This window comes from Amphiura filiformis, chromosome 1, assembly GCF_039555335.1.
Source record: "Amphiura filiformis chromosome 1, Afil_fr2py, whole genome shotgun sequence".
Lineage (NCBI taxonomy): Eukaryota > Metazoa > Echinodermata > Ophiuroidea > Amphilepidida > Amphiuridae > Amphiura > Amphiura filiformis.
In genome coordinates this window covers 15936154-16008242 of record NC_092628.1, presented here as the reverse complement: position 1 = coordinate 16008242, position 72089 = coordinate 15936154, and the positions used below count along the sequence as shown (strand labels likewise).

The following is a 72089-nucleotide window of genomic DNA, read 5'->3' as shown; positions in this document are numbered from 1 at the left end:
TTTTTTTCAATAACTTTGCAACGGAATGTTGTATTATCTTCATATTTCACACAAACACATATAAGTGATAGGGCTTTACGATCAATAAAAAAAAATAGAAAAAATGTATTTGTTTATTTAGGGGGTGGTCATTAAAAACATCGCTAATGCCTGGTTTTGCGTCTTGGCTTGGGTCTGAATTACGCGAAAACTCTTTGACAAAAAAAGAAAGAATGATTTTTAAATGCAGTATTACATCGAATTGCTTCTAATTCAAATGATAAATAAAAAGAACTTAATGAGCAATTTCCAATCAGCTATCATTACATCAAATTAATGTAATTGCACCCGTATCATAGATAGGGCAATTTTACGTATGTTTATATAAAAACATCATCAGTGCGGAAATTACGATGATATTTGTACAGTGCCGTAAAATATAGGTAGACATACAGAAAAAAGACGGACATTGGCTTATGACAAATATAATATGATGAAGAATATTGTAAAATAAAAATGAAAAAGAAATCTAAATACATTCAGGGCTCGAACCCGTGTTCCACTGCGCCTGAGGCAGATGCCGTATCAATTGCGCCACAGAGCTGTGTAACTTCAACAGGCTTAAACTATAATATAATGCTATTCAAGATGCATGTATATAAATATACGCTCTACAAACGGTATACAGTCCAAAAATTACTCTCTTACGGCATTTGTTTCATTAACTGAATATTTATCATATAGCAGGTGTTGGCTGACATTGTGCTTCACATTTAGTTCAGTTTTTGTCCGGGATAAATGACTACGGGACAAAATCGGACGGTATACACGTCTTTAAAGAGTAAAGAATTTTAATATAATATTACTTTCTTTTTTATTTATTTATACAAACGTGTATATCGTTCGTTTTTGTCCCAAAGTCATTTTACCCCGGCCCAAAACTGAAATAAATGTGGAGCACAATGTCAGCCAACACCTGCTATATGATAAATATTCAGTTAATGAAACAAATGCCGTAAAAGTGTGATTTGTTTGACTGTATACCGTTTGTAGAGCGTATATTTATATACATGCATCTTGAATAGCATTATATTATAGTTTAAGCATGTTGAAGTAACACAGCTCTGTGGTTCAATGGATACGGCATCTGCCACAGGCGCATTGGAACACGGGTTCGAGCCCCTGAATATATTTAGATTTCTTTTTCCTTTCTTTTTTGTTATTATTTTACAATATCCTTCATCATATTATATTATATTCATCATTATATTAATTTTTGCCAATGTCCGTCCTTCTTTTTTTCTGTATTTCTACCTTTATTTTAAGGCACTGTACACATATCACCATAATTGCCGCACCGAGTTGTTTGTCAAAATGGAAACTCGGATGGCTTTCAAAACAGAGCATCACGTGTCCACGGCCATGATGATTGAACTGAAAAAAGTTTGAAATTGCCAATCACAATGCCTAATATGGCCATTATATACCATGAGAGATTTTTCAATTCAGAAAAAATATTTGAACCGTTTTTTACGAAAGATGTGAATTTTAAGGTGTTACAATCCAAACCGGAAACAAGTTTCGTTCATTCAGGTTGCATGAGATATGATGTGCATATAAATGGTAAAAATGATGATGCTTTTATAGCACTTAGGAGAAAGTCATATTTTCAAATTACTGCAGATATACAGTTTTGTTGGTTGCGTAGGCCTATACAATTTAAACATTGAATATTGAAAAAGGATTTATTGGTTATCGATAATCGATAATAATTGATTATCGATATTATTTTTGATTAATTTTAATGTTTGCATATTGAAACGAATATGGGGAATAATCCATGAAAATTTAGTGGCCATATGCTTAATGCTTTATATTTTATAAGCCAAAATATGAAATTAGATGCATTTTTGGAAGAATTATCATAGCTTTAAACTACGAAAATAATCGGCAATCATATAATATTCTTTTGACTTATCCCTTATTTCACAATATTTTTTATCAATATGAAGTTTACATATTGATATGAATGTGAGGATTACTCCCTGAAAATTTGGTGGTCATACCTTTTATGGTTTTTAGTTTATAAACCAAAATATGAAGTTAGATGCATATTTTGGACGAGTTATCATAGCTTTAAACTTCGAAAATAATCGGCAATTATATAACATTCTTTTGACTTATACCTTATTTCACAATATTTTTTGTTAATATTAATTTCATATATTGATATTCATGTGAGGATTATTTCCTGAAAATTTGGTGGCCATACCTTTAACGGTTTTTATTTTACAAGCCAAAATATGAAATTAGATGCATATTTTTGGAATTGATTCGGACAACCCAGGAAATTAATAGTTGGCACACCTGCACTAAACAATGGAAATGCGTGCCCTATTAAAATTGGGGAGGCGAGGGAAACATGCATGCAATATATGTGAAGTACAGACTCCCCTATATTCACCCTTCCCCACTCCCCATCATTCAATGTTGGAGGGTCTCACGGACCTGTTGACAACATGGCTTGGTCCAACATTGAATTGGGGGAGCGGGGGCAGAGATATACCAAAAGACAGGCAAACTGTGCCAACCTTTTTTCCTGGATTGTCCGAGTCAAATCCTAAATATTGCATCTGTTTTCCGTTTTTACTCAATAACTTTGCAACGGAATGTTGTATTATCTTCATATTTCACACAAACACATATAAGTGATAGGGCTTTACGATCAATAAAAAAAAATAGAAAAAATGTATTTGTTTATTTAGGGGTGGTCATTAAAAACATCGCTAATGCCTGGTTTTGCGTCTTGGCTTGGGTCTGAATTACGCGAAAACTCTTTGACAAAAAAAGAAAGAATGATTTTTAAATGCAGTATTACATCGAATTGCTTCTAATTCAAATGATAAATAAAAAGAACTTAATGAGCAATTTCCAATCAGCTATCATTACATCAAATTAATGTAATTGCACCCGTATCATAGATAGGGCAATTTTACGTATGTTTATATAAAAACATCATCAGTGCGGAAATTACGATGATATTTGTACAGTGCCGTAAAATATAGGTAGACATACAGAAAAAAGACGGACATTGGCTTATGACAAATATAATATGATGAAGAATATTGTAAAATAAAATGAAAAAGAAATCTAAATACATTCAGGGGCTCGAACCCGTGTTCCACTGCGCCTGAGGCAGATGCCGTATCAATTGCGCCACAGAGCTGTGTAACTTCAACAGGCTTAAACTATAATATAATGCTATTCAAGATGCATGTATATAAATATACGCTCTACAAACGGTAAAAAAAAAAAAAATTACTCTCTTACGGCATTTGTTTCATTAACTGAATATTTATCATATAGCAGGTGTTGGCTGACATTGTGCTTCACATTTAGTTCAGTTTTTGTCCGGGATAAATGACTACGGGACAAAATCGGACGGTATACACGTCTTTAAAGAGTAAAGAATTTTAATATAATATTACTTTTTTTTTTATTTATACAAACGTGTATATCGTTCGTTTTTGTCCCAAAGTCATTTTACCCCGGCCCAAAACTGAAATAAATGTGGAGCACAATGTCAGCCAACACCTGCTATATGATAAATATTCAGTTAATGAAACAAATGCCGTAAAAGTGTGATTTGTTTGACTGTATACCGTTTGTAGAGCGTATATTTATATACATGCATCTTGAATAGCATTATATTATAGTTTAAGCATGTTGAAGTAACACAGCTCTGTGGTTCAATGGATACGGCATCTGCCACAGGCGCATTGGAACACGGGTTCGAGCCCCTGAATATATTTAGATTTCTTTTTCCTTTCTTTTTTGTTATTATTTTACAATATCCTTCATCATATTATATTCATCATTATATTAATTTTTGCCAATGTCCGTCCTTCTTTTTTTCTGTATTTCTACCTTTATTTTAAGGCACTGTACACATATCACCATAATTGCCGCACCGAGTTGTTTGTCAAAATGGAAACTCGGATGGCTTTCAAAACAGAGCATCACGTGTCCACGGCCATGATGATTGAACTGAAAAAAGTTTGAAATTGCCAATCACAATGCCTAATATGGCCATTATATACCATGAGAGATTTTTCAATTCAGAAAAAATATTTGAACCGTTTTTTACGAAAGATGTGAATTTTAAGGTGTTACAATCCAAACCGGAAACAAGTTTCGTTCATTCAGGTTGCATGAGATATGATGTGCATATAAATGGTAAAAAAATGATGCTTTTATAGCACTTAGGAGAAAGTCATATTTTCAAATTACTGCAGATATACAGTTTTGTTGGTTGCGTAGGCCTATACAATTTAAACATTGAATATTGAAAAAGGATTTATTGGTTATCGATAATCGATAATAATTGATTATCGATATTATTTTTGATTAATTTTAATGTTTGCATATTGAAACGAATATGGGGAATAATCCATGAAAATTTAGTGGCCATATGCTTAATGCTTTATATTTTATAAGCCAAAATATGAAATTAGATGCATTTTGGAAGAATTATCATAGCTTTAAACTACGAAAATAATCGGCAATCATATAATATTCTTTTGACTTATCCCTTATTTCATTAATATTTTTTATCAATATGAAGTTTACATATTGATATGAATGTGAGGATTACTCCCTGAAAATTTGGTGGTCATACCTTTTATGGTTTTTAGTTTATAAACCAAAATATGAAGTTAGATGCATATTTTGGACGAGTTATCATAGCTTTAAACTTCGAAAATAATCGGCAATTATATAACATTCTTTTGACTTATACCTTATTTCACAATATTTTTGTTAATATTAATTTCATATATTGATATTTATGTGAGGATTATTTCCTGAAAATTTGGTGGCCATACCTTTAACGGTTTTTATTTTACAAGCCAAAATATGAAATTAGATGCATATTTTTGGAATTGATTCGGACAACCCAGGAAATTAATAGTTGGCACACCTGCACTAAACAATGGAAATGCGTGCCCTATTAAAATTGGGGAGGCGAGGGAAACATGCATGCAATATATGTGAAGTACAGACTCCCCCTATATTCACCTTCCCCACTCCCCATCATTCAATGTTGGAGGGTCTCACGGACCTGTTGACAACATGGCTTGGTCCAACATTGAATTGGGGGAGCGGGGGCAGAGATATACCAAAAGACAGGCAAACTGTGCCAACCTTTTTTCCTGGATTGTCCGAGTCAAATCCTAAATATTGCATCTGTTTTCCGTTTTTACTCAATAACTTTGCAACGGAATGTTGTATTATCTTCATATTTCACACAAACACATATAAGTGATAGGGCTTTTACGATAAAAAAAAAAAATAGAAAAATGTATTTGTTTATTTAGGGGGTGGTCATTAAAAACATCGCTAATGCCTGGTTTTGCGTCTTGGCTTGGGTCTGAATTACGCGAAAACTCTTTGACAAAAAAAAAGAAAGAATGATTTTTAAATGCAGTATTACATCGAATTGCTTCTAATTCAAATGATAAATAAAAAGAACTTAATGAGCAATTTCCAATCAGCTATCATTACATCAAATTAATGTAATTGCACCCGTATCATAGATAGGGCAATTTTACGTATGTTTATATAAAAACATCATCAGTGCGGAAATTACGATGATATTTGTACAGTGCCGTAAAATATAGGTAGACATACAGAAAAAAGACGGACATTGGCTTATGACAAATATAATATGATGAAGAATATTGTAAAATAAAATGAAAAGAAATCTAAATACATTCAGGGCTCGAACCCGTGTTCCACTGCGCCTGAGGCAGATGCCGTATCAATTGCGCCACAGAGCTGTGTAACTTCAACAGGCTTAAACTATAATATAATGCTATTCAAGATGCATGTATATAAATATACGCTCTACAAACGGTATACAGTCCAAAAAATTACTCTCTTACGGCATTTGTTTCATTAACTGAATATTTATCATATAGCAGGTGTTGGCTGACATTGTGCTTCACATTTAGTTCAGTTTTTGTCCGGGATAAATGACTACGGGACAAAATCGGACGGTATACACGTCTTTAAAGACTAAAGAATTTTAATATAATATTACTTTCTTTTTATTTATACAAACGTGTATATCGTTCGTTTTGTCCCAAAGTCATTTTACCCCGGCCCAAAACTGAAATAAATGTGGAGCACAATGTCAGCCAACACCTGCTATATGATAAATATTCAGTTAATGAAACAAATGCCGTAAAAGTGTGATTTGTTTGACTGTATACCGTTTGTAGAGCGTATATTTATATACATGCATCTTGAATAGCATTATATTATAGTTTAAGCATGTTGAAGTAACACAGCTCTGTGGTTCAATGGATACGGCATCTGCCACAGGCGCATTGGAACACGGGTTCGAGCCCTGAATATATTTAGATTTCTTTTTTCCTTTCTTTTTTGTTATTATTTTACAATATCCTTCATCATATTATATTCATCATTATATTAATTTTGCCAATGTCCGTCCTTCTTTTTTCTGTATTTCTACCTTTATTTTAAGGCACTGTACACATATCACCATAATTGCCGCACCGAGTTGTTTGTCAAAATGGAAACTCGGATGGCTTTCAAAACAGAGCATCACGTGTCCACGGCCATGATGATTGAACTGAAAAAAAGTTTGAAATTGCCAATCACAATGCCTAATATGGCCATTATATACCATGAGAGATTTTTCAATTCAGAAAAAAATATTTGAACCGTTTTTTACGAAAGATGTGAATTTTAAGGTGTTACAATCCAAACCGGAAACAAGTTTCGTTCATTCAGGTTGCATGAGATATGATGTGCATATAAATGGTAAAAAATGATGCTTTTATAGCACTTAGGAGAAAGTCATATTTTCAAATTACTGCAGATATACAGTTTTGTTGGTTGCGTAGGCCTATACAATTTAAACATTGAATATTGAAAAAGGATTTATTGGTTATCGATAATCGATAATAATTGATTATCGATATTATTTTTGATTAATTTTAATGTTTGCATATTGAAACGAATATGGGGAATAATCCATGAAAATTTAGTGGCCATATGCTTAATGCTTTATATTTTATAAGCCAAAATATGAAATTAGATGCATTTTTGGAAGAATTATCATAGCTTTAAACTACGAAAATAATCGGCAATCATATAATATTCTTTTGACTTATCCCTTATTTCACAATATTTTTTATCAATATGAAGTTTACATATTGATATGAATGTGAGGATTACTCCCTGAAAATTTGGTGGTCATACCTTTTATGTTTTTTAGTTTATAAACCAAAATATGAAGTTAGATGCATATTTTGGACGAGTTATCATAGCTTTAAACTTCGAAAATAATCGGCAATTATATAACATTCTTTTGACTTATACCTTATTTCACAATATTTTTTGTTAATATTAATTTCATATATTGATATTTATGTGAGGATTATTTCCTGAAAATTTGGTGGCCATACCTTTAACGGTTTTTATTTTACAAGCCAAAATATGAAATTAGATGCATATTTTTGGAATTGATTCAGACAACTCAGGAAATTAATAGTTGGCACACCTGCACTAAACAATGGAAATGCGTGCCCTATTAAAATTGGGGAGGCGAGGGACACATGCATGCAATATATGTGAAGTACAGACTCCCCTCTATATCTCACCCTTCCCCACTCCCCATCATTCAATGTTGGAGGGTCTCACGGACCTGTTGACAACATGGCTTGGTCCAACATTGAATTGGGGGAGCGGGGGCAGAGATATACCAAAAGACAGGCAAACTGTGCCAACCTTTTTTTCCTGGATTGTCCGAGTCAAATCCTAAATATTGCATCTGTTTTCCGTTTTTACTCAATAACTTTGCAACGGAATGTTGTATTATCTTCATATTTCACACAAACACATATAAGTGATAGGGCTTTACGATCAATAAAAAAAATAGAAAAATGTATTTGTTTATTTAGGGGGTGGTCATTAAAAACATCGCTAATGCCTGGTTTTGCGTCTTGGCTTGGGTCTGAATTACGCGAAAACTCTTTGACAAAAAAAAAGAAAGAATGATTTTTAAATGCAGTATTACATCGAATTGCTTCTAATTCAAATGATAAATAAAAAGAACTTAATGAGCAATTTCCAATCAGCTATCATTACATCAAATTAATGTAATTGCACCCGTATCATAGATAGGGCAATTTTACGTATGTTTATATAAAAACATCATCAGTGCGGAAATTACGATGATATTTGTACAGTGCCGTAAAATATAGGTAGACATACAGAAAAAAGACGGACATTGGCTTATGACAAATATAATATGATGAAGAATATTGTAAAATAAAAATGAAAAAGAAATCTAAATACATTCAGGGCTCGAACCCGTGTTCCACTGCGCCTGAGGCAGATGCCGTATCAATTGCGCCACAGAGCTGTGTAACTTCAACAGGCTTAAACTATAATATAATGCTATTCAAGATGCATGTATATAAATATACGCTCTACAAACGGTATACAGTCCAAAAATTACTCTCTTACGGCATTTGTTTCATTAACTGAATATTTATCATATAGCAGGTGTTGGCTGACATTGTGCTTCACATTTAGTTCAGTTTTGTCCGGGATAAATGACTACGGGACAAAATCGGACGGTATACACGTCTTTAAAGAGTAAAGAATTTTAATATAATATTACTTTCTTTCCTATTTATACAAACGTGTATATCGTTCGTTTTTGTCCCAAAGTCATTTTACCCCGGCCCAAAACTGAAATAAATGTGGAGCACAATGTCAGCCAACACCTGCTATATGATAAATATTCAGTTAATGAAACAAATGCCGTAAAAGTGTGATTTGTTTGACTGTATACCGTTTGTAGAGCGTATATTTATATACATGCATCTTGAATAGCATTATATTATAGTTTAAGCATGTTGAAGTAACACAGCTCTGTGGTTCAATGGATACGGCATCTGCCACAGGCGCATTGGAACACGGGTTCGAGCCCCTGAATATATTTAGATTTCTTTTTCCTTTCTTTTTGTTATTATTTTACAATATCCTTCATCATATTATATTCATCATTATATTAATTTTTGCCAATGTCCGTCCTTCTTTTTTCTGTATTTCTACCTTTATTTTAAGGCACTGTACACATATCACCATAATTGCCGCACCGAGTTGTTTGTCAAAATGGAAACTCGGATGGCTTTCAAAACAGAGCATCACGTGTCCACGGCCATGATGATTGAACTGAAAAAAAGTTTGAAATTGCCAATCACAATGCCTAATATGGCCATTATATACCATGAGAGATTTTTCAATTCAGAAAAAATATTTGAACCGTTTTTTACGAAAGATGTGAATTTTAAGGTGTTACAATCCAAACCGGAAACAAGTTTCGTTCATTCAGGTTGCATGAGATATGATGTGCATATAAATGGTAAAAAATGATGCTTTTATAGCACTTAGGAGAAAGTCATATTTTCAAATTACTGCAGATATACAGTTTTGTTGGTTGCGTAGGCCTATACAATTTAAACATTGAATATTGAAAAAGGATTTATTGGTTATCGATAATCGATAATAATTGATTATCGATATTATTTTTGATTAATTTTAATGTTTGCATATTGAAACGAATATGGGGAATAATCCATGAAAATTTAGTGGCCATATGCTTAATGCTTTATATTTTATAAGCCAAAATATGAAATTAGATGCATTTTTGGAAGAATTATCATAGCTTTAAACTACGAAAATAATCGGCAATCATATAATATTCTTTTGACTTATCCCTTATTTCACAATATTTTTTATCAATATGAAGTTTACATATTGATATGAATGTGAGGATTACTCCCTGAAAATTTGGTGGTCATACCTTTTATGGTTTTTAGTTTATAAACCAAAATATGAAGTTAGATGCATATTTTGGACGAGTTATCATAGCTTTAAACTTCGAAAATAATCGGCAATTATATAACATTCTTTTGACTTATACCTTATTTCACAATATTTTTTGTTAATATTAATTTCATATATTGATATTTATGTGAGGATTATTTCCTGAAAATTTGGTGGCCATACCTTTAACGGTTTTTATTTTACAAGCCAAAATATGAAATTAGATGCATATTTTTGGAACTGATTCGGACAACCCAGGAAATTAATAGTTGGCACACCTGCACTAAACAATGGAAATGCGTGCCCTATTAAAATTGGGGAGGCGAGGGAAACATGCATGCAATATATGTGAAGTACAGACTCCCCTATATCTCACCTTCCCCACTCCCCATCATTCAATGTTGGAGGGTCTCACGGACCTGTTGACAACATGGCTTGGTCCAACATTGAATTGGGGGAGCGGGGGCAGAGATATACCAAAAGACAGGCAAACTGTGCCAACCTTTTTTTCCTGGATTGTCCGAGTCAAATCCTAAATATTGCATCTGTTTTCCGTTTTTACTCAATAACTTTGCAACGGAATGTTGTATTATCTTCATATTTCACACAAACACATATAAGTGATAGGGCTTTACGATCAATAAAAAAAAATAGAAAAAATGTATTTGTTTATTTAGGGGGTGGTCATTAAAAACATCGCTAATGCCTGGTTTTGCGTCTTGGCTTGGGTCTGAATTACGCGAAAACTCTTTGACAAAAAAAGAAAGAATGATTTTTAAATGCAGTATTACATCGAATTGCTTCTAATTCAAATGATAAATAAAAAGAACTTAATGAGCAATTTCCAATCAGCTATCATTACATCAAATTAATGTAATTGCACCCGTATCATAGATAGGGCAATTTTACGTATGTTTATATAAAAACATCATCAGTGCGGAAATTACGATGATATTTGTACAGTGCCGTAAAATATAGGTAGACATACAGAACAAAGACGGACATTGGCTTATGACAAATATAATATGATGAAGAATATTGTAAAATAAAAATGAAAAAAGAAATCTAAATACATTCAGGGGCTCGAACCCGTGTTCCACTGCGCCTGAGGCAGATGCCGTATCAATTGCGCCACAGAGCTGTGTAACTTCAACAGGCTTAAACTATAATATAATGCTATTCAAGATGCATGTATATAAATATACGCTCTACAAACGGTATACAGTCAAAAAATCACTCTCTTACGGCATTTGTTTCATTAACTGAATATTTATCATATAGCAGGTGTTGGCTGACATTGTGCTTCACATTTAGTTCAGTTTTTGTCCGGGATAAATGACTACGGGACAAAATCGGACGGTATACACGTCTTTAAAGAGTAAAGAATTTTAATATAATATTACTTTCTTTTTATTTATTTATACAAACGTGTATATCGTTCGTTTTTGTCCCAAAGTCATTTTACCCCGGCCCAAAACTGAAATAAATGTGGAGCACAATGTCAGCCAACACCTGCTATATGATAAATATTCAGTTAATGAAACAAATGCCGTAAAAGTGTGATTTGTTTGACTGTATACCGTTTGTAGAGCGTATATTTATATACATGCATCTTGAATAGCATTATATTATAGTTTAAGCATGTTGAAGTAACACAGCTCTGTGGTTCAATGGATACGGCATCTGCCACAGGCGCATTGGAACACGGGTTCGAGCCCTGAATATATTTAGATTTCTTTTCCTTTCTTTTTGTTATTATTTTACAATATCCTTCATCATATTATATTCATCATTATATTAATTTTTGCCAATGTCCGTCCTTCTTTTTTTCTGTATTTCTACCTTTATTTTAAGGCACTGTACACATATCACCATAATTGCCGCACCGAGTTGTTTGTCAAAATGGAAACTCGGATGGCTTTCAAAACAGAGCATCACGTGTCCACGGCCATGATGATTGAACTGAAAAAAAGTTTGAAATTGCCAATCACAATGCCTAATATGGCCATTATATACCATGAGAGATTTTTCAATTCAGAAAAAATATTTGAACCGTTTTTTACGAAAGATGTGAATTTTAAGGTGTTACAATCCAAACCGGAAACAAGTTTCGTTCATTCAGGTTGCATGAGATATGATGTGCATATAAATGGTAAAAAATGATGCTTTTATAGCACTTAGGAGAAAGTCATATTTTCAAATTACTGCAGATATACAGTTTTGTTGGTTGCGTAGGCCTATACAATTTAAACATTGAATATTGAAAAAGGATTTATTGGTTATCGATAATCGATAATAATTGATTATCGATATTATTTTGATTAATTTTAATGTTTGCATATTGAAACGAATATGGGGAATAATCCATGAAAATTTAGTGGCCATATGCTTAATGCTTTATATTTTATAAGCCAAAATATGAAATTAGATGCATTTTTGGAAGAATTATCATAGCTTTAAACTACGAAAATAATCGGCAATCATATAATATTCTTTTGACTTATCCCTTATTTCATTAATATTTTTATCAATATGAAGTTTACATATTGATATGAATGTGAGGATTACTCCCTGAAAATTTGGTGGTCATACCTTTTATGGTTTTTAGTTTATAAACCAAAATATGAAGTTAGATGCATATTTTGGACGAGTTATCATAGCTTTAAACTTCGAAAATAATCGGCAATTATATAACATTCTTTTGACTTATACCTTATTTCACAATATTTTTGTTAATATTAATTTCATATATTGATATTTATGTGAGGATTATTTCCTGAAAATTTGGTGGCCATACCTTTAACGGTTTTTATTTTACAAGCCAAAATATGAAATTAGATGCATATTTTTGGAATTGATTCGGACAACCCAGGAAATTAATAGTTGGCACACCTGCACTAAACAATGGAAATGCGTGCCCTATTAAAATTGGGGAGGCGAGGGAAACATGCATGCAATATATGTGAAGTACAGACTCCCCCCTATATCGCACCCTTCCCCACTCCCCATCATTCAATGTTGGAGGGTCTCACGGACCTGTTGACAACATGGCTTGGTCCAACATTGAATTGGGGGAGCGGGGGCAGAGATATACCAAAAGACAGGCAAACTGTGCCAACCTTTTTTTCCTGGATTTTAGCTATAAGCCTAATGAAAAATGTATGGTGATGGTGGTGCATTTTCCTAATATCAATGTGTGACTACAATCTCAAATCATAGAAAATATCCTTTTATATTTGGTCTATATGTTAAAACCTATTGTTGGACTTGCAGTTGAAAACTGACAAAGAATCGAATTTTCTTGAGATGGAAATGTTAAGAGGAAAATGAGCATGCGCAGATCGTAAAAATGAGCTAAAATGAGTAATTTCGGATTATCAACGCTATTCGTAGTGGCAATGAAGCGTATCCTTTTTTATCGTACACGACCGTGTGCTTAGCCTGGGTCGCTCGGCCTATCTCGAACAAAAAGCCACAAAAAACAAAACAAAACAAACAAACGCGTGGCTGTTAAGGGACGGGGTATGAACGGTTTGGACAGTATTTATTGTAAGACATTAGAGCACATCAGACATATCGAATTGCATTCTGAATACGAAAAATGTCCTTCTGATATCAAATGTGATTTTTTGAAATTCGCAATGTAATACACATTTTATGGCAAATGATTAAAAATTGATATTTTCGATATTTAACAGTACTCGAAGTAAACTTTATAAAATCTGATGATTTATACTTTAAGTGTATGTAGATGGGATGAAAAGCCGACGATCAATTGTAAATGTTGACCTTTTGTATTGAAGATATGGATTTTTTCCCAAAATACAAAAAAAAAAATTGGGTCTTTTGGGAAATAAAATCCATATCTTCAATATGAAAGGTCAAATTTTCAATTGATCGTCGGCTTTTCCTCCCAGCTACATACACTTTGAGAATATATCATTAGATTTATAAAATTTACTTCGAGGACTGTTATATATCAAAAATGTAAAAATATCAAATTTTTATAATTTGTCATAAAATTTGTATTATATCGTGAATTTAAAAAAATGAAAATTATTTGATATCAGAAAGAGATTCTTCGTATTCAGAATGCAATTCGATATGTCTGATGTGCTCTCATGTCCCACTAGTGGATTTGCCCTAAACTGTGATTATCATACTTGTTAAGGGTGCATTTTTCGTCTGAAACAAATAGGCCTACTTGTTTACACCCCCAAGTGTATACATCGTCCAAATGCCTCGTACAGGCCTACGTATACGCCACGTACTAGTACATAATCCAGGGCCAAAATGATACGATGCACCCCACCCACCAAAACCAGGATGAAAATTTGAATTTGCTCCTCCCCGCCAGGAAAGCTGACTCCGCCCCTGGGTTTAATTGTATGACGATAATTAATGGGTCACGTGTTGTTGGACATGGTTATGGCTACTGTGGCTATATTGACCTAATATTTCATGCATATTTATACTTTGCATATATTAACCTAATATCAACCTTTGTAAATTAACCCAATTTCTTACATGTAATGGTATTGAAACCAATGAATCATCATGTCCATGAAAGAAGAGTATCGAGTGACGATATAAATTAAAATTATTATATGATCATACCGGTTGGTTGTGAAAGTATCAATTACAGACTGGATATACATCCGTCATGAGGTTTCTACTGCTTCTATCGATTTTTGGGCTGGGGTGGTCCAGCAGCCCATCTATGAAGGTAAGGAGGAACTTTTTGGAGCATAATAATTGTGACGTGGTATATCGAAAGGAGACACTTTTGGACAGGATCGTAAAAGGAGAAATAGCAAAACAAATCTGCCCGGGGGTGATATTTTCACTTGTTTAAAATATTGTCTGATAATTTCACACCGGAATATAACTGGACTCTTGTATTTTTTGAGACATTTTTCAAGGTAATTCCTATTTTCAAATGCCGATATCTCAATTTCCAATTTTATAATTTCATAACTTACGAACTCAATATCTTCGCTTAGGAATGTCCGATTTCATTGGTGAAAACGGCGTTGTGGAGCAAAATATCTCTTTATTTAAGATATGTAAAACACTAAAATTGATAACCTGTCCAAAAGTGTCTCTTTTTGATATACCACGTCACAATTACATAATATAATATCCGTTGCTCAAAATACTTAACTGTGGCACTCCCTGTACCATGTGTACAGTGTTATAGTAAGTACGTAATGTAAAAAGCGCTGAAAGTTTCTTTTTTTGTTTTGTTGCGCTTTTTATTTTGAGTTTGTTTGTTTATGTTTATATCTTCTTTATACTGGGTCCATATTCAGGGGAAAATTTAAGTATTCCCCTGTTCTTCCATATGGCCCAATTTTGATACAATTGAACAATTTCCACATAGAACAGAAACATAAATGATATTAGCATCTGATATGATTCTTAATACTGTGCATCTGTCATGCATCTACCATAATCACGATTCTTTTTTCTTTTATAGTTACGTCTTGCAGAAGATGAGCTTACCGAATACTTTGGAATTTTAGGAGAGGCAAAAGAGGGTAAGAAACAGCCTCTCTTTCTTTAAAACTAACGATTGTACTTGTTACAATGTTTAAAATGCCGTTTAAAAAGTTAATACTAAACATGTTGTTTATTAAGCAGGTTTAAGCAAAGTTTGAAAAATATATGTAACAGTGTAATCGGTATTTCGTGGGCTCAGAATTACAAGGTTCTACCCGACATTTTGGTGTTTTGGAAATACAGCCGTTTTAAGTTCGTAAATGCGATAGAAAACAAAAGAAAGTTAACCAGAAATAAAGATTTTAGACAAGCTAATACTTTACCAAACTAGCCGAGTTATAAATAATTTTAAAGAAAAATGACGATTTAAAAAATATCATTATCCCCCAAAACAGTACAGTTTAGAACCTTGTAAGTATCAGCCTACGATTGGTCAACTTGTCGTATGCTATGTAAATGATGGTGTAGAACTTTTCATTAATACAGGGTGTCCCAAAAAAAAGAGGCCCTCATTGCGCCCTCTTATTCTCCTATTTTTGAAAACATAATCAAATATATTTTGGTATGTAAAAATACCTTGAGTCGTTAGCTTTAATAAACCAAAACAATTTTATCAATCGGTTCACAACTTTTGAAGATATGCTCTTTTAAAGAAATGTACCCGTTTTTCACTCTGTCCACGGAGAAGGTTTGGCTACTTCAAAGATTGAAAAGGAGTACACATACCATGCATGAATATCAAACATTCCTCAATGATAACTTTATAAAATAACTTTATTTATGGAATGGGCTTTACCGGGTTTATGGGCAATGGATTTGGTTAATATAGTGTCATTAATTTGTGGGTAAAATGGATGCCGAATGGGACTTCTTTTGCTTTACTTGCAATTACTTATTTTTTCTTGGTTATTTATGCCTTTTTGTTTTTTTGTTTCTTTCTTTCTTACTTTGTTGTTTCTTGATTTCTTTTTTTATTTACAACATAAGTCATTTCTCCTTTTAGGATAAAAGGTAGCCCTTAAAGGCTGTTTGGTTTGTCTTTGGTTCTTCTGAACTGAGTTTACTGTGCTGCTCTGCCCTCTACCTGGTTGCCTCCTTGGCGAATACAGGTTTCAGCCCCGGTCCTCATTGCATCAATTGCGTTGCGTACCATCCTTTTGCGCCGGATACTTGCGAATCCTTTCAGTATTTATTTATTTATTTATTTATTTATTTATTTGAACAGACGCTTTTGAATCAGCGGCACACGCTTAAATTGGCGGTGCGTTCATATAAAAGACAAAAATACATTTCAAACAACAACAACAATAACTCATAGCAATCAATATAAATATTAAATAATGTACAATGTATAAAAGATACACAACCTACTCACGCACACCCCCACGCTCTCATCCCTCTCACCCTTACTCACCCCATACATATCACACATAATATACCCTCACACACATGTACACAAGATCAAACTTATGTATATAATAGGTCTATATTACAATAATTACAATCAAAATTATTTACAATCATATGTACAAAGGTAAATCAAATCAAATCACGCACACCCCCACGCTCTCATCCCTCTCACCTTTACTCTCCCACACCCATATCACACATACATACCCTCACACACATGCACACGAAATCAAACTTATTTGGGCCTATATTACAATAATTACAATCATAACTATTTACAATCATATGTACATAGCTGAATTAAATCAAATCAAATCAAGTTACAAAGTACATTTGATAGGCCTACAGATTTTACCAGCATCATTATTTGTATTAGACCTATAGTGAAGCAGATTTGGAATTATTTTGAATTTTAAACTATATTTACAATCATATTATATATGTACAAGAGAGGTTTACAATTAAACAAATTAATTATAAAGAACATTTAAACAAATTAATTATAAAGAACATTTGAACAAATTTCACTAGCATCACTTTATCAGTTAATTTTATATTTCCTTAATAATCGATGATCTATATGTCCACGCACGTTTTAAAAAGGATTTGCAAAATATATCGAAACAATTACCACCTTCTTCCCAACTTACGGGGGTACCTAACATGAAACATATTTTTTTATCTAAATCACCTGCTATGAATGTTTGCCAAAGGGCCTCTAGATTTTGGTCACCGAGGTCACGCTCCAGCTTTAAATACTCTTCAGAACGAATATTATTCAGAGAGCTGCAAGTGAACAGGAAGTGTCTGAGGTCTTCTATGCTCCCTTTACAAAGAGAACAAGATTTGTCCATGCTCTCATTCCATCTATATATTCTGCCATTTAGGGGAAGGGTGTTAGAACGTGCTTTAAATTTCAGGTTGGTTCCTTTGAAATCAGTTTCGTCAAGAAGGTACTTTTCCAAAATAAGAGAATTCTTGTATTTAACATAATCTGTGAGGGAAGATTTGCTTCTTGCATCTTCACACCATACATTTTCGTAAACAGCTTTGTTGATCTTCTTGAATGTCTTTGCCCATTTTGGATTAACTGACGAGTTGTAAGTGAAGTGTTGATTCATATTACATTTATCAAGAGCATTTTTGATGCAACTTAACCATTTAAACCGAGTTTGGTTGACATTACGATGATTTAGAGTAAATAAAGTGTTGAAAAGCAGTTTTGGCCATCGGTGCATATCCATTGAACTTAGACGAGCAAAATAAGTTATTTTACAAGATTCTTGGATGGAAGCAACTGATTGCCATCCTAAGTCGCCATAAAGAGCAGCAGTCGGAGTGTTGCGTGGGGCCTTAAGAATATACCGGGCCATTTGTAACTGCAGGTTTTCAATTCTTTTCATATCTGTTTCACCCCCGCATGTCCAAACAGCGCATGCATAATTTATGCACGGAAGAGCAATGGTGCGCCATAAGATATCTCCATAATATACTCTATTAAAGTCATCGTGATTGTTCAAGATCGACTTAATATAACCAATAAGTCTGTTCCCTTTTTTCACAACTTCATTGACATGAGTGTGATCAGAAAGGTTTTTTGATATATGTACCCCGAGATATTTGTAACTGTCACAACTAGATATTGTACTATCACACAAATTCCATACTTTATCCTTTTTCACTTGTTTACCAACTACTAAAACATTAGACTTATCGTAGTTGAAATCTAGTTTCCAAAGTCGTGAAAACGATGATGCAACGTCTAGCATTTTTTGAAGTTCTTCTTCGTCATTAGCAAGAAGAACGACGTCATCAGCCCAAAATAAACAACTTATTTGAATATCACAAATTCGAGTACCTGTTCCGCAGTCATTTAGAATTTTTGCAAGTTGATTAATATATATATTAAACAGTATCGGAGATAGTACGCATCCTTGTTTTAAACCTTCCTCCACATCAAAGAAGTCAGTGTCAATATTTCCAAAATTAACTTTACATTCTACATTACAATATAAGCTTTCAATTAGCTTCCATGCACCTCCTCGTATTCCCATGTTCCAGACAACTGAAAGAAGACCGTTTCTCCATACAGTATCAAAAGCTTTTCGGAAATCCAAGAAGGCCAAGAAGGTTGGTTTATTCTCAGCCAGTCTAGTGGCAATGATACTCTTAATTGTGAAAATGTGATCCTCACATCTATGGTCCTTCCTGAAACCTCCTTGTATCTCCGAGAGTATATCATTTTCCTCCAGAAAATTGGCAATTGCCTTTGAAATAATACGATTAAATATCTTAGAAACACATGAAGTTAGGGTAATACCTCTGTAATTATTTAGATCCTTTTATCACCCTTTTAAAAATTGGAATGATTATACCTTTATTCCATTCCTGAGGGATTTTTTCTAAGTAAGTTAACCTTTTGAACAAGGTGAACATAGAACTATTTAGTGCATCACCGCCATTCTTGATGAGTTCATTTGTGATCGAATCAATGCCGGGTGCTTTGTTGTTTTTAGCATCATTAATAGATTCAATTACATCGTCAAATGTGAAAACAATACTGTGCAGAAAATTATCAGAAATATCACAATCACTGTGACTGCTCAAGTATTTAACATTTGAGTGCATATCATTAATAAATTCCTCTTGATACAATTGGTTGTTCATCTTGCCTAGTGAGTTATAATACTGTGAAACCGTTTGGTTCATAACTTTACAATCATAAGTAATATTATTGGAGTTTGGTAGTTTTAAAGAGCACACGTTATTATTTTCATTTTTATGTCCTCTTAGATTTTGCCAAAAATCTTTACAAGAAGGACCGCCCTCTTTGGCAATCTTAATAGCTACGATCAATTCTCATTTGCTTGATACGATCTTGAATCATACATTTAGCACGTGTTTTCTTTTGAATGTAATCATTCCATAATTCATTCCCTTTGTCTTTGTTTTTATCATTTGAAGTGGCCCATTTGCGGTGAGCCTGGCAACTTTTCTTCCGATCTTTTATAGCCTCATCAATTGTTTTGTCCCACCATTGCTTTTGTTTACCATTTTTTATTTTTAGTACCTATTGTTTTACTTGCTGCTAATAAAAGCTTGTTCTTCCAGTCACACCATAGGGAATCAGGATCCCGAAACGAATTTGCATTCCAATCAGAAAATTGCAACTTGATCTCATTTCTATAATCTGTAAAATCTTGGTCTCTCTTAATATCCCATACAAGCCTGTTGTTATTTGGTTTACAACTTTTGAAGGCTTTATCATTAATAGTTAAGTATAGGAAAAGCATATTGTAATCACTGCCAATATTATATTTACGCTCCTCGTCAATAACCATTTTATTTGTACATCGAGATAAACTATCCGAGACGAGAAAATAATCAATAGTGGAAGAATGAGGGTGTCGAAACCATGTAATTTTACCACTACATTTGTTGGTACAATTTACAATAGCAAGACCTGAATCATGAGAGAAATCAAGCAGTTTTTCACCATTACTATTAACAACTGTATCCCCCGTTTGGTCTCCTATTCTACCATTGAAGTCACCCATGATTAAAATATGTGGGTCTACGTCATCGTCATTCAAGTCCAGAATTTTTATAACTTCAGAAAGAATTTGATTGTACAGTTCATCGCTAAGAGTAGGGTTAGATCTATCTACTGGGAAATATGCACAACAGATGGAAATCGCCGAATTATCACTGGTTTTGACTTTAACCCATAGGCGCTCATATTCGTCATTACCAGACATAAACATGTTATCATCTATCGTATTATAAGTATTAGAAATTAGAAAACCGATACCACCACCTCCTTTATTATTTCGGTTTTTACCGATCCAATTGTAGCCGTCGACAGATATCTTATTATCATCTTTTAGAAATGTTTCACAAATACCAAAGATGTCAATGCTATTAGTCTTAAGAAATTTAGGGATTTCGTACATGCTTGAATTTATTCGGTTCACATTATTGAATGCTATCTTAATATGAACATTTTCGCTTGTTTCTGTTTGCTTTTTTCTACCTTTGTTACCACGTCTATGTCTTTTTCTACGTTTATGCTTAACATTACTACCAATATCATGGCTAGGTCTACTCAATTTGATGCCATTCGCTGTCTTCTTCGCATGTTTTAGTTGAGGTGTGCTAAAATGACAGATATTATCATTTATATTATTAAACATACATTGGTCATGATTTATGTCAAGCTCGTCATTTAAAACAGAAAACTTATTTATAGTGATGATGTAATACGTCTACGAAGATCTTAGATTTTGCCACAAAGGAAAAAAAGTGGTGTGAGGTCTGGTTATCGTGCAGGCCACTCCACAGCATGAGCCATCCCAACCACTCTGTTTGCTATCCGTGGACAGAGTGAAAAACGGGTACTTTTATTCAAAAGGGCATATCTTCAAAAGTTGTGAGCCGATTGAAAAAATTGTTTTGGTTTATTAAGGCTAACGATTTAAGGTTTCTTTACATACCAAAATATATTTAATCAACTTTTCAGAAATAGGAGAAAAAGAGGGCGCAATGAGGGGCCTCTTTTTTTTTGGACACCCTGTATGTGTTATTTTGTCAATAGCGAGTACGAGTTCAATGTTAGGTCGAGCTGAATTTTGGCAGACATATTAGTCGAGCAATCTTGTTTGTGTCAGATGGAATAGGAACAAAAATGAAAAAGTGGCGTACAGCTAGGAGACTAGATGCAGCTGATTGGGGCAGCATTGCGCTATTCCAGTTGAAATCCTTACACCTTATATGGAAGAAATGACCTATAATCTCCCAAACAGGAGTGTAGATTGCTAATGGAGTCGCCCATTCAGGTAGCCCCATTTGGCGGATTTTCTCTTAGTTAAAAATTGACTACCCGCTAAAATAAATGACAATTAACACCATACTCATAAAATGTACCCTGTCAAGTGTTTTTGTAATTGTTTTAATTAGAGTTTTAATAACAACAAAGACAGTTATTATAAAACGAAGGTCGTTTATTTACACGGTCTGTCATAACCGAATATTTTTGTTAATATTTTGTTAAAATTGCAGCACTTTCCCTATTTTACTATATAATTACAAACTTTTACCGATCTGAATTCAGAGCTAAGTGAATTATTTATTTAATAATTGGACAATGCTTCACATTGATAATCTAATGTGATACGATATAATAATTATGCTACTAATCAGACAGTCTTGTTCTTGCTGGTGATCAGCTTCGCTTTTTAAAGTGAACATATTAAGGGATGGGGTATGAACGTTTGGACAGTATTTATTTGTGGACATTAGAGCACATCAGACATATCGAATTGCATTCTGAATACGAAGAATGTCCTTCTGATATCAAATAATTTTGATTTTTGAAATTCGCAATGTAATACACGTTTTATGTCAAATGATTAAAAATTGGATATTTTTGATATTTAACAGTACTCGAAGTAAAATTTACAAATCTGATGATTTATAATTAAAGTGTATGTAGGTGGGATGATATGGATTTTTCCCCAAAACACCCCCAAAAATAGGTCTTTTGGGGGGAAAAAATCCATATCTTCAATATGAAAGGTCAAAACTTTCAATTGATCGTCGGCTTTTCCTCCCAGCTACATACACTTTAAGAATATATCATTAGATTTATAAAATTTATTTCGAGGACTGTTATATATTCAAAAATGTGAAAAATATCAAATTTTAATAATTTGTCATAAAATTTGTATTATATCGTGAATTTCAAATTTTTTTAATTATTTGATATCAGAAAGACATTCTTCGTATTCAGAATGCAATTCGATATGTCTGATGTGCTCTCATGTCCCACAAAAAAAATACTCAGTCGAAACGCTCAAAACGCTCATTCCAGATCCCTTAATGAATCTTTGAAGCAATATCCAGTTCGAGATTGATGTCCGGTGAAATCCGCTGCAGACTTCACGACAACTGGCAGAACATTAATCTACATATAAATCTTTTTTGCGATGGGGTGACAAACTCCTAACGGTGTTTGTTTCACTAATTTCTGCAGGAACATTCCAGCAAACACAGAACTTTAGTTTTCGTTAAAATGTTTTAATAACATTTAAATGTCGAGTTATAAAAAGGTCATGAAAACATTTTTAAAACCTTTTATATGACAACAATTCTGCAACAACATTTTAAAAATGTGGTCAAAATGTAATTGCAAAATATTTTGTGGCAAACATTTTTGCAACATATTTTGTCGACATTACAATACCCTTTATATAAACCGACATTTAAACATTTTCTGTAAAATGTTTTATGTTTGCTGGGATACCAAAAGTCCATTCTGCTCCACTTGCATTGAAGCATCAGTCGTTTCATAAAACCAGACTTCGGAATGTCGACGTAGACCAATATAAATTCCTTGTTTGGGAAAGGTGCGCACTTTTCGCTCAATCTCCTTCCTTAATATCACTTTCACTATGATCCACATTATTTGGTTTGCACATATGAGTTATTATAGTATCCAGCCTTTAGAGTCAAAACCAATCGGAGATTTCCACTGTTGCATCATATTTGATTACAAACATTATATCATGTCCTAATATTAGTTACTTATCAGACACTACAGTGATTAATCAAGGAAATTATCTGCAGGGGGTTTCCCAGCATGACGTAATGCACTGTAAACTGATCTGCCCATTTTCGTTGTTGTTGTTGTTGTTGTTGTTGTTGTTGTTGTTGTTGTTGATGGTGATGTTGATGTCTTTGCGGTTGATGCTAGTTGTTTTTATTTTAGTATTTTTGCCGAGGATGTTTGTAAAATGATATAGAATGGTATTATCAACCTTTATCTAAAGTAGGGAAAGAAAAAAGTGGTTAGATGTCTTTACTATTTTCGCTGTATAAACTCGAAGTCACAATTTATAATTAATATTATTATTCAGTTCCAGAGTATGAAATTATTTACATCAATCAGATAAATTCAGCAAAGACAAGTCGACAATTTACACGTGAAATCATCAAAGACGATGAACTCTATTTCAAACTTCGCGCCTTTGATGACGATTTACACGTGGAAGTCACAAAAGACAAGAATTTCTTCACTGAGCAGACGACCTCCTGTATGTATTTGGAAGAGGATGGAATGGAGATGAGGAGGATGTTCCAAGAGACTGTTTCTACAGTGGTACTGTGAAAGGACACAGTAACTCTAGGGTGTCAGTTAACACGTGTGGAGGAATGGTAAGTTTTGACAGAATTTCGATTCTTTGAATATCAGAAAATAGACGATACTAACAGCAGCTTTCCTAACTGGTTGCTGTTATTTTTAACTGTGCTGATAGGGCGAAAGCGATCTTCTCTGCAAGACCGTTGTTTTTAATGTTAAGATGAACGAATACTTGAGAAAATATTAATGGAGAAAATATGAATGGCGTAATTCTATTATGTTTACATATGATATCCAGACTGGCACAATTTCACGAGAAGGATATGAAGACGTGTACATTGAACCTCTACATCATGTTCATGCGCAGAAACGAGGAATGGATAGCGCCCTTGGTCACGTGATCTACAAAGCACCAAAGGAAATTCATAACATGGAATGCGGAGTCCATGATAATGAAGACCACACTATGAGACAAATGAGGATATTGATTTGCAGAATATTGTCCCAACCCAAAAATATTTGAAGCTTCATATTGTTGCTGACCATCACTACTGGGCTAACAAAGGCGCTGAGAGTTGTAAATGTATAACTGCGACTTTTCAGGCGGTAAATATTTAGTTTTGACTCTTTTTTGGTTAAATGCTTTTAGTTGTTATTTCAAACAAAATGCATAAGGTAAACATACATAATTTTGATTATAAAGCAGTATTATACAGTTCAGACCTAATTTAACGCCTTATCTGGCTGACCACAGGACTGGCATATCGTAGCATTCTCTAAGCAGTTTATATGCGTTCCTCTAAAAACATTCCCTAAGCACTTGCCATGAACTTTGCCATGTTTAATCAGGTATTAAGAACAAACAAATTGTATTAATACTTTTAGCTAAGCGAGTTTTTTAGATAACCTTGGGCAAAAGTGTACACATTTTGAGCCCTCCCATCATGACCCTCAGCAAGAGGGAGAATATGGTCCAGCATTGTCGATTTTTAAAATGCCAATAAGTCAATTTTGTCAATTAAATATAGACTGACGAACGTATTTCTTGCGTAAACCTCTTCAATCATTCGAAATCATACATTTGCAACAAATATGATTTTTTGTTTCCTCTGTTTTTTTTATAGTTGGCGCATCGAATGGCTATGCTTCCCGGTCTCAACGTGCTTCTCTCTCGAATAACGATCATCAAGACTAATGTAAGAAACACTTAATGAAATGGTGAAGTGTGCAAACAACGTTATTAATCTCTCGTATTAAGATAAGACTCAAAATTATTGAAAGTTTCTAATCAATGTATAGGCTTAGGTTGTATTTGGGAATCGTCTGAGTATGAATGATGCATATTAATTAATCATTAGGAAACGAATTTGGAGAAAACCTTCTGTTAATAAAATACTATGCTGAGCCACCAGCCTGGGTGGCTCACGCTCCAGTAATTTCAGATGATTGAGCTCAGTAATACATCAAAGAATGTCTTCCAATTCATGAAAACAAATAGATAATCAGCTTATCGGATTAAAAGCTTAGAGGGAAGGTCTTGCTGCTCAGCGAGTGTAGCATCGGAAAACTAGTGATATGAAAACTCCAACGAAACCCTACTCGATAACTCGGTTGTGGTGGCGCAAGTAGTTTGCACTCCTAGTGCAGACGACAGGTTGTGGGTCATTTAAAATAAAGTCGCATCTTGTCGCATCATGCAAGTTTGTATTAAATGTCTTAATCTGTTTTAAAATTCTCAAATGGATATTATATTGCAGTATTTAAGATGAAACTTAAGCAGAGAATTGATGGAATTGAAAGGTGGCAAAATTAGCTAAATATTATTCTACCTTGGAACGAATCACGCGAAACAGATTATTTCTGATATCAGAGGTTATAAAAATATTTTTAGGATCTTCGCTGATATCTTTAATTTGTTGGGGTATGTTTGTCCACAGACAATCTTGAACACAACATCAGACTCGAGTAACAATTTGTGGTTAGTCCGTGAATGGAAGAATACTCAACCGGATGAAGCACAGTGGGACCATGTAGCTCTTGTTGTACCGTAAGTATCTAGAATTTGTTAGGTACAGTTGCACGAAATACAGAATAACATGGATGCTTTATCACCATCGTCCACCCGTACTCTGCAATATTGTGTATAAATCATAAGTTCAGATACTTGGGTTAAACAAATGGCATTATCATATACAGAGGATATAACTTGTACAAGGATACCTTGCTGTAAATCTAATCTTCACCTTTACGTAGCTGTGGGTTTGCCAATATGCTGTAGATATAAATACATGCTCCGGCACTAAGGACGAATGATATGTGTTCTTTTGACAAATCTTGCCGCGCGTGAAATATATAATTCAACGCCGCTCTCCAGGATCTGTTGTCACTACAAGATTTAAATGACATGGTTTGGATTGTTGGCCCTGTAAGAAGTACTCTAAAAATTCATAAGAATAAACATTTAATCTATAGGATTCTGATTGTTATGAGGGACAAAACCCAAACGGTGCTTCGAAAATCTTAATCCAATGGATACCAATTCAACTAATTTGAATTAGAGTGTTTTTGTCATTGTTGGTAACGTAAATATAACGCTTTACTTGCAGAATGCACATGGACGTTGCCGGGAGAGCATATAGTTGTAGCGTCTGTGGGGGCAACAAGTGTTCAGTGTCCTACATAGGATCTTTGTTTGGTGTACAAGTATTGGCACACGAAATTGGACACAAGTAAGAAGAACTATTTGCATAATAGGACTGCTATTCACACTTTGACCGGGACTTAAACATGTTTCGGTCTTGCAGACACAAAATTGTTAGAAAGGAGAATTAACTTAATGTATTTGTTTAGTTAATTAAATTAATCATGGTAGACATCAAGATATATCTTGTACAAATGAGTCAACATTAAAGAAGATTTACTTTTGTACGAGTGTAGCACGTGGACATTCTGACAAAAATTTTATTTGTTTTTGGTCCTGATGGGTTATTTAATAAACTTATGTTACTTTTAACGATAACCTTAAATGTATAGGCTAGTAAGAATGCGTGGTCTCAGGCACTAAATACCTGTTGCGAGTATACAGCCTGAAGTCTTAGTCGAGTAATGAAAACTACCTGCCGATTGGACAAAAAGAAATTTTCATTATCAATTGGACCAATCAGTAACATTGTTAGAATAATTTCACCACACAAAAAATTGGGGTGAATTATTTGCAAAGCTCCATTCTGATTGGTGATTTAAGTGAAGATATCATATAATTGACCAATCAGTGGCAATGTTAGGTCGGCAGATAGTGCTCAGGTGGTTACCAATACATTTAATCCGTCATTTATATTTTCTGGAACTTTTTTGCTGTAATTTATTTTTTGCTCTCTTTCCTTATTTTTTTTTAAATTATCAAATTAGCATTTGTATCAGTCATGACACCGGTGGCTTTAACTGTGGTAAAAATGCTTACGTAATGGGAGCTGCAGGATGGTCCGACCAAGAAATGGGATGGTCACAGTGTTCGCAGAAAGAATTTCTGCAAAATGTCAAGTAAGTTATAGTAATTTGGCATTATCAACCTAAACTTCATGAATGGATCACTTTTATTATCGACAACTATCTAACAATCTGTATTAACTAATAACCCAACAAACACAAAACATTTTCAACATCATTCGTAAAAGGTTAGAAAAGGTTGTCAGAAAACGTTTAAATGTCGAGTTATACAAAGGGTAAATAAGGATATAAAACGTTTTCATAACATTTAAAAACATTTTTAGATAACTCACTGCAAATATTCCAACATAATGTTATTTAAGTGTTAAAAAAATATTTCGCAATTATTTTACAAAAACATTTTGAAACAATTTACAAAATCGTTGTCGTGTGTTTTCATCAAAAACGTTTTAAAACGTTTAATGACCTGCATACAACACGACATTTAATGTTATTAAAACGTTTTACCAAACCAAAACCGAGAATATAATCTGTTTAAAACGTTTTAAAAGCGTTTTGTGTTTGCTGGGAATGTGACCCGATCAAGCAACATGACAACAATATCCTGAAGAGTCAGAATTTTCCTGATAAAGAACCCTTTTAATCAGCTTTAATTTGATGTAACTTGTCAACAAAATAAGTTACCTATTGTTCGTGTTTAGCGTAATCGGGTTACCAATATGCACCAGGTACAGACTGTCCAAAACCTTGAACCATAGTCAATTTTTGAGAAACAACAAGTATGCTAAATCAGGGATATCCATGATGAACGCATTCGGTTGAACCACTGTACCAAGCTGCTCCATACCCATTTTTGTACATAGCATGCGGAGATTGCGACACTGTAAATGAGGTGTTTGTCAAACGGGGACACTGAAAACGTGCTCTTCTTGTTTATCCTTATATCACGATATCAGTCTTTTGTTGCCCACATTTGCACTCACTTGCCCACTGTTTTCAATACGCACCCACGCCCCCCGCACCCTCCCTGCCTCCCCCATACACACATCGACAACCATTGTCGCCTATTTGGACTAATAAATAAAAGTACATTATAACTAGTCATTTACAAGAAGAGTCATGATGCAGTCATGTCTACAGTAGAATTCATCTCGACCTTTGCAGGACTTAAACCCCATTAAAAGCTATTAAACCAAGATAACACTCATTGAAGCAGCTCAACTGATTAAATCAGATCTTCTCTGGTTGTGCACAAGTGTCTGTTTTACATGTGCGACATCGCAATAAAGCTGGTATTATAGCTTCAGTTGAGTAACCGATTATAAAGGAAACGAAAGGAAACAATGGTATGTGTACCTTTGTTCACGAAATGAGACACTGACCTGCTTTTTGTTAACCAGCATTCTTCAAAATGAGCAACATAATGATTGTTGACTTAACACGGTTTGGAAATAATTTCTTCATATTTTTGGTGTTATCTGTCGTTTACATATCCTTCCTAAAACACAAAAGTGCGACCCTCTCCAAACATCTAAATTAGCTAAAAATTTAGGACATGTTACAAAACTATATTTTCTAGAACCTATTTAGAATAGTTTAAATGTAGCTTGTACCGTTTTTTTGTGGCATCCTTCAGAACGGAGCGGTCCGTTACCAATATAGCTCAATATTTTCGGTCAAATCTCCATTCAATTAACACGGGGAGTTGGCTAGCTATGAGCTAGCTATGCTTTGCCCTCACTCATATTTTACAAAAATGCGACCATTTCTGAACATCTAACCTAGCTGTAATTTTAGGTCATGTTAGAGAAACATATTTGCTAGAAGTTTGGAGAATAAATTAAATATTGGCTGGTTATTTTTCACACAGTGATGTTAACTAGGCAAGTGTCCATTCTTCCAACATACATCATTTGTAGAGGTCACGCGTCAATGGTGAGAGCACTGTGTATTGTGTATAGGAAACGGGGACACTGAAAACGTGCTCTTCTTGTTTATCCTTATATCACGATATCAGTCTTTTGTTGCCCACATTTGCACTCACTTGCCCACTGTTTTCAATACGCACCCACGTCCCCCGCACCCTCCCTGCCTCCCCCCACATATACATCGACAACCATTGTCGCCTATTTGGACTAATAAATAAAAGTACATTATAACTAGTCATTTACAAGAAGAGTCATGATGCAGTCATGTCTACAGTAGAATTCATCTCGACCTTTGCAGGACTTAAACCCCATTAAAAGCTATTAAACCAAGATAACACTCATTGAAGCAGCTCAACTGATTAAATCAGATCTTCTCTGGTTGTGCACAAGTGTCTGTTTTACATGTGCGACATCGCAATAAAGCTGGTATTATAGCTTCAGTTGAGTAACCGATTATAAAGGAAACGAAAGGAAACAATGGTATGTGTACCTTTGTTCACGAAATGAGACACTGACCTGCTTTTTGTTAACCAGCATTCTTCAAAATGAGCAACATAATGATTGTTGACTTAACACGGTTTGGCAATAATTTCTTCATATTTTTGGTGTTATCTGTCGTTTACATATCCTTCCTCAAACACACAAGTGCGACCCTCTCCAAACAGCTAAATCAGCTAAAAATTTAGGACATGTTACAAAACTATATTTTCTAGAACCTATTTAGAATAGTTTAAATGTAGCTTGTACCGTTTTTTGTGGCATCCTTCAGAACGGAGCGGTCCGTTACCAATATAGCTCAATATTTTCGGTCAAATCTCCATTCAATTAACACGGGGAGTTGGCTAGCTATGAGCTAGCTATGCTTTGCCCTCACTCATATTTTACAAAAATGCGACCATTTCTGAACATCTAACCTAGCTGTAATTTTAGGTCATGTTAGAGAAACATATTTGCTAGAAGTTTGGAGAATAAATTAAATATTGGCTGGTTATTTTTCACACAGTGATGTTAACTAGGCAAGTGTCCATTCTTCCAACATACATCATTTGTAGAGGTCACGCGTCAATGGTGAGAGCACTGTGTATTGTGTATAGGAAAACGGACAGTAACTTCAGTATGTAAAAAGGAGCGGTCCACGTTTTTGAAATCCTTGTTTTATATATTACCCCAGGGTAATGTGTAAAACTGGGACCCCAAATTGACCCGTCTTTAGCACTACAAAACGTTTTTAAGAGATCCCTTTTTAGTCCCACGTTTTTGAGGTCCCCGTTTTCCGTTTTACAAACATCCATTATAATCATTGTGCCTTGATCTTTCTCTTTTCAGCCGTTTCAGCTGCCTAAATGACTCGTAAAGACACTGGTGTTCAATGATTAAAGTCGTAACTACCTTACATAATCAGCAGATGCTGAATCCATTAAAACAGAGATCGTTGATTTTGGTCATACAACAAAAAACTTCTTGTGGTGGTCTTCGTTTTCTTTATAATTTATAATGAAGAATTACATCTGAGAGGGGCCAAAAATGTAGATTTTTTAAATTATAGGTAAAATATTCATTTACAGTGGATCAAATACCATAATATAAAAACAAGAAAATACACAAGAAATACAAGATACTTGTTTCACGTTTATTTGACTTTAGTGTCTATAAAAGACATACAATGTTTAAAGAAATACAATGTATATTATTTTAAGGGGGCCTTTCAATTTAAATGGCAAAAGCAAGAGATGAAATCGAACCATCCTCCTTTGAATGGGTAAAATGCGTCTATTTAGAAGACTAGCTTGATATGAGCGGGGTCGTCACCCTGGCTTCAGTTCCGCCCTGTTTGCATCTGGTAACCTGCAGAGAAAATAATACAATCAAGCATCATCTCCTGATAATTTTGTGACTAATTTTGCATTTTTCTCAAAAAATAACTAAACACTGGTAACATAATTAAGGAAGGAAGGAAGCCAACAACTTTGCTGAAATTTCAGTGATTCAAGATAAGTGGTTCATTATGTTAAGAAATGAGGCACATTCTAGCGGTACCTCTTTTTTTAAATCATAAATAACGTACCGCTTGTCTTGAGTCACTGAAATTCCAGTTTAGTGACCGGATTCCTTGCCCCTACATTCATAGAAATTGTTCGTTGGCATTACTCACACAGTAAGTTGATGTAAGTCGTTGCGTCAACTTTCCGAGTAATGCCAACGCGTACAATTTTGAGTAACGCCGACTCGATATCATTATGTTGGTCGCACTCATTTGCACTTACTTTATTGAGTTGTTACAACTCAGAAAATGAAACTAGGTTAGCATAATTTTCTAGAGGTGTGATATAGCATACAAAATTTTGCACTGATTACAAAAATAAATATTTGAATACTGCTAATTGTGCAGAAAATGATCCAATTACGTGAATTAAGTAACAAAGTACCAAATTGGAATAACTCAAAACAATAAGTACCAGTAACTTAATATGAACGAGTTACATCAACTTACATGTTGGGTTACAATAACTCAACAAATTGGTTCTTTGAACCTTGTTTATTTTTCTAAGTTCCCTGAACTTGAATTCAGAAGTTGGCATTACTTAAAAAGTTGACGCAACGACTTACATCAACTTTTTAAGTAATGCCAACAAAGTTGATTAGTTGACGGAACTTTTTGAGCTTTTTCAGCATTTTTTAAGTTCGGATAAGTTAAGGAGAATACACGAGGAACTGTTGATTCTTGAAAAATAATCAACGAGCGGAGCGAGTTGATTATTTTCAAGAATCAACAGTTTCGAGTGTATTCTCTGACTTAAACCATTGCTTTATACTAACAATAATATTCTCTAAAGCTGTGAATTCGTAAGTTACTAGTAATAATAAATGGAGAAAGCAAACATGACATTGTTCCACATTTGTAATTTCTTTATCTGTTGATTCGTATTATTGATATTTACATTTACAAGGTATCTCACGCACGCAAGACTGGACACACCTGTAATTTCTATATCTGTAGATTCGTACATAATTATAATAATGTCCTTCAAGTGATTAGACAGTCAATAGCCATGCACTTCTGATGCGTTTAATAGGTCTCTATTTTGCATAACAAGGACAATTGCCATAAAGCAGTATACAGACTTTTTATTGTACGTACAATATTGTATGTACAATATGTACGTTATTTAATCTATTGCCATTCTATTTCCAGTACTGTTTAAGTTCTAACGAATGTTTGATGACGTAAAATCGATAATATATTTCTGCTAGATATTGTATGTAACATATTATCGATTTTTCGTCATCAAACATTCGTTAGAACTTAAACATTACTGGAAATAGAATGGCAATATATTAAATAACGTACATATTGTACATACAATATTGTACGTACAATACTCGGAGTCTGAAGCGCGCTTAATAGTCACGGGTTCATATCAAATGGTCAATAACAAATCATTGCAGCGTTGCACTTGCTCTAAAACTCTAGCCAAGAGTTTGCTCACCGAAGCTAGAGTTCTCGAGTAACGTTGCACCTGAAGATAGCTGGACCTGTGTTGCATTCTGTATATTACTACACACAATTTTATTGGAGATCTTCATGATGATTTGTTTTATTTGCCATATACGGAAATTATCGAAAATACTCAGAAGTAAGGATACTAAGCAATGAAACTCAAGTTCTCCGTGTATCGAGTGTTCGGTTTAGGAACAACCATGCAATTATGGAAATTATTTGTGATCTTCGTTGAAATGCATCCCGTAATCATAAATTTGGAGATGTCTTTCGAAAAGGGAAAAGGACCTAAAACATGATTCTATATTAGTCGAACAAAGGTAAGCATGTGTCCCATTTTAAATGTGTAAACAGAGGAAGAATTCGTTTTATTTGGTTGGTCTGAACCATAATGCCTACATGTCCCTGAACTTAAGCGGCAAAAAACAAACAAACAAACAAAAAAAAAAGAAACCACAACAAAACTTCGACGCGGAAAAAAGCATCGACCTCAACTTCCAGCCCCCCCCCCCATCACCCCTGGAAGTCAAATGGAGTGTCCCTAACATTATACTAATTATGCGGTCTTTATTGACAATTACCACACAACTATAAAAGCAGTATAAAGACTAGAAACACTACTAGAATAAAGATAAAATCAGTTCACATGAAATACCTGAACGAATAGTAAAAGCTGCATTAATGTAAGCACACACAATTTGTAAAATATCTTATCTTTAGCACCCATAACAGCAATAAAAATATCATAGTTATGCCTACCCTACTTCAGTTTGTGGTATTCTAAATAGACTTATACAGAAAGAAAAACCTGTCTCAGAGTATCCTAAGCTTTACATGTCATAATAAAATGATACTCATCATATTATTAAAATATGTAATTATAATAAATATTTATAATATTTAATCATAATATTTAATTATCGGATAGGCCTACTGGCTACTGATCGATATAGGTAAATATTCAAGCATGCCAAATACCACCAGATAAAACAAAATGTAGTTTGTACACGAAAGACAAATACGGTGGCTAATATCATTAATAAACATGCACAAAACAAACAAATAAATAAATAGATAGGCCTAAATGCATTGATACAGAATGTGTATTATAAGTTTCCTAAATAAAAAATACGTAAGCGACTAAAATTTTAAAAAAATGAAAAAGAAAAAAGAACAGAAAAGAAAAAAAAAACCGACAAAAGATAAAATATTTTTAATTAAAAATAAGTTGAAAAAGAAAAACATAGGTCTATGCAAATCTTGGCGGAATAATAGGCCTATATTTATGACACAAATGAAAGTGTAATGGCCGAATTACACTCAAAATGTACAATTTGCGTTATTATTTTACATACAAATACAATTTTGTAGGCCTATAGGCCTACAATTATAAAAGCTCGGTAGGCCTATTATATAATTTTGGAAAAACGTAAGTTCTGCGCATGTACAAATAAAGTATTGTATTCATTGTATTTTTTAGTGTAAAATGGTTTCAGAATTTTTGAATGTCGTTCATTTTATTTTATTTGTTCATGATATTATGATAATGTTCCTTTTCCCATCACTTAATCTAGAAACAGCCGTAATTCTATTCAATAAACTGTAGATTACATATTTTGTACGAATCCACACTTCTCTGTACGAATCCACACTTAACTGTAGATTCGTGCAGAAAAGTGTTGATTCGTAGAAAATAATCTACAGTTTATTGAATAGACTGACGTCACAGCAATGGTTTAACTAAAATGAATTTTGTTTTGGCAACTTTTACACTATTTTTGAGTTGTCCAAACTTACTCCCTTTGAATTGCGCCAACAAGGCGAACAAGTCATTTCTATGAGTGTATAATATTCATAACTTTTGTTACCAGTGTGTTATTATGTTTTTGAGAAAAATGCAAAAATAGTAACAAATTTATCAAAGGGGCGTAGCTTACTTCAAAATAAAACGATGTCCGAACAAAGAAAGTTTACCAGTGATTACCGTGGAAATGAATAGCTTTCTACTCATACCTTCTTTTCCGTCTTATACGTCCTCTTATAAAGTACAATCACAATAGCTACGATGAAAACAATGAAACTCGTCAACAGTGCCCCTGCCCTGATCGATAGGATAAAGTCAGTATCTGAATTTGAAAATGGAGAAAAATGAGAAAGGTGACAGAATATTTTTTTCTGCAACATACGCCTGAAATTGTATTTAACATAACATAACAATAAGTATTTATATATGCGCCTTTGCCTAGGGATTCAAAAAAAAAAAAAAAAAAAAAGAAAAAAAATCAAAAATACAAAAAGCAATGGCAGCAAAATTTACGGAAATAAGTGAGTTTTGATCAATGACTTAAATGAGTCCACGCTGATGGCATTCTTGATTGTAGATGGTAAGCCATTCCAAAACCTTGGGCAAGTCACTGATGAAAAGGCTCAATCCCCAGCACATTTCCTGGTGCGAGGAATGATAAAATTAACACTCTCACTGGACCTAGTACTCATACCATGTATGGAGCTCTTGATCATGAGACAGTTGGAAATGTACTGAGGAGAGAGGCCATTCAGGGACACAAGCGAGAGTGTCTTGAACTTGATTCTCTCATAAACTGGTAGCCAATGAAGATCTCTTAAGAGTGGGCTTACATGATCAGACTTGGGCTTACGATATAATCAGCTTGGCACATTTGTTCTGTAAAAAAAGTCTGGAGAGATCTTTCTGTGTTATTCCATTGAGCAAAATGTTACGGTAATCAAGACGTGAGAGAATGAGGGTTGTGAAAGTATTGTGACAAGTATTGAAATCCAAATATGGACGAATTCTGTTGATGTTTCTAATGAGCCCATTGACTGATTTACAAAGTTGGGTGATGTGAGCAGACACACACATTTGACGATCAAAAACAACCCCAAGGTTACGAACAGAAGTGGATGGGAAAATCTCTACACCATCAAGAATAAGGCTAGCATTGGCAATGTTTTGGCATGTATGGAGCTCTTGATCATGAGACAGTTGGAAATGTACTGAGGAGAGAGGCCATTCAGGGACTTGTACACAAGCGAGAGTGTCTTGAACTTGATTCTCTCATAAACTGGTAGCCAATGAAGATATGTTAAGAGTGGGCTTACATGATCAAACTTGGGCTTACGATATATCAGCTTCGCACATTTGTTCTGTAATTTCTGTAGTCTGGAGGGATCTTTCTGTGTTATTCCATTGAGCAAAATGTTACGGTAATCAAGACGTGAGAGAATGAGGGGTCTGACAGTATTGTGACAAGTATTGAAATCCAAATATGGACGAATTCTGTTGATGTTTCTAATGAGCCCATTGACTGATTTACAAAGTTGGGTGATGTGAGCAGACACACACATTTGACGATAAAAAAACCAAGGTTACGAACAGAAGTGGATGGGAAAATCTCTACACCATCAAGAATAAGGCTAGCATTGGCAATGTTTTTAAAATGATGGGGAGATGCTGCCAGAAAAAAGTCTTTTCTTGATTTAGTTTGAGCTTGTTTTCAATCATCCAGGTCTGTATGTCTGTAACACATCTAGAGAGCTTCCATAGTGCACACACAACATCACCAGGAATTGTAGGATCTACCACCAAATAAATCTGGGTATCATCAGCATATGTTGACGTAAGATTCTCCCAACAACATTAGTATAATACACAAAGCCCAATGGCCCGGTTACAGATCCTTGAGGTAGGCCATACTACAAATGTAAATCTTTAGAATAAGTACCTGATACCAGTATTCTAAATGATCTATTATCAAGATATGGGCTATACCATATGGGCTATACCATAGGCAGAACCTCCAATACCAAAGTCATCTCTGAGCCTATGCATTAAAATTGTTTGGTCCACCGTGTCAAATGCTGTTAAGAGATCTAACATCAACAACAAGACAACCTTTTGGTTATCCAATCCACGCAAGATGTCATTTTGGACAGAGACTCAGGCCGTTTCAGTACTGTGTTGCCCTCTGTTGGCAGACTGCATAGGCTCAGAAAGGTTATTGGTATCAGTGTGATGAGTTATCTGAGATAAGGCACATTTTTCAAGAACCTCGGATGTAAATTGCAGGTTTGAAACTGGACGGTAATGCTTGAGGTCATTATTGTTCAAAGATGGTTTTTTAGAACAGGGGTAATAATGGATGTTTTCAGATGGGAACACACCAGATGTCAAAGAAGTGTTAACAATTCTACACAATGTGGGAAGCAGGACATCAACATGCTGCTTTACCAGCCAAGTGGGCATAGGATCAATGAAATACTGGGACACTTGTTAATGACATTTAGAAGTTCTTCACTTGACACGTTCCTGAATGCTGAAAATGAACATACTTTCGGCTTGTTCGTTTCATTACCCATCTTAGGTCTATTAGATGTCATATTATCAACCTCATTTCAGATCTTTTCCACCTTACCAACAAAGAATTTGCCAAAATCATTAGCAAGATCTGCAGGCGAGTTTGTTTCAGATACTGCTTTCACTATAATAGCGTTTCTTGGCCTCACGTATCACATCTATGTCATTCTGCTTAGCCTCAACGTATTCAGTGTGGTTAGCCTCTGATTTCAGTTTCCTCCTTTTCCGCTGCTTCTGACGCCGCTTTCTCCTGGCTTCAACAACTGTCTCATCATACCAAGCAAGACGATGTTTTACCCTACGAGTCTTAGTGGAAGCAGGCGCATGAGAGTCTAAGACCTCAGTGCATGCCTTGTTATAATCCCCAAGCAAGCTATTAACACTATCATACTCTTTATTTATGATGTTTTTCATTTTTGCATCACGATCACTGGAGAACTCAACATGATCGATGAGCTTGAATTTGCGGAAAGTGAAAGTGATCTCCTCAACAGCTGGTTTGGGTAAATCAAGGACACAGTTGATCATAAAATGGTCCTTAGGTGAGAAATCTTTGTCAATCCTATACCTCTTATCAATGTTATCATCTTGTCTGGCAACAACTAAATCAAGAGTATTCCCACTTCTGTTGGTAGGCCCAGTTACATGCTGAATTAGACCAGTTGATACAAGAGTGGTTAAGAATTGATTAACATCAGACTTGCCCGGCTGATTACAGTGAATTTTAAAGTTACCTACTAGAAGGATCTTCCCAGGTAATAGGTATTTCTTAACAATTTTAGAAATTAAAAATCTGGTTTAATAGGGCGTCATCATTTCAATGTGTGCGTATGAGAGAGTACGAAAATGTTCAAATATGCAAACATTCCTGCTCATTTTAATAGTTTTAGAAATTAAAAATCTTATTTGATAGGGCGTCATTATGTGTGTGTATGATAGAGTACGAAAACATTCCCATCATTACGCCCGCATTGCTATTACATTTGAGGGAATTTGTGTTAATACTTTTTGACTCGTCGCAAGGGCGCGTGAATTTTTGGAAAACCGAAGGAGGCAGCGAATTCAGAATTCATCCTACGAAAATCACAGCAAATAAAAGACAAATTAAACGAGACAAGTAATTACTATAAAATTATAGTCTTACCATGTTGACCTTCCACATTGTCACTGCTACTTTGGTGAAGTGACGCCTTTTTATTTACATCATAATGACTTCCTCTGAAAAACAACATAACGAAATCGTTTATAAAAATTAAATAACATGAAAACTTACTGCAGTAAGTAAAATACACAAGACCCAGAGGATGATTTAAGCACTTCCCAGCAAGTCTTGCGGTTAGCACAGCTGTGTGAGTGAACATGACACCACTGCCCGCCCACTGCATACACAAGTGCATGGTTATATTTGAATTTGGACAGATATATTTACCGTAAAAACACCTTCAAAAAGTTGGTCGATTTCACATTTTATGTTATATACGGAAGGTGTGAATTATCCTTCATGCATACATCACTTTAGATCTGAAATCGACCAAGTAATAATGACACACGGGCAATTCTAAAACAACATCTTTTGCACAGAGTTCAATGGGATTTGAAAAGTAAAGTGGCAGTTGAAACTCTAGTGATAACACTTTTACAGTGCATGATGGGGCTTCCTTAAATCATCCTCTGCACAAGACCAATCTAATTTAGTTGACACTCGCCCATTGGGATCCACTATTCTGAAGACTATGCCGCCAGGATGACCTGCTCTGGCACGATCAGTGGTCAGTATATACACTTCGCCTATATTAATTGTTCAATAAAAAACCTAAATATTATTCTATTTACATATATCGATTGCAATATTAGTAGTACCAATAAGTTTACAATCACCTCAGATCTGTGACATCAAGATATTTGTACTTTCTGAAGTCAAAGCCATATTGCAAAATTTTATAAAAATACAATTGTACAAAATGTTAGATTTCACTGTTGTCAACTATTAATTTTAAGCCAAGCAATCGAGCTCAAAGCCCGGGGGTAAAGCAAAGAAAATTGGCGATGTTAGCAATGCGTGTCACTCTGTCAATCTTTACCGAGGTCGGTCCTTTTGATGTGTTATGACCATCCCGTACGCCATGTACACAGTGTTATCAAAATCGCGCATGCGATAAGGCATGATTTCTACAGGATATGTTGGTTCATTAATGTACATTACAATCATGGAAAAATCAGAATTTTAACCAAACTAGAGGGAGTCCTCCTCAGAGAAAGCTGCAATATGGCATTCAGTACAGAACATTATGTTACACCTGGTCCATAATACGCTTTCAAGTATCAATGTTACAAAAGCAATATATCCCGCAACATACATTGTTCAGAAAGCTTCAAATGGGTTCTAAAAAACGCCCAATTTCCCTTATGGTAGGAAAGATGGTACAAATTTATTTTGGAGTAGTAGGTACCTGATTCGTCTTCTCCAAATGCCAGAATATGGATAGGGTATGTATTAACAAGTCCATCTTTACAGACGTCATCGAAACATACGTCTTCTCTAGTCCATTTGATTTCATTCTCAGTTAATGTAAACATTCTCCTGAAATTAGTTTAAAACAGTTTATTTAGTGATAATTCACACATGCAGTAGGTTACAGATCCCTTAAATTGTAAAATATTAACCAACAAATCTGGATTCATTTATAAAGTGTTACAGCAAGCTCAACATTTTATGGCAAAACATAATCATGATAATTGAATTGTCCAATCATTCTTTGCGGTTAGACCTGAGACGTCACGACGATGTGCACATCGTTTAGCGAACATTGTTAATGCACATTTCAAAACCGTGAAGTGCGCAAAAAAGTCAATTCCTTCTTGGACTCAAGCTATTACGAAGAGTTAGTCAGAACTTAGAAGGACCTGTAATATAACTATTGCTACAATAACAAACATAATACAAATTTGGTGTCTAAAACCCAAGAGTTGGAAATCCATCAAATTGGATCGTGGCGTATAGTAGAACAAACAGGCGAATTTGTGGCAAAGGCTAATACGCCAGCATACACTAACGCTTGGAGGATAGGACAAGGAAATGACGTACCCATTAACATAATCACCAAAAATATATTTTCCCAGCAGGCTAGATGACTGGCGTCCTCTGTAAACATAACCACCAGTAAGGTTTCTATACAAAAACGATTCTCTTATAAACCATCACGCGCACAGTTTCCACCCAGAGGATGATTTAAGGACGCCCCATCATGCACTGTAAAAGTGTTATCACCAGAGTTTCAACTGCCACTTGTGATGTGCCCTGAGTAATTTGATTTAATTTAATTATTTAACTTTGTTTACAAGCTGAAAGTATTTCATGACATGGGAAACCCCGTTGTACGTGCAAGACAATGGTGTGGAAAGTCATTTTGGTATTCCCCCAAATTATTGTAAACAAAGTCAGATTTATGTTTGGAACTTGGAAATCCCCAGTTCAGTATATTGCACCATAGTCAGAACCCCCCCCCCCCCCCAGGAAGTGATGTAATGTGAAAGGTGAATGTGTATAATTAATATCGGGAAATCCCAAGATTGCAGCAATGTTGTGAAAATGTGATTGAAGTAATGGTTTATTAATAGATGATGGGTTTTTTGCATGAGTACTGATATAAAAAGCTGGAGGCTTTTGTTGGGACTTTACAGAATGCCGTGGGAGATTGAGAAACTCCACATGTGTGTGATGGTCTTCGTGCTTCAAAGAAGAAGTACATTTTAACCAGTTTATATAGCCAATAATTGAGCTAATTTTAATACAGCAACGAAGAAGACAGCGAGCACACAAAAGTGCCCTTCCTCATCAAAGGATTAAAAGTTCTTCTGTCAAATTGCTGGAGTTTGCTGGGTTTGTGAAGGCCACGCATCTGTCAAAAAAAAGCGGATCTGTGTTAAAGAAACCTGTTCCCTGGGAAAAGAGTGATTGGTGAAAGAAACACCATTTTTGGAGAAAGCAGCGCAAGGAGATATATTTGTGGAGAAAGCCGCCCAAGGAGATATATTTGTGGAGATAGCAGCGCAAAGGAGATTGGAGTAAGCATCATCATTTTCGTATGAGGATTTTATACGCAATGATTTATAAATGCAAGTGTACTATGGACTTCGCTGATTTTCGCAGGACAAGTGAATAAGGATATATTACATCAGTCGTCCAGAACATTGCAAGAACTCTAGAATCAGAGTTGGTTAAGTACCGATAGAGTAAAACTGATTGTGTGATTTCAGTATAATTATATTGTTGTTATATGTACCATGCATACTTTGTTTTCAATTAAAGACTTAGATTATGTTAGCTTAATCAAACAGTGTATTTGTGTTGTGCATTCGTGTGAGTTCGGGTAAAAGGTGATTTTGGCCTTGAGTCAAGTACGACTCGTAACAAAAATTGGGGGCTCGTCCGGGATATACACTGTAAAAAAAAGTTGACAGTAATTTACTGAGTCTTAAAAGTGAAAGTACAGTATGGCAGAGTTTAAAGCAGAAGAGTTTCTTGAAACTATAAATTGGGAGAAGTTTGATAAGTTGAAGAAACCTGATTTATTAGCGTTTGCAAAATACTATGAATTGGATGTAAAGCAAGCCAACAGAAAACAAATAATCAAAAATGCCTTAATTGATGTTTTGGTTGATGAAGAGTATTTTGAAGAATCCATTTTGGACAAGAGAAAAGAGGTCAAAACTGAAATCGGGGATGCAGTAAAGTTGAAAGAACTAGAAGTTCAGGTGGAAATGGAAAAATGAAAATGCAAATGCAGTTGGACATGCAAAAGCTAGATATGGAAAATAAAGAAAAACAACAGAAACTAGAAATGGAAGAAAAAGCACGCTAAGAAAAGATGGCGCTTGAGCACCACAAATTAGAAATGGAAAAAAAGGAAAAACAAATGGAAGCACATTTGAAAGAAAAAGAAATTGAGTTTGAACAAGAGAAGTTAGCAAAACTAGGTGACAAATACTCATCAAGTTTCTCCTCAAAGTCAAAGTCAGGTTTTGATGTTACAAAGTACGTAAAGCTTGTGCCTAAATTCAAAGAAAAAGAAGTTGACGAGTACTTTCAACATTTTGAAAAGGTAGCTACAAATTTGAAATGGCCTAAAGAGCATTGGACCCTACTTTTGCAAAGTAGTTTTGTGGGGAAGGCCAGGAAACTTACTCAGCTCTACCAATAGAGAAGTGTAATAATTATGAAGAAGTCAAACAGGCAGTTCTCAAGGCCTATGAACTGGTGCCTGAAGCATACAGACAAAAGTTCAGAGATTCAAGAAAGCAAGCAGATCAAACCCATGTAGAATTTGCTAGAGTAAAAGAACAAATGTTTGACAGGTGGCTTGGTTCAAAAGAAGTCAAAGATGATTTCGGCCAACTTAAGCAATTGGTTCTTATAGAAGAGTTCAAGAAATGTGTCCACGTTGACATTAAAACCCATTTGGATGAAAGCGCTAGCAAAATTAAGACGCTAAATGAGGCGGCGACAATGGCGGACGACTTTGGCTTAACTCACAAATTGAATGGGAGTAGATTTGGTCATAACAGAAGTTATTCAAACAGGTTCAGCCATAATCAACCTAGAACAAATCAGGGTGGTACACAAGAAGGGAGATCTCAGTCTAATTCACAGCATAGTGCTGGTGGTAGAGGGACCCCAGGAGTTCAGGTAACAAAGCAAAATTTGGGACTGAATTTAAATCCAAAGTAACTTGTACTCATTGCAAGAGACCAGGGCATACGATGACCCAGTGTTATTTCTTGAAAGGCAGACAAGACGCACAAAAAACAGCAGCAAACTGCTAGTAATACTGTGGGATGTGCAGTGTCACTTGAGTCAAAGAAAAAAGTCAGTCAAATCAAGAAACAAGAATTCCCACAAAAGGGAGGTGAGACAGACAAGGTGTGTGAAGAATTTGAACCATTTGTGTTAGAGGGTGTAGTATCACTTGGTGAGAATGGTAGTCCAAAGCCCATTAAGATTGTGCGAGATACGTGTTGTGCACGGTCTATGATTCTGGAAGGAACTTTGCCCTTTAATGAGGACAGTTCAGCTGGTGATGCTTTGATCCAGGGTATTGGGATGGAAATACTTAATGTACCTCTCCACAAAGTTAACTTGACATCTGACTTGGTTTCTGGTCATGTAACCATAGGAGTTAGACATGAATTACCAGTCAAGGGAGTGTCCATGTTGCTAGGAAATGATTTGGCAGGGGGGAAGGTTTTTCCTGACCCAATAGTCACAGATAAGCCCTGTATACAGGATGATAATAGTGAGGAAAAGGAGATATTTCCTGCATGTGCAGTGACACGGGCAATGAGTAAGAGAGCCTCATTAGAAACAATTGAGGACAACCAAATTGATGACTTAGGCTACAATTTGGAAGACACATTTGTGTCACAGTTGAATGAGAAAGAAGATAAACTTCCTTCTCCTGGGGATAAAAATACCCCTCAAAATGACACAGCCTCTGAGCATGAACACTTTGGGGAAACCATGAAAGACCCATTAAGTCATGACAAGCTAATTCTGGAGCAACAAAATGACCCAGAACTCAAAGAGATCAATCAAAGGGCATTGACCCTAGAAGAAGCAGAACAAAATTCTGTCTGTTTTACAAACAAGATGATGTGCTAATGAGAAAATGGCGCCCCCCTGATGTACCTGCCGATGAAGAGTGGAAGGTAGTGCACCAAATTGTGGTACCAAAAGTCTACCACACTGAAGTTATTAACATAGCACATGATAGTCAAATTGCAGGGCATTTGGGTGTTAAGAAAACTCATGAAAGAATTCTGAGACATTTCTGGTGGCCCACTCTCAGAAAAGATGTTTCTGAATATTGCAAAACATGTCACATATGCCAAGTAGTAGGGAAACCAAATCAGAAAATACCTCCTGCTCCATTAAAGCCAATTCCAACCTTTGATGAACCATTTAGTAGGGTTATTATTGATTGTGTAGGCCCCCTACCAAAGACTAAGTCAGGTAATCAATACCTTCTGACAATTATGTGCGCGTCAACACGCTTTCCTGAAGCCATACCCTTGAGAAATATTAAAGCAGTGACTATAGTGAAAGCTTTAACTAAGTTCTTCACATTTGTGGGGCTCCCCAAGTCCATACAGTCTGATCAAGGATCAAACTTTACTTCTGGAGTATTTCAACAGGTCATGTATCAATTAGGTATAGAGCAGTATACCTCAAGTGCTTACCATCCAGAATCACAAGGTGCACTAGAAAGGTTCCACCAAACGTTGAAAAACATGATCAGGACATACTGTTTGGAATTTCAGAGGGACTGGGATGAGGGAGTACACTTGTTGTTGTTTGCTGCTAGGGAAGCTGTTCAGGAAACTTTAGGATTTAGTCCTTTTGAGTTAGTGTTTGGACACACAGTACGCGGACCCTTAAAGTTGTTGAAAGAAAAGTGGCTCAATGAGAAATCAGATATCAATTTGTTGGATTATGTCTCCAATTTTAAGCATAGGCTTAACAGAGTAACTGATATCGCCAAAGAAAACGTGAAACAGGGTCAGGCCAAAATGAAACAATGGTATGATAAACATGCCAAAGAGAGAGTGTTCAAAGCAGGTGACAAAGTTCTAGTACTGTTTCCAATTCCAGGACACCCATTACAAGCCAGATATCATGGCCCATGTGATGTAGAGTCAAAAGTGGGTGAAGTAGATTATATTATCAAGACTCCTGGTAGACGCAAGAGCAGGCAGTTATGCCACATAAACAGTGGACTTCGGTTGTATATATAAATGCGCATATATAAATGCGCACGTGACATCTACAAGTCGCCATACCGTATTAAACGATATAAGGTACCCGGATGTACATAAACTCCCCGTGCAAAAGTATAGGGAAAATGACAGGTCGCAAGGAAAATTGCTTTTGCAAAATAGTGGCATTGATTGCAAAGGATAAAATAACTTGACCCGAAAGATAAACTCTTTATTAACGTTTTCCATCACGGAAAAAAAAAATTAACTACGGAAAAGCTAGATATAGCTGATTTACAAACTTATATTTCATAATTTCCGTGCTAAATGGGCGTGCCAATTGGCCATATCTATGACGTAGTGCTGGTTCATACTATCATGCTGCTTGCCGCCGAGCGGCGTGACACACGCGCATTGTAGACAAACAGACACAATCAAGACTTGTGAATGGCTGATAAGTCATGCCTCTTGTCGCAACGGCATGAAAGTATGAAAGGGGACATGATTGGCTTTAAGGTCAGAACTGTGCAGGCGGCGGATGACATGATCGAGCCGGCAACTTGTGAAACCGCCCGGCCGTATGGCATTTTCCAATATAGCCGGTTAATTTTGTGGGGTTCATTATCGAACCCCAACGGTTTTAGCTTGTATTTATATTATTTATCAACATAGGCCTATTTGTTTGTGACAATCTTTATGCGCATGTCCAGTCTGCTTACCGCAGCTGCCATAGCACGGAATCAGCGCTATTGCGGGTTCAAAATGACCTTCTTTCCGCTGTGGATAGTCAGAAGGAGGCAGTTCTCGTGTTGTTAGATCTCTCCAGCGCCTTCGACACGATCGACCATCGCATTTTCTTGAATCGCCTTAACTCTCGCTATGGAATTGAAGATAAAGCACTTGACTGGTTTACTTCTGCACATGGACAATCGCAGCCAGCAAATTGTCATTGGTGACAGTGTTTCCGTATCACAACCGTTGGAATTTGGCGTCCCCCAAGGCTCAGTGGTGGGACCGCTATCTTTCATTATGTACACGGCACCCCTTGAGGACATCATCTCTGCTCACGGAATACACTCAATGATATACGCCGACGACACTCAACTATTCTTGTCTCTCAAGCCATCTGATAGATCACATGCCCTGCCGCTTCTAGAGGAGTGTATCTGTGATGTTAAGCAATGGGCTGTCGCTAATAAACTGATGATGAACGATAGCAAAACCGAAGTCATTCATATCAGGTCGCGTTTTGCTAAGATTCCTGCAATGCCTCCTCTAGCTGTTGGTGCTACGTCGGTCGAGATTTCTGACATTGCCCGCAACCTCGGTGTTGCTATGGACGGTCACCTGTCTATGTGCACCCACGTGAACAACATCTGTAGATCTGCTACCATCGCCATCAGGAAGATTGGTCAGATCCGTCCATGCCTTGACCAACATACCACCGAGCGTCTCGTTCACGCGTTTATTACGTCTCGTTTGGACAGTTGCAATTCGTTGCTCTACGGCCTTCCTGACTCGCAAATAATGAAATTGCAGCGGGTACAAAACACAGCTGCCAGACTCGTTGCCAAGGTCAGAAAATATGATAGTATATCACTTGTTCTTGACGATTTGCACTGGCTGACAGTTAAGAAGCGCGTCATCTTCAAGATACTGCTGTTGACATTTAAAGCGCTGAACGGTCTGGCACCTGCTTATCTCACTGAGCTTCTAACAACTTACTCTCCTGGTCACCGTGGACTCAGATCAAGTACGTAGAAGCTTCTGCAACCACCAACTAAGAACTGGTCTACGGTATCATATGGCTCAAGAGCATTCTGCCACGCTGCTCCTTCACTGTGGAACAATCTTCCCGACCATATCAAGAAATCTAACTCTGTTGACTCATTCAAACGTGTCCTCAAATCTCATCTCTTCAAACTCAATATTCACGGCTGGAAAATCTAATCATCTTTTGTTCGTGTGTTTCTGACTTTCTCGTTTGGGACTTATGATGTTTTGCTTGAATGTTGTTTTATAATATGCTGTAGTTTAAGATATATAGTTGGTATTTATTGCTGTCTACAGATCTCCATGAACCTGCCTTTTTTTTTTTGGGCTCTCGTTTATGTGTTCTTTGGAGGTTTGTAGACTTTTGTAGTACCTATTTTGTGCAATTTTGTTATTGGTTTTGATGCCTATGCTTAATTATGTTGGTGCTTTATTTTGTTGTAGTTTAAGATATTTTGTTGTCGTCTACAGATCTCCATCAACCAGCTCTCCGGTTGCTTGGTGTGTTTCTGCTGCTGCTTGGAGATCTGTAGATGTTTTACATTTTGTTGTTGTTTTGTAAAGCGCTTTGAGGTCTTCGGACTGAAAGCGCTATATAAGCGGGTTTTTATTATTATTATTATTATTTCAAGCGTTTTAAAATTTCAAAATAATCCCATTCAATTACACGGTTGACGATGAAAATTTAGAGAATGCAATGCGGCCACCACCTGGAACTGTGGTCGCAATTTCAGTGATTGACAGTGAGGTAACACGAACATGGCACTGGCCATCTGGTCACGTGCGCATTTATATATGCGCATTTATATATACAACCGAAGTCCATTGATAAATATGCTCAAAGAGTATGTTGAAAGAAGTGACAGTGGCATTCCAAAACCTGTGTGTACAGTAAAACATGCTGATAATGTAGACAAACATGCCAATGTAGACAAAATCGCCAATGTAGACAAGAGTAAAGATGACAATTCTGATGTCACATTTGACCAGGATAAAGAGCTGGAGCACAAAGAGTATAATGTAAAATTGAACAATTCTGATGTGCTCACTAATTTGGACTCAAAGTTAGGTCATCTTTCTCAAGATCAATAAAGTCAAATTGCAAATTTGATTCACAAATTTGACAATATATATATTTCCTGATACGCCAAGTAGAACAAATGCTGCATTTCATGATGTAGATGTTGGTGATACAAAACCAATCAAGCAGCATCCTTACAGAGTCAATCCATTGAAAATGGAACATCTCAAAAATGAGATCAATTATATGCTAGACAATGATATCATAGAACCAAGTAGTAGTGAGTGGAGTTCACCATGTATTCTTGTTCCCAAGCCTGATGGTTCATACCGATTGGTCGCAGATGCAAATGATCAGAGCTGCAAATGTTCATTCAAAGACAGACTCGTACCCAATTCCAAGAATTGATGATTGCATTGACAAAATTGGGAATGCAAAATTTGTTAGCAAATTTGATCTTTTGAAAGGGTACTGGCAGGTTCCACTCACAGACCGTGCCAAAGAGATTTCTGCCTTTTGTACACCATTTGGTCTTTACCAATACAAAGTTTAGTCTGTGTTACAGACCGTGTACCTATATTATCCATAGGGAGAAAAACTACTGGGAACCACACACTCTCGGAAACCATAGTCCAGCCGCTTCGCGGCTGGCGGCTCGTACTCGCCGCCGGGGCTCGAATTCGGCTTCGCCGCTCACCCCCCCTTGATCGCCAGTCCGACACTATCTCGAGTCAGTCTTTGACAAAGACTATACAAAGTTATGCCATTTGGGTTGAAAAATGCACCCGCAACCTTTCAGAGAATGGTAAATCAAATTGTGGCAGACATAGAGGGATGTGAAGCGTATGTAGATGATTTGATTGTTTACAGTCAAACTTGGGAACAACACATGGAACAACTCCATCAGTTGTTTAAGAAGCTGTCTGAAGTACAATTGACAGTCAATCTGGTAAAAGTGAGTTTTGCCATGCCACAGTCACATACTTAGGATATGTTGTAGGTCAAGGTCAGGTGAAGTCTATCAAAGCCAAAGTTGAAGCAATTGAGCAATACCCCACACCTGTAAACAACAAGGCACTCATGAGATTTCTAGGAATGGTTGGCTATTATAGAAAGTTCTCTCCAAACTTTTCAGAGATAGCAAGTCCTTTGACTGATTTGTTGAAGAAAGATGCAAAATTCATTTGGTCAGAACAGTGTGAAAATGCTTTTCACAAAGTCAAATCAATACTCATGAGTTCACCAGTACTTACTGCACCTGATTTTCAGAAGCAGATGCCAGTGACATAGGCTGTGGAGGTGTTGTGATGCAAGAGGGTGAAGATCAAATAGATCACCCCATTTGTTACTTTTCAAGGAAAATCAACAAGCACCAGAGAAATTACTCCACAATTGAGAAGGGGTGTCTAGCATTGCTATTAGCACTGCTACATTTTGATGTGTATTTGGGTACCACAGTATACCCTGTGCTTGTTTTCACAGATCACAATCCCCTCACCTTCATCAACAGGATGAAGAACAAAAACCAAAGACTGGTGAGGTGGAGTGTGACCTTGCAAGAGTACAATCTGGACATCAAACATATTAAGGGAAAAGACAATGTAATGGCTGATGCCCTGTCCAGAATTGCATAAAAACTTGATAAACAAAAGTTCCTTTTAAAGGGAACTTGTGTGACAAGTAGTCACTGTGTATGATGAGTTAAATACTCAAAAGTTGATAAATGTTGAAGTTGATGTAAAAGATGAAAACATTTAAGAAAGTTTTCATTACATTCGAACTTTCTTCTTTTAAGGGGAGGTGTGATGTGCCCTGAGTAATTTGATTTAATTTAATTATTTAACTTTGTTTACAAGCTGAAAGTATTTCATGAGATGGGAAACCCCTTGTACGTGCAAGACAATGGTGTGGAAAGTCATTTTGGTATCCCCAAATTATTGTAAACAAAGTCAGATCTATGTTTGGAACTTGGAAATCCCCAGTTCAGTATATTGCACCATAGTCAGAAAAAACCCCAGGAAGTGATGTAATGTGAAAGGTGAATGTGTATAATTAATATTGGGAAATCCCAAGATTGCAGCAATGTTGTGAAAATGTGATTGAAGTAATGGTTTATTAATAGATGATGGTTTTTTTGCATGAGTACTGATATAAAAAGCTGGAGGCTTTTGTTGGGACTTTACAGAATGCCGTGGGAGATTGAGAAACTCCACATGTGTGTGATGGTCTTCGTGCTTCAAAAAAGAAGTACATTTTAACCAGTTTATATAGCCAATAATTGAGCTAATTTTAATACAGCAACGAAGAAGACAGCGAGCACACAAAAGTGCTCTTCCTCATCAAAGGATTAAAAGTTCTTCTGTCAAATTGCTGGAGTTAGCTGGGTTTGTGAAGGCCACGCATCTGTCAAAAAAACAGCGGAGCTGTGTTAAAGAAACCTGTTCCCTGGGAAAAGATAGACTATGCCATAGTCGAATTTTGAGAAATTTAGAAATAGGCCTATGTTATCAATCTCGATATTATAATGTAATAAATAGTCTATAAACAAATCTAGTTGCCCTAGATGTAGGCATTCTAAGTGATCATTTGTGTCCTGCCTTACTTTTGTTTTTTAATATTTTTTGAAAGAGGGCTCCCTTCATGCCTACCAGTGATTTTCTAGCAGTCTGTTTTATTTTGGAGAATTGCTCACGTTACTCACGAAAAATACGACTATGGAAAAACGATTGCGGTTAAGTCAGTGACGCTACGATGAGAATAAAATTGGCTCCACCCCTTGACCAATCAGAAACAGCGAATAGTTTCCGTCTCGTCCATAATTGTACAGGGGTTCTTGCATTTGGCAAAAGATAATACAATTTATTTAAAGAAAAATCAACGGTGGTACAAATCGATCAAGATTATATTTTGTATTTACTGTGATAAATATCGAATAATAACCCAAATAAATAAGAAATACCTGTATGGAAAAGTCAAATTATACAACACCAACTATTTGTCATCCCCGTGGGAAAGTGCAGCAATTTATTTGCCAAAATCGATCAGCAGGAGAAAATACCCCTAATTTGCATATAGCATCTATCTTGGCCTGTTTACAGGTATCACGAACCTCACTTGTGTAGTGCACACACAACTGAGTGCAAAATATTGGCATGAGACAGGACATTGTTTTTAAAAATAGGCCGGCAAGATCACATCACAACACAATGTTGACTTTTCTGTTATTTTAGGGGGCTGGCATTTTTTTCGGAAGAGGGGGGGGTCATAGATTTTGGAAAGAAAAATAGGGGGTCATAAAATATTTGGTGAGATAGTTTGTTTATTTTTAATTCAAAAAGACTGATTTCAATACAATTTTAGTTTGTTTAAGGGCTAAGGTGTATTGGTGGGGGGCATACAATTTTGTTGCCGAAATAGGGGGTCGCAATTTTATTGACGCGGATGTTTTGTTAATTTGGAAGAAAATGCCGGCCCCCTTAATTAGCACTAGTTACTTCAGGTGCTTTTGATATTTAATGGCATGCCGAAAGACGGTAAGAGCCTCATGTCCGAAATTCTAAAATAGCTACAAATATAGACGGATTAAGAGAGGCATGAACTAATTTTCCCGTTATTATGAAATATTTATCTTTAAAAAAATGATTACCACAATAATTTAATAATCCGCACAATCGTTCTCCATGTGTCGCGAATAATTTCTTTCCTTGAAGACAATATTGTCCCTGGCTAGAACTATCGATGTAAATGCGTTCATATTTTGCTTCCCAAGGTAAACTCAAATTGTGTGCTTCTTCTAGTCTGGGATTTCCCACCCGACAAAAAGTCCTAGCAAACGGTGCTGCTTTGGTAGAAAATATATTTCCCATATTAGGCCTGTATCTAGTTGGTAGCTTAGGAACCGGGGGGCTAGAATACTCTTCCCCCCCGCCCCCCCCCCCCAATAACTTCAGGTGAAGTGAAAAAATGTCATTAAAATCCAGGAAACTAGGTATTTTTGGCAAAATTTTCTGACCTAAAGAATGGGTCATCAACAAATTCCATTTTGTGAGCCCCCCCCTGCTAAAAATCTGGGTAGAATGGTGAAAACGTCTTTACCAGCCATGGAATGATGAAGGACTTCTTCCTGAGCCAGTTTACAATTTTCACATCCTATAGTGAGAATGCAAGATGAATCGCAGTTTGTTTTGTATCGCACCCGGCCTCATCAGCAGAATTCCCTGAAGAAGTATCGGGTGATATTGGCCATGTCATGGTCCGTCTCTAAACAGCGGAGCTAAATAATTATGTTTATAAATTAATTTAGGTATATTTTATAGCCGGTAGAGACACACTTTTGAAGTTATTTACCCGATCAGGATTTATCCACACACGTACATTGTACCACACATGACACGTGCATGAACGTATTTCTTCCACTGGTTCATCACATATAAACAAACTTTGAAGTTTTACCGCAAGAGAGCAAAACACCACGGGAACAGCATAAAATGAGGTCACAATAATGCAAATGAAATTGATTACTATCGGGAAAATGGTAAGGCCCCGCCTACACAAATGCTGCATCACAATTGGTTAATTTATATGAAATGCATTACATCATGCTATTCTTAGTAGGCCAAAATCCGACATTCTTGCCATAGGGGCCTGTGTTAAGCATTTTGACCGCAATCGAATGTCAGTAGTCCACTTGGGTATCAAGCTAACAGAGGGCGTACGGTGACTGAATAGATCAGGAAAATCTATCAATTGTGCACACAATCGGAGTTTTTAAAATGCAAAGGTAATTCTGAATATGCACAATGGCAAGTGGACTACGGAGAAGTCTAGGGAAAAGAGTGATTGGTGAAAGAAACACCATTTTTGGAGAAAGCAGCGCAAGGAGATATATTTGTGGAGAAAGCAGCGCAAGGAGATATATTTGTGGAGATAGCAGCGCAAAGGAGATTGGAGGAAGCATCATCATTTTCGTATGAGGATTTTATACGCAAGGATTTATAAATGCAAGTGTACTATGGACTTCGCTGATTTTCGCAGGACAAGTGAATAAGGATATATTACATCAGTCGTCCAGAACATTGCAAGAACTCTAGAATCACCAACAAGAAGACCGCTGGTTAAGTACCGATAGAGTAAAACTGATTGTGTGATTTTAGTGTATATTGTTGTTATATGTATCAAGCATACTTTGTTTTCAATTAAAGACTTAGATTATGTTAGCTTAATCAAACAGTGTATTTGTGTTGTGCATTCGTGTGAGTTCGGGTAAAAGGTGATTTTGGCCTTGAGTCAAGTACGACTCGTAACACACTTTACTTTTCAAATTCCATTGAATTCTGTGCAAAAGATGTTGTTTTAGAACTGTGTGTGTTATTATTACTTGGTCGATTTCCGCACAAAAGTGATGTATGCACAAAGGATAATTCACACCTTCTGTAGATAACATAAAATGTGAAATCGACCAACATTTTGAATGTGTTTTTATTGTAAATATATCAGTCCAAATTCAAATTTAACCATGCACGTCTATGCAGTGGCAAGCAGTGGTGTCATGTTCACTCACGCAGCTGTGCTAACCGCGAGTTGAGTGGGTAGTGCTTAAATCATCCTCTGGTTTCCACCTCAACACACCTGAGCACACATTTTCGTCCAAGAGCTCTCAAGCTAGCAGTAAATTGCCTCCACACAGTCTTTGATTACATTAAACGGTTGAGTGCATAGCATCGTAAGAGCTTTGGAGCTTCTAGCTGAAAATTGGGCCTCTTTGATTGGTTTTTGTCGAAACCTCAAGTGTTCCCTTCATCCAATCAGATTTTTGTTTATATCAAAGGAAAGCTAACAATTACCCCTAAAAACACTTTTCATCACTAAGTCAACAGATAACGCAATTCAATGTTATAGCACGGCGAATGTGGTAAATCTGTTGAAAACTACCTATCCAAGCACATTTTTTGACCAAAATGTATGTTTTAAAAGTCAAAACCTGAAGTGTTCCTTACAATATTTTTCAAATTTTATGTCATTAAATGAAAAAGCACATTTATATTGTCCATATACTAGCGTCATTAGATTGAGCAATGGCCAGTTCTCTTTAAATTGCAAATCTTGTGCAAACAGTTACTATTTTCGCCTGTTTTGTCATACGGTTGTAAATGCAATGAACTATGACTTTGCTAATGAGCGCTCACAAATATTGATAATTATGAGGAATTCCCACATAACTCGATGTCATCATTGTATTGTATCCCTGCGGCTATAATAAGGTGAATGTGACAGATCGGGAATTTCCAGTTTTACCACTTTGATATAAAAGAGAGAAGCATGCAAGAGTTTCTTGTGGTAGATTTTAACAAGAAAGGTGCAGTAGGCGTTCTTATGTGTTTATAGTCTACGTGCCTTCAACATAAGATACCTGCAAGCCGGTCAATTTGCACAGCCAATGATGTGTTATTAATCCAAAACTATATAACGTAGGAGATTTCGCGTGCAACAAAGTGCTCTCCTCTTCCCAAAAGGGAGATAGATTATTCTGTTGACTTACTGAAGTCTGGCTTATGAAACAACACATCTGTCAATGTAAATGGGAATAGGTGGAGCAACCTTTTATTCGTGACCTGTTTCCTGAAGAGATTGATTTAAGAAATGTCCGAGGCAGTAAAAACGTAAATAATGGGTGAGGCGCAGCCGAACCCATTATTTAAACGTTTTTACTGCCGAGCATTACTCGTCGATGGTCGATAGACGTCCCAATAAAGCGGACCGCGCCGGCTAGTTAAAGTACATGCCCTATCACACCACTCCACGCCATACATAAATTCTCCCAGTCACATTTCCCAAATATGAAATTAAAATTAAAGTAAAATTTTAATTTACTTCTTTTAAAGTTCGGCAGAGGCAGGGTTCGAACTCACGGCGCACGGCTTAGTTCTCTATGAGCCTAGCGCCTTAGACCACTCGGCCACTTGTCTTGTTGTTATTCATTTGAAACTTATTTAAAAATATAATCGCAACTTCAACATAGGCCTACCACGTGACAAGCAAAGACAGAAAACGTATTATATTTTGGAATTTTATCTGCTTAAAACATTAATGTGTATTATAATAGAGCTACCATTATTTATATTGTTGAATTCTCAAGCGCATCATTTCGAATTGGGTTTGGAAGATACATTCTCCTAAAGCCCGATACTGACTCCACCTGTACATTTTAATTTCATCGCGCGATGCTGAGATATTTGAAAAGCATCGCAGCATCGCATACCGCTGCGAAGTGGAGTCAGGATCGGGCTTAATTCGAACCACCAGCATCCATGGTTCGATGTAGAGAGTCTTTCTTATTCAGAGGAAATATTGCAATTACACACCTTATTGCCTTTTAACGCGGCTGTGTACTCTAGACATTGTTTCTTTCGCGAAATTGAGTTTTTTTGATATGTTTGTACTTTGTTATGTTTTTTATAAATACAAGGAATGAAAATCCAGATAAATAAACTCCAACTGCAATATTTGAAGGATTTTATTTCACTATTCCACTCGTGTTTGAAATTTAAAGGAAAGAAAATCTTTGTTGTACCAGCAGGGTACACGCGCGCAACAGCGCATCGCGTTGCGTATCGCGCAATTTGGTAACGCACAGATACGCTCCGTATACGCCACGCTTATCTGCATGCGTGGCGCATCTTATGGAAACACCACGGAAGCACTGATTTCACACAAACCTAGCGGTCAAATGGCTCCGTTTTAGCTGATAAAATGTGATTTTTTTCAAGTTCTTTCCCCCGATTTAAACATCAAGATATGAATAGATTTCGCCCAAACTTCTCAAGGGGCTGTGGATTTACCCGATGTTCACGTAATGTAAGATAGAAAAACGAGAACTGCCACATTCTCCTGTAAGCTTCGATCAAATTGCAAAATGTTACCACTTTAAACTTCAACGGCCTTTATTTCAATGTTCATTTTCTCAATAAAATGACGATTTAGGTACACGATAACTCAATAAATACAGCATCTATAGGTAAGCAATTATGCTCATCATAAAAAGCATGATTGACTTAAGAAACGGTTTTCTCATTTTTTTATATTTTGGTCTATTTCCAATTTTAGGCATCATTGTGTGCAAATAGGCGGTTATGAATTTTAAAAAGTTCATTTTGATGCCTTATATGGTCAATATCTCAAAAAATAAGGCCAATATCAAAAAACTAAAAAAACCGTTTTTGGAATAGTGCCTCAAGATTAAGAAATAAGTAAAACAAACATTTTTGGAAAGAGTGTTTTTTGTTATGATGTACCGAACAAAAATTGCCAAAATTCACTTTTTTGTGATTTTCTTCATAATTGTTGTTTTTACACCAAAACTGTACTTATATTGAGATTCATTGATGTCTTGCCTTTATAAAAATGTATACTTTTACATGTCTTGCATGAATAATTACAAAGTTATGGCACTTTTACTACATGCGTATCTGAGAGTACACAGCCACCTTAACAATAACCAATGACACTAGCACGTAATTCCAGTCAAGCACCAATCTTTAATCCTATTGTTGAAGAGGATAATAAGCTTATACTTATGTATAGCATTAGTAAAAAAACTTTTTAGCTTTTTTTACTAATGCTATAAAAGTCTTTGTTTGCTTTGGTTAAATCCTGTTCAAGTGGTGGGTTAACCAACAATTAACAATGAGAGGACATTCCTGAACCTCGTTCAGTTGGCGATGATTTGAAATGACCGCCAATTATGATCATTTGATATTTAATACCAGCAATGTGGAAAAAAAGAAATAATGTAGTGCCAAAATAATGTATCCTTTTACGGAAGGAGCAAAGTTTAACAAGTTACAACTCCGCTTCTGCAGTACGAATGTCAGCGGCGAATGTCAGGTTATTATTTCCCAGTCTTGAAAAAAATGCAGGCAGAGGTGGGAATCGATCTCGGTACCTCCCGGTTAAAAAGCACTGTGCAAGACCACTAAGCCAACTAAATATCTGTTATGAGATGTACGACATTAATCGTTGATATTGCTTAATGGAACAAATCGCGGAATTAAATCAGTAATAAAAGAAGTTGATTCTTATTTAGCGGTCAAATTGGATAAAAGGGGAAATATGTGTCCCTGCTCTAAAGAAAATATAGGTTAGAAAATTATCAAATAAATTTAAATTAAAAATTGAGATTTTATATTTATTTATTTCACGAGGCGGCATTATCACAGACAAACACTGTATACGCTAAAAACTCGACCCTCATCACTAGATGCTGTCATAGCTCAGTGGTAGAGCATGAGACTGGTATTGTCAATATCGTTGGTTCGAATCCGCCTGCCAGCAATGGTTATTATGATATTTAATGCTACGCTACAATGTTTTCAATTTTTTTCGTTTATTTATTTATTTATTTAGTTTTTTTTCTATATATATTTTTTTTTATTATTTATTTATTTATTTATTTATTTTTATATTTATTTATTTATTTATTTATTTATTTATGTAAATAATTTGATATATTTGAAAGGGGTATTTGAGCAATTTGAAATTTTGATAATCCTATGGGGTCATTTTGAACCCACCCCTCCCAAATTGCCAAACGCACAACACCTACATCATACATAATGATCAGTACGTCCATCATGAGTGAACACTGGCTGGTCACTGCATTCATTTGGGAATGTGTACGGACCAGCTTGATTCACCATCCACAACATGATAATGTGTGCACATGCTACATTATATCAGGGACCTTGTATCATGCCTTCCATCCATTGTACCATGCGAGTTGCTGGTTTACAAATTATCCTCATATCAGTTGAGCAAGCATGAATAATACGTTGATCAATAGACCCTAGTACGAATCCAAGCACAGTTACAACACTGCGCTTGGCTTGTCTTGTACATAGCGAAATGAGCCTACATGTTTGCTAGTATAATGACAGACTCTAGAAATGCCAACATAAATCTTCAAAGAACATCATCTTAAGAATTATTTCAGTATCGAAATCATTAGGAAAACCAAGCGTATAGTACATGGTGTTACGTAGAATTATCATAAGTCAGTGCAAAATTTGCTACATTAGTGGAACCAAGGTTTTTTGGCACCCATATACCCTAAATAACAAGACCTGAGTTGGTTCCATTTTTTTCGAATGTGTCTTCGGCGGCCATTTTGAAATTCAAAATGGCCACTATATTTAGCCATTTTAAGCCGTATTTGTCCCGAAAGCGCACAAAGTCATATTTTTCTTAATGATTATTTATACTTCTGATTGACGAAATCCACCAAGAACATAATTATGATCATTTTCTAGAATCCAAGATGGCTGCCAAATCCAAAATGGCCGCCAATTTGTCTAAAATGGTCTGCCAGCTATAAGGACATCGATTTCTTTCCTTTTTGCTGATTATTTGCACTAATTATGTTTCTGAGAATCCACTGAGAACTAAAAACTTAATTTGGTCCATTTTCTCCAATCCGAGATGGCCTCTAAATCCAAAATGGCCGCCTTTTAGTAAAATATGGCATACCGCTGTAGGCAATTACTACCATTGAGAGTAAAATACATGTTTCTCATTTCTGTCAGATATGGATAAGAAAATGATTCTAAACATCTTAAAGTAGTGCAACAACATTGTTTAAGGAGAATATAGGTGCATTTCAGCTTTCAAAATGACCGCATTTCAGCTTTCAAAATGACTGCAATGAAATGCAGAAAATCGTGTTTTTGAAAGTTGAAATTTCAATATTGTAATTCAACTTTACAGTATTTTCAAGTTCCTCGGTTTGGTGCACAGCTGTATTGGTACACTCTTCATCTGCTCCACAAGCACATGCTTCTGTACAAGTCAAATTGTGTCGTCTGCACTCTGCAGGAACATCATGGAGCTTTTGCTTATTCCACATCCGCACCTAACAAGCTCGACAACAGACTCAGGAGCTATTGCAATGTCTGACAGGATAGGTACTGGAATGTTATCTGCATCACTCGACCATCCTAGCTTGAACGGGTCTGGAATATTTGGATTTACCACAAGGTCTTGACTCCAAACATATGATTGCATATGCGCCCGCAGAATGTGTTGATGCCACGCACCAGAAGTTTGAGGGATTTTATCAATCCCCCTGGTTGGCTCTTGAATCGTTTCCATCTCAGCTGTGTTGGCCTGTAGGTCATTTTTTGTGCCAATGAGCCTGCACAAAAACCTCTCACAGCCTGAAACAACACTTTGAGAAGGCATTTCTGCATCACCAAGTTGACTCAGTGCTGTGAGTTCTTCAGGTGCTGCTTCAGTAGAGGCCTTGAAGGCAGCCCTCTTGCCTATACCTCTGATATGTCCACATGTGTCGCATCCTGTTAAACAATGAAATCCCGGAAGCGCTGCTGCTTTTGATGTCCCAAGACGGATATGTATTGGTTTCAGCAAGATTTTCCTTCTGTTGTCACCAGTTCCCATAAGCATGGTTGTCGGTTGTCTGAAGACCAAGAACGTGAGTCTGCCAAGAGCAAGGACCATAACATATGTATCTTGGGTCATGATATGGACATTCTTTCCAGCTTCAGAGATCTCTGCTGCATGTAGGATGATTAGAGTGTCTGCTTCCTCTTTTGTACTAACACCTGTTGATGGTTGAACATCATTCATGTTGCTTTTCACATGCACTCATGTTACAGAGACTACTGGAATTTTCAACTACAAAACTTTGTTTGCCAGGTAGATTGTGAGCAGGTAGCATGATTAGAGTGTCTGCTTTCTCTTGTGTACTAAAACCTGTCGATGGCTGGCATCATTCATGTTGGTTTTCACATGCAGACGTGTTATAGTGACTATGAAGGTTGCCATGTCATCTTTGATAATTATGGAAGAGAAAACTCAATCAAAGATATAATCAGACGTCGCAAGTTAGGAGTCCAAGAATCAGCGAGAGCCTACATTGTTGCTGACACAACCCCCATCCATGACTCAAAGCTATTTTTGGCTAATAATGAACCTAAGGACTCCCTCACCTCACAATCTACCTGGCAAACAAAGTTTTGCAGTCACTGTAACATGTGTGCATGTGAAAAGCAACATGAATGATGCCCAGCCACGACAGGTGTTAGTAGGCCCCTACATAAGAGGAAGCAGACACTCTAATCATGCTACATGCAACAGAGATCTCTGAAGCTGGAAAGAATGTCCATATCATGACCCAAGATTCAGATGTTATGGTCTCAAGACTCACGGTTCTTGGTCTTCAGACAACCATGCTTATGGGAACAGGTGACATCAGAAGGAAAATCTTGCTGAAACCATTACATATCCGTCTTGGGACATCAAATTTGATGAAATTTGAAAATTGAACATGCCGATTGACACGTGACCAGTCTCCGACTACGATCAATACCGGAGCATCTTTGCAGTTGCCAGATGAAGTACAATGAGATTGGATGAAAATTCGCAAAACAATTCGCAAAATTCGTAAGTTATTCCAGTATTTTATTTATAATTCACCTCTTGGGACATCAAAAGCAGCAGCGATTCCGGGATTTCATTGTTTAACAGGATGCGACACATGTGGACATATCAAAGGTATAGGCAAGAAGACCGCCTTCAAGGCCTTCACTGAAGCAACACCTGAAGAACCCACAGCACCGAGTCAACTTGGTGATGCAGAAATGCCTTCTCAAAGTGTTGTTTCAGGCTGTAGTGTGAGAGGTTTTTGTGCCCGGGCACAAAAAATGACCTACAGGCCAACACAGCTGAAAAACTGAGATGGAAACGCTTCAAGAGCCAACCAGGGGGATTGATAAAATCTCTCCAACTTCTGGTGCGTGGCATCAACACATTCTGCGGGTGCATATGCAAGCATATGTTTGGAGTCCAAATATTCCAGACCCGTTCAAGCTAGAATGGTCGAGTGATGCAGATAGCATTCCAGTACCTATCCTGTCAGACATTGCACTAGCTCCTGCAGACGACACAATCTGACTTGTACAGAAGCATGTGCTTGTGGAGCAGATGAAGAGTGTACCAATACAGCTGTGCACCAAACTGAGGAACTTAAAATTACTGATAACATAGATGATTACAACTAGGCATTTAAATGCCTCAAGGTCAGCTCTATCATAAATATCTAAAAATGAATTACAATATTGAAATTTCAGCTTTTAAAAACATGATTTTCTGCATTTCATTGCATAAATGCTGAAAAATTATTCTTAGCCAATTATAAGACACTTTGGCGGGAATTTTGAAAGGTGAAATACACCTATATTCTCCTCAAACAATGTTGTTGCACTACTTTAAGATGTTTACAATCATTTTCTTATTTATATCTGACAGAAATGAGATACATGTATTTTACTCTCAATGATAGTAATTGCCTAAAGCGGTATGCCATATTTTACTTAAAGGCGGCCATTTTGGATTTAGAGGCCATCTTGGATTGGAGAAAATGGACCAAATTAAGTTTTTAGTTCTCAGTGAATTCTCAGAAACATAAGTAGTGAAACTAATCATCAAAAAGGAAAGAAATCAATGGCCTTATAGCTGGCAGACCATTTTAGACCAATTGGCGGCCATTTTGGATTTGGAAGCCATCTTGGATTCTAGAAAATGACCCTAATTATGTTCTTAGTGGATTTTGACGATCAAAAGTATAAATAATCATTAAGAAAAATATGACTTTGTGCGCTTTCGGGACAAATATGACTTAAAAAAAGCTAAATATAGTGGCCATTTTGAATTTCAAAATGGCCGCCGAAGACACATTCGAAAAAAATGGAACCAACTCAGGTTTTGTTCGTAGGGGTATTCAGAAGCTAAAAAGCATTGGTTCCACTAATGTAGCAAATTTTGCACTGGGTTACGTAACACCATGTACTAGTACGGTGTACACATTCCAGAAAAAAATATAATTTTGTTTGTTCTAGCATTCTGTATCTCCACAAAATTATCACATTTTGTCTCCAAAATCCTATGTAAATGATTCTCGATGCTACACAGAAATTATTTTCGACAAAGGATAGACATTTTACACAATTTGTCATAACTTAAAGAGATATTGGAATACTTTGATGTTTTTTTGATATTTTGTAGAGCAACATGAGTAAATAATAAGATTCAAACATCGCGCCCTCGGCGCAACTCGCATACAATCGAAGGTCGTGAAAGATAATCTGATAACAATAGCTTGACAATAGCTATCAATAATCCCGTTTCCAGTCCCTTTATACACGGTCCCTGATGTACACTTGTAGGCCTATGTTGTAAGTAATGGGCCTTGCAATTGAAATACCTCAAGCTTTTAATCCGATATGCTGATTATCTATTTGTTTTCATGAATTGGAAGTCATTCTTTGATATATTGCTGAGCTCAATCATTTCCAAATTACTGGAGCGTGAGGTCAGCATAGCATTTTATTAACAGAAGGTATTCTCCAAATTCATTTCCTAATGTATGTGAGAATGATACAATATGACATGATGAGCATAGTCATTGATGCATCAGTTTTAAAAAATAGACGTTTTTACTGCCTCGGACACATTATTTGGGTGTAAAGGATAATGCATTACCCTTTATTTCAAGTCAACAGCGGAATTCACGGAACAGTGGATAAGTTCGAATCAGGATATACATCAGTCGTACTGCACATTGACCTTTTGACCTATGACTTATTGAAAATCAATGGTCAACATAAAACGCACGTTTTTTGTTTTTGTTTTTGTTTGTTTTGGTTTTTTCTTGTTAACATTTGTTTTATAATACATCTGACAACAGATATAAAGTTTATACTTAATTTACTTTCAAAGTTGTGGCTATTTTAAGAGATCACGCCACTAAATCGGGTCCAACTCTATCTGACTGGAGAAATAAGAGCCAATGTTTAATTCGCTGACCATACCAGGTGCATTAAAATGGGGAAAAAATGTTTGAAATGAAGGCTGATATGCCAATTTGGTGATAGTTGTGCTCTGTGGATGTTGTTCTCATCATCTCATTACTCGTTGACTGCCGATAAAACGCCCAATAAAGACTTAGTCACCGGACCGCGCCGGCCAGTTAAAGTACATGCCCTATCACACCACTCCACACCATACATAAATTCTCCCAGTCACATTTCCCAAATAGACCTATGAAATTAAAAAAAGTCAAATTTTAATTTACTTCTTTTAAAGGAAGTGTCCGGCAATCACAACATTATGTCTTATATGTTAGAAAAATAATTATCAATCACAAATCACATGGTTTTATTTAAAACAAAGTCATATTAACCATAAAAACGAATAAAAACAGCCATCTCTCAACACGCGATATTCAAAATTCCCGCGCCGAAATTGTCAAGAGCAATGACGTCCTAATAATTCAATGAAGCCTGACGACATTTGAGCACAAATAACCATGACGTCACTGCTCTAGAAAATTTCGGCGCGGGAATTTTGAATATCGCGTGTTGAAAGATTGCAGTTTTATTCGTTTTTATGGTTAATGTGAGTTTGTTTTAAATAAAACCATGTGATTCGTGCTTGATAATTATTTTTCTAACATATAAGATATAATGTTGTGATTGCCGGACACTTCCTTTAATAAAGTTTGGCAGAGGCGGGGTTCGAACTCACGGCGCAACGCTTAGTACTCTATGAGCCTAGCGCCTTAGACCACTCGGCCACTTGTCTTGTTATTATTCATCTGAAACTTATTTAAAAATATAATCGCAACTTCAACATAGGCCTACCACGTGACAAGCAAAGGCAGAAAACGTATTATATTTTGGAATTTTATCTGCTTAAAACATTAATGTGTATTATAATAGAGCTACCATTATTTATATTGTTGAATTCTCAAGCGCATAGAGACAATTAATACGAGCGTCCTATGATACATACACAATACATAAAATCGATTTTGATCTTCGGCATTACTCGGTGACCTCCGATAAAACGCCCAATAAAGCCGGTCAGTTAAAAAAAATGCTTAAGTACATGCCCTATTGAGATAAGCAATCCTTTTGTGATATGTCCATTCATCCATATAATAATAGCAATCAGATTTTTGGATGGATGTTTTACACAATGATTGGAGAAGAAGCTATGTAAATAATCAAAAGTACATGTCTACAAATTGACAAGGACAACTCCTTTCGTCAAAATTGTTTTCACCTATTGCTCAGTATGTTAATTAATCCGATTAATTACGTAATTTCGCCAGCGTATGATATATCAGTACTAATATGTAGGCCCAAGGAGGTTAGATATAGAAAGAAGAGAAAATAGATTACGTATCGCATATTGGTCCTTTGTGCCTATTAGAGTTTCCGCCAAGGGGAGGAAAAAAAAGGAAGGGGGGGGAAGGAGAGAGAGGGAGAGGGAGACCGATGGAGTCACAGGGCTCTAAATTACATAGGCGTAGATCGGGGGGGGGGGATAAATGCCACAATATTTTGCCAGGGGGATGGTCAATATATTAAATCACCCCCCAATTTGTGTATTGGTTTGTGTCGAAATTAACCTCATATTTGGCCATAGAGCTTTGCGCGAATTTATTCCACTTTTGTCCCATATTTCACCAGTTTAGTTTCAATAGGCCTATGCTAAAATTTTCGCGCGCATTTGTACCATAAGGTTCACTGTACTGGATACTTTTAAAAAATCCTAACCTAACCTAAACATAACTTTAACCCTTAGATTGGAGCTCTACTAGAAGTAAAAAATAGATAGATAGAGGTTAGAAATGACGTTACTTTAACTTTAATCTTTAACGCCTAGAGGATTATAGAGGATTATGTATTCAAAACCACCTTGGTTTTGAATACATAATCCTCTATAATCCTCTAGACGTTAAAGTTAAAGTTAAAGTAACGTCATTTCGCAACCTCTCTATTGAACGAATTTAGTATTTCTATATCTATGTGAGAATGATACAATAGAGGCCCTGCATGAAATTATTGATTGGCTCCAAACAAAGGTTTTCAACCGGTGTCCTTCACCGTAGTTATGGCGGAGTGCAGTCCATTCAATCAAATGTTGTCATCAACCTATTTGATCGTAGTGCAGGATTATGTGTGTGAGACGAACTGTCACGGTAGATTGCAATCATGCTTTTGTTGAATGCATTTGAGTAGTCCGCCATATTTACGGGATGATACGTCGCATGCAAGGCCTCTATGAGCGTGTTTATAGTGAGCCAGATTATGCGGTATTTATCTGGACTGCCACGCAGTCTATATTTGTTTATGTTTTACTAACCATTGCAAATCTAGACTACGCGGTAGTTTAGCTAAATAACGGAAAGATTGTCTCACTATAAACATGCTCTATATGACATGATGAACATAGTCATTGATGCATCAGTTTTAAAATAGACTAGGCGGTTACCCATATTTGGCGGTTCTCGGCTGGGCGCGATTACCAGGCTGATGGTGACATGCCCATATGACAATTTTTACTAATTTGACCTCAGATGACCCCTGGCGACCCCCAAAATGACCTTCCAAAAATTTGTCTCTAAATGTTGACTGTACCCACCAAGTTTCATGCCCATATGACAGTTTTTAGTAATTTGACCTCAGATGACCCCAGGGTGACATTGGATGACCCCAAAATGACCTAAACTTATAACTCTAAATGTTGACTGTACCTACCAAGTTTCATGCCCATATATGAGTTTTTACTAATTTGACCTCAGATGACCTGTGGTGACCTTGGATGACCCCAAAATGACCTTCAAATAATGTTGTTTTAAATGTTGACTGTACCTACCAAGTTTCATGCCCATACGACACTTTTTAGTAATTTGACCTTAGATGACCCCTGGGAGGGGACCCCGTGGTCAGATGACTTAACGAACATAAACATCTTCTTGCCAGCACAGAACTATGCTACCCACCCACCGAGTTTGAGCCCCTGTACGACCTAGTTTCATGCCCATATGACAGTTTTTAGTCATTTGACCTCAAATGACCCATGGGAGGGGGTCCCGGGGTCGGATGACTTAACGAACATAAACTTCTTCTTGACAGGACAGAACTACACCCACCCACCGAGTTTGAGCCTCGTACGACCTAGTTTCATACCCATATGACAGTTTTTAGTCATTTGACCTCAAATGACCCCTGGGAGGGGGCTCCGGGGTCGGATGACTTAACGAACATAAACATCTTCTTGCCAGGACAGAACTACACCCACCCACCGAGTTTGAGCCTCGTACGACCTAGTTTCATGCCCATATGACAGTTTTTAGTCATTTGACCTCAAATGACCCCTGGGAGGGGGCCCGGGGTCGGATGACTTAACGAACATAAACATCTTCTTGCCAGGACAGAACTACACCCACCCACCGAGTTTGAGCCCCGTACGACCTACGACGGCCTCACATTAGCAGTCACAGACAAAACCAAAACTCAAAATAAATAACTTATAAAATTTTCTTGATGTCCTTTAACATGTTTTCATAGTTAACCATCGTTAGCCATGGAGATCTATCATGAGAACTGACCGGTGACTAAGTCCGATTTATTGGGACGTTTATCGGCAGTCAACGAGTAATGTGAGCATAAAAAGACGAAAAATCCTACAATTCTGAAATTTTATGAAGGTTTTTTGGTTCCATGGACCAACTGATGTCACAACATAGAGGCCCCTGGGCTGCAGAGTTTAGTATGGTTTACCTCATGTTCAATGCACCACTGCGAAAAATCGAGCAGCTCAACTACCAAAAAAATGTAAGTTCTAGGGTAGAATATAATTATCATAAACGTTTGGAAAAATAGGTTTTGAATGAACGATGACGTTATCATGGTTATAACCATGAGAAAATGACGATTTCTTGGGTACCTTTTAACACATAAAAGAATAGGAACTTGATTTAGTGGTGTGATCCCTTAATATTGTCATTTTGGTTTTAAAAACTGCAATTTTCAACCAAATTTCTCAGCTCACGTCACTTTTCAGAAATGACTGCCGAGTAAAATAAAAAGATCAGAGTGAGTATAGATACGTTTTTACATGGCTGTCACCTTTTTCGAAAAATATACACGAAGATCAGCTGTAGATTAGTAGATAGCAGGTAGTTCTATATTGCTGCAGGTCCAATATTTTGAGTATTACTGCGATAACATATTGGGCCTGCTTATCCTCACGATAGAGGATATAGTAAAAACAAAAATAAATCGTTTATTATGTTACCGTCATAAAAACTCCCCTTATCATGCTTATTCCAAAATGAAGTAACCGTGTTTATTCATCCTATGACGTCATTATGTCAATCATATGACGTCATCAGTGAGAGATATCCCGATTGTAGACAAGATATCAACACAGCATCACCATCTGCTGAAGACGCTAGTCGGACTAGTGAAAACGTTCCAGGTGAGCGAAAAATAGTGTAGTGTTGAAGTTTAAACTTTAATTCGTGTTTATTTAGTTACGCGTACTGCAATTTTGTTTGAGTATTACGTTCTACAACGCGCTACATACTCGCGCCTCGCCAAGCGTGTTCCGCGACGACGCGGCCACTATCTTCTATCGCTCACATACCCACGAACCAATGAAATTTAGCGCGAACAGATAAAACCACACCCACGTGGTTATGGGGGAATACTGATGATCATATTAATTTTAGTCCGATTAGCGTTGATTGCGTGATGGTAAATCCCAATTGGGCTATTCCAGAAAATAGATGCACACCCCCTATAGAGGAGTTCGGATATCCGGACTTTTTGTCCAGTCGTGACTGTTGGAAATCCAGACTTTTAAAATGCCCAAAGGCAAACAAATCCGGCAGAACAATAGTTCAAAATCAGAAATCCTCAATTTGAGAGTTCATTTCTAACATTTCGGTGATTTTTCCTATTTTGATTTGATTTCCACGCTTTTTCCAGTAACATTGGCAACGTGAATTCCAGTCGTTTTCAGAAAGCAGACTTGGAAATCCGGAATGTCTTTGATTGAAAATGTATTCCTCTATAGGGGGTGTGCACCTATTTTTTGGAATAGCCCATTTATTCCAATTACTATTACAACTCTCAAGAGATTGGTATGGAAGAACGTATATATACGTCATATACGGAGCAAACAAAATAATTTCAAGATCAAGGTCTTACAAAAAACTTCTTTTTCCAAATAACTAATTTTCTCCTGTATTAAAACATCAGTTCTTTTTTAAAGTAAGGAGATATCCATGCTGGGTAATTAGAATTATGGGATCATAGTTACTATGATCAGTTCGCAATAGGCGAGAATTATTCGGTTTTTGTTACTGCGCGAGTCAATAAAGTCCAAACTTACGCTTGCGTAAATTCACAAAAGCGCGCGTCAGTCACGTAATACGCGAAGCGCAGTTCGCGTTGGTGTTGCGCCCAGCTGTGTGTACGCCATTCTATATCAATCCACGATGTTATGAGTCCCGCCTATTACGAGCTGATCAGAGTATAAATCAGTTATTTTTACAGCTTATAAACTTGAATATAATGAAAGACACGAGATAAAAAAAAAAAGACTTTATCATGTCTGACGTCCTGTCAAATTCCCTACGATCCTTGATTGGTTAATAGTGCGTAAAAGGAAGGCCAATAATTTATCTGGTGCGGAACGCAGAAAAGGAATAGCAGAAAATGGCGAAAAATTACGTACTTTGGTACTTTTACCAGGTAAAAAGCAACTTTTCTAGGCATTTCTAAGTTTCCTACTACCTAACTTTTGAGATGGTTTGTATGTTTGAAGGTGCAAAATTAACAATAAGGGACGCACCATTAGACTTTGAGAGAGGGGGAGGAACCCAGCAAACACAAAAACGTTTTAAATACGTTTTAAATAAGTTACATTTTGGCTTTTGGTTTAGGTAAAAACGTTTTAATAATATTAAAATGTCGGGTTATATAAAGGTCATGATAACGTTTTAAAACGTTTTGTATGAAAACACACTACAACCATATTTTAAAAAAATTTCAAAATGTTCTGTCAACACTCAAATAACATTATGTTAATTTTGAGGTATTTAGTCAAAATGATTTAGTTGACATGCAGTATTATTACGGGTTGGTGAGTATGGTGTTACGTAACACAATGTTGAAAATTTGAAATACGAATTTTTGATGTGACCATTTGGTAACTTTTCAAACATTATATAATGGTAGAGCTCCTATATAATTTTCGAAAGTTATCAATGGTCACATCAAACAGGACCTGGCCCTGTGTGACACACAAAAATTCGTATTTGAACTGCAGAAACATCAACATCACACCAACTTCAATATTAATGTAAATAACTTATAAACACAAGACACAAATGGAGATAATGTAGATTATATTGATATCAATATAAATTATTACATTGTTAACAGCAATATTATAACAATTTTTAAAGTGTTAGGCTATATTACTACCAGCAGTAGAAAGCAATTTTCATAATACATATATACTATCAGCAGTAGATATAGCAGAGCAACAAAGGTTTTATGAAATAAACATTTTAAGGGTTGAGAGCCAGAAAGCCTCAACTCCCGCAATGAGCAAAAGTCGCTAGGGTACTATAGACGATATAGTCCATTAATCATGACAAAATTCAATAGAAAACAAAAGACATTGTGAAGAAAATATTGATTTTTGAAGACCAAAGCAAGGAGCCATCGTAACATGTGTGGGATGATTTTTAAAGGGTGTAGAATAAAGATTTCAAGTCTGCAATATCTCAGAAAAATATGAAGTCAACTTTATGCTCATTTTGTGAGAGCTGGTCATAGTGAGTTAAAGCTTTCTGGTTCTAAACCCTCGATGTATTGGTGTATAGAGGAATCCAATTTCACGCATTCTTACACCTCATTGGCAGCCATAGCTGGGTCCCCGTCGGCTCCATCTCACCTAAAATGTGAAATGATGCGGACTTGGAGGGTATTTTAAACTGCATTCTATCACCTGTGTTACACGTAGACAAAAGAATGATGACAGTTTACAACACAAAAGAATCTAACATCAAATTTTAAGCGGCTTTAATCCACCCAATTGGGCAATCACAACACCAGTTTGGTGCTGCGGGGACCCAGTAATGGCCGACCAAATCCTGACCATGACTTGGCTCGTTGGATTCGTCTATAAGGCAAAATATATCCGATTGTCTCTTGCAAGTCAAATATAGGCCTACTATTTGTTTATAATAAATATGGTTATTGGCATATTAAAGAAAGGAAATTAAACATTACACTCGTAGTTCTCTTTCTTACGGTTCCTTCGTTAACATGGTTAAAGGCGCAGTCCACTGGCGTTAATGCAGATTAGATCCAGTTTACATGCCAAGTATAAATATTCCCTGGTGTTAAATGGTATTCTTGGAAAAATACTCTCTTTGTTCACCTTTTTATTTATAAATTTCTGTCATTATTACACAGCTCTAATTTGGGCTTGTTTCTGAACATACTGCAAAGTCTTTCAACTGTCATACTAAGCACAAAGGGAAATTATATTTGAATTCTGGTGGACCTCAACACTGCTCCTTTTGGAGAATCTACCACACTAACCAATGTAAGTCACTTGGGGGCAGTGTTGAAGTCAGATCAGAATTCAAATATAGTTTCCATTTATGCTTAATATAATCAGTTGAAAGAGTTTATAGTATGAAACAAGCCAAAATATAGAGCTATTAAACTACGAAAGAAATTTCAAAATTATATGAAATAAAAGTGAGAAAGAGTGTGTTTTCCCAGAAATACAATTAACACTACTGAATATATATACATGTCATGGAACAAGTATTGAAAGAGCATAAGGCCTGACTCTAATCTGCATTAACTCCGGTGGACTGTGCCTTTAAGGCTACGAAAGTGATTTGATTTTTGATTTGATTTGTTCGGGTTTTTGACAACCCTGGATAACCCAAGAAAGCCTCTATTGAAGCTTATTTCCATTGGGGTCCATTTTAACACCGGGACGGGTTGGGAACAGTCAGGGGTTAACACCCTACTCTTTTCGAAACTGGCTGTGAGATACATGTACATGTATGGCCCTCTGTACACGGGACCGACGGCTTAACGTCCCCTCCGAAGGACGGAGTACTTTCAAGATTCATTTACCCAATTCTAAATGAACCATGGGGAGAGCGGAAGTCTGAATTTAATCTACAGAAGTTGCCAATTTATTTCAGACTTTTTTCCCAAGTCAATATCCCAGCAAATCGCCACCGCCGGGAATCGAACCCGGGACCTCATGCACTAAAGGGGAGAGCGTGGCGCAATGATTACATTGTTTTTGTCACTTACCCCCAAAAGCGTCGAATCACGAGATAATCAGGATGATGTTGGTGCATTATTTGAATTTATTAGAGTCTCTATGCAATACAAAGCATGCTTAGCTTTTCATACTGCTATTGTGAATTTTGATATATCCTAGAAATGATTAAAATTGAGTTTTAGTTAAGCGTCACCTAAACACGGAATGAAAATCTGAAACATTGTGATGCGATCAAGCAAAATCATTCGGAAGTCGGATATATTCGCCGTATGTAACAGGAATAATTACCATAGCAATATATGAATACAGTTTTTGAATATATCACCCTGCACTATAGGCAGGTTGCACTCATTATATGTTTGCAATTGATTGAATACAATACCGCTCTTTTCAAAAATACTAATCATTCTATGCATATGTACCGCATGGACATTGAAGCGCGGGCGATAATTCAAAAAATTGTATTCATCTATTGCTATGGCAGTTAGTCCGATTATTACATCACTTCTACGGCGGAATGATTTTCAGATGTAGCCGAACAAAGGCAATAATTTCTGTTGTTGCATATTGTTTTGGGAACAGTTCAATTGTTCATATCTTTGGAACTAAATGTTCAATTTCAATGAGGTTGTCTGCAAAATATAGCTTTGCAAATGCTTTTTAAATTTAATATGCCAAACTTCAGACTGATTTTGCTTGATCACACCACATTTACCCACACAACCTGGAACATGTTGACATAAGAGCGCGCTTATTTCGCAAAGGCCTGTAAATGATTAGTATTACTATTAAAATGTGGTGTAATTTAATTCTGTATTTCTATAGTTGAATTGACATATATATATCAGAACACTTTGTAAATCGCATCGTATTTTCTGAAGAATGCTTGATACAGAGAGTGTCAGTTCAAAGCTTAAAACTATAATGGAAAAAAAAAAACTTTTGTCATGTTCCATGCTTTATGCTCAATAACGTAGCCAGGATTTTAGTGTTAGGGGAAAAAGCCAATTTTTTTTAAAATTTTAGTCATTTCAAGGACACATTTCGGGGGGGGGGGGGAATTCGCCCCATCCCCTCTCTCCCTCATGACTACGCCCCTGCTTATGCTCTTGAGTACCAATAGGCGAAATCGGTCAGAATTTTCAGAA

The 72089-nt window shown here is 36.2% G+C and overlaps 1 protein-coding gene and 1 long non-coding RNA gene across 2 annotated transcripts; one reads left to right on the top strand and one right to left on the bottom strand.

Annotated features, from left to right (window-relative positions):
- Positions 1-24441: 24441 nt before the first annotated feature.
- Positions 24442-30769, top strand: LOC140165670 (snake venom metalloproteinase lebetase-4-like). The gene is made up of 6 exons (XM_072188976.1): positions 24442-24559; positions 25078-25149; positions 25891-26000; positions 26560-26682; positions 27362-27493; positions 30655-30769. The coding sequence occupies exons 2-6, from the start codon at positions 25090-25092 to the stop codon at positions 30680-30682; spliced, it is 453 nt and encodes a 150-aa protein (XP_072045077.1). The 5' UTR covers positions 24442-24559; positions 25078-25089; the 3' UTR covers positions 30683-30769.
- A 210-nt stretch (positions 30770-30979) lies between these two features.
- On the bottom strand, positions 30980-39749 carry LOC140159173 (uncharacterized). The gene is made up of 5 exons (XR_011859854.1): positions 39653-39749; positions 38909-38990; positions 38347-38420; positions 34841-34953; positions 30980-31173 (listed from the first exon to the last, which is right to left on the bottom strand). It is a non-coding gene; the product is annotated as an uncharacterized lncRNA (long non-coding RNA).
- Between the last annotated feature and the right edge of the window lie 32340 nt (positions 39750-72089).

Bases quoted from the DNA above. Each gene is read 5' to 3' on its own strand.
- LOC140165670 (XM_072188976.1), top strand. From the start codon at position 25,090: ATGGCTATGCTTCCCGGTCTCAACGTGCTTCTCTCTCGAATAACGATC. The intron at 26,001-26,559 runs GTAAGTATCTAG...CTTTACTTGCAG, and splicing joins CATGTAGCTCTTGTTGTACC to AATGCACATGGACGTTGCCG. The intron at 26,683-27,361 runs GTAAGAAGAACT...TTATCAAATTAG, and splicing joins GCACACGAAATTGGACACAA to CATTTGTATCAGTCATGACA.